We start from the raw sequence: 50,701 nt of genomic DNA, 5'->3' as shown, positions 1-50,701 counted from the left end.
GGATGGACCCTTACACAGTCTAGGCAAAGAAACCTTGTGTACCAGATTCCAAAGAGGAATGAGAGAGAAAGAACCAGGGCCTGACAAAGCCCTCCAGGCTGGGGATCCCCAAATGGGAGACTGGAATGCCAGGGCTCTAGTTTTCTCAGGGCAGTGCACCATCAGACTGAGATGACCCCCTAAGAGATCCTAGCCTCCTGGGTGATAAAACCCCTCAGAAACATCAAAAACCTGTGTGTTGACTGGGCACAGTGGTGCATGCCTGTAATTCCAGTGACTTGGGAGGCTGATGCAGGAGGATCACAAGTTCAAAGTCAGCCTCAGCAAAATCGAGGCTCTAGGCAACTCAATGAGACCCTGTCTCTAGATAAAATATTTTAAAAAGGACTGTGAATGTGGCTCAGTGGTTAAGCACCCGTGAATTCAATCCTTGGTACCAAAAAACAAAACAACGCCCCCCTCGTCTTCTCAGGGGAATGAAGCTAGGGTGAGATAAGTGCCCAAGTGCAAAATTTAAGAAGACGCTCACACTTGGCACTGTGCAAATGCACGGTCAGAACTTGAGGACAGTGGACAATGTGGTCTCTGACTTGGCCCTGGGACAAGCAGGGACTCTGCAGTTACATTGGGCTACCTTCCCTCCTCCAGTGGGCCTATACACATCAGTTCCAGATTGGGGCCCCCTGCCAGGGATTCTGATGATGCCACCCACTGATAGGGGACAGGCAGACGTGAGTGGTGGGAATATGATGTTAAGGGGATAATTCTATAAAATAGGCCCACTGTGCTGACCGCCCACATGCTTTCACTTTAAAAAAGCAATTTACCTGCAGCCCTGCCTGGTTTAAGTTTATTGAATTTGTTAAGTTCCTCAAGAAACTACCTGTTATCTGAAGGAGAAATGCAGGCCCTGAAATCATGCTGATAAGAGGAACACAGGTTAGCCCGAAGTAGGTGACTTTGTGACCCTTACACAGACCAGATCCCACAATTCAGGGAGATAAGGATAATTCTTCCCTAACCATAAAATCTGTAGGAACAGGTTCCAATTAAAACCAGTCAGCATGGGCTTAAATGACCTAGAGTTGTCATGGAAGTTGTACTTGAAAATCTGAGGTCCTCCTGCTGCCAGTCAAAAGTCAAGAGGTGGATCTGGGTGGGACTCACTGGAAACTTCCCTGCAATCCTTATAAAACTAGAGGGCAGGAGAGGCACGCTGTTCCTCTCTGAGAGGACTCACTCTCAGAGTGTCCCCGTTCTCCTTTCCCATCCCTTCTAATAAATTTGTGCCTATAACTCTGAAGGACATGTCTGAAATTTTTCTGACTTGTTTGCAAGAACCCAAGGTGAAGAGGGTGCCTTTGTGCTGCCTCAGTTTCCCAGAAGGCCCCAGCACGGTAACACTACTATCTAGAGACGAGTTGGCACTCAGCAGAGGCAGTGCATGCAGGGTTAAGCACACAGGGGCAGTGCAGTCATACCTGGGTCCCAATTCCAATGCTGCCACTTGGCATCTGTGGGGGCCTAGACACTCTTCTTAAACTTGCTCATCCTTAAAAATGACCCTGTAATTGGGGTATCTCATTGGTTGGCTGAGAACCGGATTGAGAGAGGACTCCCTACCACCTGGCTCAGGGTACCTTTCTGGATGCTGGCCACTCTTGTCCTCACTTAACGGGTTTCCTCCAGGTGCAGATGGAGCTGGGCCAGAAAGGGGGGAATGGGCCCACTGGAGCAGTGGGAGGTGACCCCTTCCTATCTCCAGTCCTCCGTCTCAGCCACTATTAGCAGGGACGTGTTAATGAAAATTCACACCCAGGTGCTAATAAACAGTGGGCTGCTCCCGGGCTCAGAGCCAGAGGAGAGGCCCTCCTCAGGGAAAGGGGCTGGCCAATGAGCTCCACTTATCTGTGAAAAGACTTGCTAATAACTTTAATTCCCCATCCTAAACCACTGGGTCTTTGCCATGCAAATAGATTTTCTAAACTGGGTCACTCCTGGGGAAGGAAGATTTCCCATCTACCCCAGTTAGGGTCCTGGGAGGGGAGTGCAAGATGGTTAGTGGAGTTGTAGGAAAGGGGGTGACCAGCAGAGGTGTGAGGTCTTCCTTACCTCCATAGGTTTCAGCTTTGGAACCCACTCTGCAGCCAAATGCCAGTCGGAGTAAGCCCTGCTCAGGCCTGGGTCCCTGAACTGCAGAGCAAGGTCCTGACCCCAACTCTGCATTTCTGTCCCTTCTGGCCTAGTCTGGACAGCTGGGAATGGTTTCTGAGCTGATATAAAACAAACCCATCAACAGATGAATGCATAAACAAACTGTGCCGATGCTGCACAATGGATATTATTGGGCAATCAAAAGGTTTTTGGTTTTGTTTTGTTTTTGTGCTGCTGGGGATCAAACCCAGGGCATCAAGAATGAAGTTCTGTTACATGAGAGTCAACATTGGTAAACCTCAAAAAGCTCAAAAAGAGGCCTGACACAAAGGTCACATTGTATGATGTTTTTAATATGAAATGTTCAGAACAGGCAAATCCATACAGAAAGGGGATGAGTGGTGTGTGTGGTGGTGGGGATTGATAATGAATGAGAGGCAATGAATGGAGTTGGCAATATCCTACCAGGAGTGAGACTTCCAATTCCCAAGTCCTAACTGGGCTTGCTTATGGAGTCTTCTTATTCTGCAAAATTATCATTCAGGCATATATGTGTAAAGTAACTGGTGCACAATACATAATACTGGAGTTGTATTGTTACAGAGGCATTTTGGTTTAATCTAGTTCCCATTTGCTGCCGCTTCCCCACCCGTCCCCTTCCAGGCTGACCCACGCAGAGCAGATGTTGAGCCAGGGTGGCCACAAAAAGGACAGGATCTGGGCTTGTGAGTTTGAGGGGCTGATGATAACAAGAAATCCTCTCAACTCTCCTTTATTATTCTTTGGAGGGCAGGGAAGGAGTCTTGTGTTCACTCACCTACAAGAACTGCCAAGTGACACCAGCACAAATAGTTTATTCACAAATAAATAAATACATGCTAGGCAGTGCTCCTGCCTGCATCGGAGCATCTACCCTATGAGTCCTTCCTTCAAAAAAGGGGATGGGACGGGTCATCCTACGTGAGGACAGGCTCCCTTCCCCGAGGAGTGCCATGCCAGAGTCGCCGGTGCCTGGTGCCTCTTTCAGGAAAGGCTGTCCGCTTTAAAGGTGCTGGGGCAAAAAACAAAAACAAAAACAAAAACCTCGGTGCTCTGATGGGGAGCCCGTTGTCTGTCATCTGGACTCCTCAGGCCGGTGGCCACTCCAGCGGTGAGAGAGGCATCCAGGTCTCCAGCAGGGTCAGCATTTCGCTGGAAAAGAGCTGCGGGAAGAGAGAATACAACGTAGACCTCAGTAACTTCAGTGGGGCGCGGCGTCACGCTCAGGGGCACCACAATCCCGGCACTTCTGGCGAGAAACAGGTCCCTATCCCCTGCTGGCCCCTCCCTCCCCTCTCCACTGGGCACCCAGGGCACGCGATGTTGCTCCTGAGAGCGCGCAGGCGAGGCCAGGCCTCCATGAGGGTGCGGCAGGGTGGCTGGTCCCCGGGGTGGCGTGCGCAGGTGGCTGGGATAGTAGGGCCGGGGTGGGTTTCGCGCGAGAAGTGATACTAACCGGAGAGGATGGGTTCGGGTCTACTCTCTGCCCTTGCGGACTAGCCGCCTCGAGGCACAAAACTGGCGGGGCGCGCGGTTCCAGAGCGACCCCCAGCGCGGGGCACGCGGGCGGGGACCCCCAGCACGGTCCCGCGCTGGAGGCAGAGCCCAGGTGGGGTCCGGGATCCCGCGTCTGTGCCTGCGTGGAGTCGCGGTCTGGGCAGAGCATACAGCCCCGAGGGGACGCCGCGTCCGCGCGCAGACTGTCCTCGCTGAGGCCCAGCACGGCCGACAGGTGGTCGATGTAGCGAATGGCCAGGCGCAGCGTCTCGATCTTGGTCAGGCTCTGGCCGGCAGGCGCGACCGACGGCGGCAGGAAGCGGCGCAGCTCGTGCAGGGCGCGGGCGAGGGTGCGCATGCGCAGCTTCTCGCGCTCGCTGGCGCTCCGCCGCTGCCAGCTGCCCAGTCGCCTTCCTGCGGTCGGGGCACGCGGGGCTGAGCGGACGCACTGGCGGGTGCACGGGCGGGCTGGGCTTGGCACCCGACTGCCCGTCGGGGCGCTGCCCCACGAGTCCGGAGACGAGGCAGGGGAGCAGACGGGACCCCTATCAGACGGCGGCAGCGGGCGGGCAGGGCCCCAGTCTGTGGACAGGAACCAGGTCTCGGAGAGCGAGAGCGGCGGGCACAGGGGCTGGGCCATGGCAGCGGAGGCGCAGGCCCGTCTGAGGCTGGCTGCAGCTTTATCCCAAGCCCGAGGTGTGAAGTGGCCCCTTCCAGCGCATCAGCACATCAAAGCTGGCTTGGGGTCTGGAGAGGGCGGGGCCGGCTCTTTGAACCAGCAGAGAATGGGGACCAAGGCACTGGCCCCTTAGCTGTGCCAGGTTCATCCCGGCTGGGCTCTAACTTGGGCCTCCTCGTGCCCTGCCCCGTGTCTGGTGGTACCCAGGGCGTTGAGCCAGCCCTGCCGATTAAAGGACAGGGGTAGGGGAGGAATAACAGAACTCAAAGCCCAACTGTTCCTATGTTTGAGGCCAACCTTCACCTTTTGAAAATTCTTAATTTTCTTTCATTTTTTATTCCGGTTTATATAATGGGAACCCCCGAGGATGCACCAGTGGACTGTGCAATAGAGTAGGGACCAGGAGAAGGCCCTGATTCCCTCTAGAGGTGGGGAGAACTGTACTCCATTCCTACTTAGAGGCAGGCTGGACCTGGGTGCCCTCCCCCATGGTGGTGGTGAAGGGGCAGTATGAACAAGTTACTGCAAGCAAACCCAGGAAGCTGGCAGAATCTGGTGAGGTTGCAGGACCATCTGCGTAGAGGAAGGGGTGATCCTGCTGACCTTTCCCCCAGGACACCCCAGCCCGTCAGGATCAGGAGCTTGGCCAATTACCGCAGCAGCCACCGCTGACCTATAGCTAATGTTCTGCCGCTTTAGGGGAGGTATGATAGGTTTGCCAACGAAATGTGAATAGAAATGGTGCCGAAAAAACATTTGACAAAATTCAATACCCCTTTGTAATAAAAAGTTCCAGCAAACCAGGAATAGAGAGGAACTTTCTCAAGCTGATAAAAGGCATCTACAAAGAACCTGCACATAGCACTGTACTAAATAGTGCAAGACTCTAATCTTTCTCCCTGATATGGGGAACGGTGTCTGCTCTTATAACATCTCTTCAACACTGTTTTGGATGGAGGGTCTAGAAGGAAAGAGAAATAAATTCAGATTGGAGGGGAAGAAATAAAACCATCCCTACTTAACGTACAGTGTGATCAACCACATAGAAAATCTCTAAGGATCTACCTTGCCTGTCTGTCCCCATGGGTTGAGTTTGCACCCTTGTCCTGCTAGGTACTTCATGCATGGTTATCCAATCTCCACCTAGTACCTGGTGTCTGGCAACATGTCTCTCCTGTTTCTTCTTCAAAAGGAATGGTATCTAGGGTCTCTTTCAGTGCCAGGGTCTGATGTTTTGCATCCCCTATGGCTTCCAGCCCCATGAGTCAGATGTAGCAATGAAGATCAAGTGGTTTCTTGATGCCTATTCCCTGGGCATCTCTGCTGACACCATCCCATCCCCTTGTCTCTGTCTCCTGTTGCTCTTGGTATCCTCTATACCCCACCTCTGCAGTCTGTCACAGCAGCTCCAGAATGCTCAGGCCCACAATCACATCCAGGAGAAGCAGTATCAACCTCCCTTGGGGTGGGAGAAGGCAAGAGGCCACTCCTTGTGCACAGTTCTGAGGCCCATCCACTCCCTAGAAGTGCCTGACCTCAGAGGCCCCTCTTTATAAAGCTGTCAGCAGGGTCTACTCTTTGTGGATCCTGGCAGATGGATGCCTTCCTGAGGCTCCTGATCAAAACCTGGCTCTGGAGCTCAGAGATTGGGCCTCTCGAATGATACTAGGCTGAGGGAACAAGCAGCTGGGAATTGGCGGTGTGCTGTGTGCTGGGGTGGGAGGGTGCAGAGAAAAAACCAGGCAGGCTGGAGGGGTGAGATCTCAGTAGGTTCTGGGCACCCTGTTGTTCAGGGACTGCCAGTCTTCTGAATGTATCCCCCCTAAGTCCTCCAATGGCGGTTTCACATTGTAGCCAATAATTGAGAAAATTCAGTGTGAGCCAGCACTTGTGTTTTATTGTCATATCTTTGTTTATGTGAAAATATAATAAGTGCATGTAAGTCAAAAATATCACTAGGTACAAAGAGCATAACAAGTCCCTTTACTAGACTGCCTCTGCAGCTTCCAATGGCCTGCCCCAAAGGAAACTGTCATTACTAGCTTCTTGTCAACAATGTTTTTACATGAATTTGTATTTTTGTTAATACAGATTTGGAAAAGAGGCCATATGTGTGGGAGGTGCACTTTTTATGTCGAAAACACAATGCTTCTCATCTAATACATAATAGTTAACATTAATCCAGCGCCTGGAGCCTTGGAGAGATTTAAAGCAGGAGAGGACACCATGAGCGGAACATGAAGAGATGTCTGGTGTCAGGGCTGAGGAGGATTAAAAAGACAAGGAACAAGGATGAAGGAAAGAAGCTACCAAGATGGCTGGAGAGGCAGTGGGACAGCAGGATGGGAGAGGCAGGCAGATGGGAGGGTTCTAGCTCCAACCCAGCCCTGGGTCTTCAGCCCTCAAGGCTGACAAATTGAAAATGCCACGTGGAGCCCCTCCTCACCTGTTTTCCCTGGTCTCTGGGAAACCCCCTCAGGGGCCCAGCTGGTGTAAGGCTGTGGTCCAAGGGCCTGCTGGAGCCACGTGGGGGGGACAGGGACCCCAACAGTGTAGCCATCAGTCACCCTCCCTCTTCCCTCTCCCACACGCCTGTCCCTCTCCCCTTTGATCTCCTTATCGTGGTCAGCCTCCCCATTGGTTCATTTGGGAGCTGCCCCAGTTAATGAGTTCTCCAGGCAGCAAGGCCCGCACGCCCTCCCACTGGGCTGAGGCCTTCACACTTGTGGAGCCTGTGTTTTGACAAGTGCCGGGGCCAGTGGCTCCTGCTCCCCTGGACTACCCCTGCCTGCCAACGTGTAAGGCTGGGAAATGGGGCCCTGGAGCAGCCCCACTGGAGTAGAGGTGAGAGTTCAAGCCTTGGCAGGGGTGGGGGCAGGCAGGACAGGTTGGCCCCCTCTTAGCACAGGTTGTAGCCAGCCTTATCCTCAGGCCCAGCCTGGGTCCTGAGCACTGCATCCCGACCTGCCCCCCAGCCTCCATGCCCTCACTTCCCGGCCAGCACTTCTGACATTGGAGTGCTAATCAAAGGTGCTATGTAAATACTCCCCTTGTGGCCCCTAATCCCAGACCCCACTGGAGCCAGAGACCCCGGGAGAAGGAAGCAGCACTGCTCGTACTGCCAGCCTGCTTAGCATCAGCGGAAGCCCCTAATTTGGGTGTCCTTAACAGCCAGAGATCTTCCTGTCTTGCCTCCACACCATCCTTTTTGGGGAAGGTTGTCATTTACAAGGTCCCCACCCATAAGCAGCCAAGGCCAATGTGGGTTAGAGTCTCTGTCTCCTGTGCTGTGGGGTAAGGGTTGAATTTTACTGCACAGAATGTACTTGTACACTATTGTCCTCTGAGCCTGGCACTCTGCTGGGGCTTGATCAGGTCACTGCCCACACCTACAACCTGCTGTGATGTAGGGGTCATTGCCCCACTTGACAGATGAAGAAATAGATGCTCAGAGAAGCTGTCCCATGTCATATAGTAGAGGGGCAGAACTGGGGTCCATAAGGCTCTGTATGGGGCAGAAGCCTGTGTTCTGCCCTCCTCCCACCTTCCCACATCCTTTGGAGGACATGAGTGACTCTTTGCATCCTGGAGGGATGCTGTGAGGTTGTGGGGGCCCTGGGACCTTCAAGCCCCCAAGAGCACATAAGGGGATATAAGAAAAAAAATTTCCAGGCCCACCCTGGACTGGATGGACCAGAATCCTTGAAAGTTAAAGCCTAACCATCTGGGTATAAAAAATAATATCTCCCCAGAATTATGAAGCAGTGCCCTTCAATCCATAGAATGGCAGAAATGGTACTGGGGAGTACCCAGCATTGCCCCTAGCAGGTCCTAAGCCCCTTGGGTCATGGATAGATAAAACAGTACCCAGAATGTCCTAAGGCCCAGAGACAGAGGCCCACCTTCTCTCCTGCCTGTGCCTCCTTCCTATTAACCCTAGCCAAACCCCCCTCCCCAGAGCTCCCAGGGGAGACCCTTCCAACAGAGATCACCCCCTCTCCTCACACCTTTCGCTTTTGGAGCCACTGAGCTAGCAAGCCATATGGAATAGATTATTCTGGATCCATGATAATCTGATTATCTGGCCATGAATCAGTTGGATGCTTAGCCAGTGGCAGTCACAGGCATGGGAGGGGTGACAGGAGGTTGGGGGTGGGAAGGGAGGAGAGAGATTTGGCAGATTCCCGGAAAGGCTCAAGAGGAAGTGCCAGAAACCTCGTGGGTCTGGGGATGGCTGATAATGCCCAGTAAATAGGTAGCTCCTCTCTCATTAGCGTATCACATGTAAGTGGGAGTGATCTGAGCCTTAGAGTGAAAAGTGGAGAAACTGAGGCATAAAGGGATTAAGGACTGAGGTAATCCAAAGCAAAGATGCAGTCATGTAAAAGTGGGGAAACTTGTCACTCACTCCTCTGTAAACTGTAAAACTGTAAAATGGGACAGAAACTTCTGTATTCTTTGGAGGAAGACAGCCCAGAGGGTTAACCCTAGATCTTCCAGTGTCCTTGCCTTCCCAGCCAGCAGAGGGCACTGCCCAGCTGCCTGGGAGCTTTGAACCTCCATAGGACAGACCTTCCTCTATTAGGACATTTTTTCTGAGCTGGGGCCATAACAGAGGCTTGGCCCTACCAGAGAATAAAGGTAGGGGGCCCCTGGAACTGTACAGATGATCAGGAATGCTGGGACTGGCTTAAGAAGTCAGTGCCCCTCGGTGCAGTGGCACATGCCTGTAATCCCAGCGACTTTGGAGGCTGAGGCAGGAAAATCACATGTTTAAGGCCAGCCTCAGCAATTTAGGGAGGCCCTAAGCAACTTAGCAAAACCCTGTCTTAAAGTGAAAAGGACTGGGGATGTGGCTCAGTGGTTAAACACCCCTGGGTTAAATCCTCAGTACAAAAATAAAAGTGGGTGCAGCTTGACTTGGTATAGGTATGTTGGGCTGTGACCCCAAATAGGCCACTTGCCCTCTCTGAACCTGTTTGCTCATCTCATCTATCCACCAGGAAAAACACACATTTATGTACAGAGAGGGAGCCCAGAAGAATGAGAAGAAATGAGACAGGTTCAGGAGGATAGAGGCCAAGCAGGGTTCAGCAACCCCCTGACCCCCTGCTCTTGGTGCAGCTAATGTAGAAAAAGGTCAGAACCCAAGCCAATTGAAACTCTGGGTGGGGGCTTCCCCAGGCTCTGTGCCCTTGCCAACTGCTGAATGAGGAATTGCAGGGCCACCTCAGTTGCCAAATTGACTCCGTGTCCCGCCTGCTTGATTCTTCCACTCCCTTACACATCAGTCCTTCCAGAAAAGCATGGATGGCGCTATATCCAGGCAGGAGGCCTGGTTCTCGGGCCTACTCTGGCCCTGTCCCTTCTCTCACAGACTGCTCACTACAGCACTGTGAGGGGCCAGGAGAGTGGTCTGCCCAGCAGGAGGAAGTGCACAGAGCTGAGTCCCTGCCTTGGGAATCTACACCAAGTTGGTGGGGCGACTTGGGCCCTCAGCCAGCTGCAGGCCCTATGTCCCAAGGGCAGAGATACCGACTTTAGACCCAATAAAAAGCAGTGCAAGGGCTTCTAGGATTGAGCTGTATTGTGTGGGCAGGCAGGAGCTAGGGGAGGAAGGAGTCAATAGTGTAGTGTGTGTGGGGGGAGGGGGGGTCCTTTGTAAGAGGCATCCCTGGATAAGCTAGAGAACATCTGGGGAAAGGGATGGAACTTAAACTGGCAGTGTAACTTTCAGGGACTAATATGCACTCCCTGTTGGCCAAAACTTTGTCATTTGGCTCATAACTGTAAATAATAGCATACTGTGTGTAGGTGACGGCAGGTCTGGATGCTGGAGGGTTGGAAAGAGAGACTTTTATCTGTAAGGTTTACATTTTTCACAAGGAGTCTGCATTCATGTGTTATTAATGTGCAGTTTAAAAATAATTTTTCATGCAACAAAAAGCTGACTAACACCACCCCCGACTATTTTCTTTTTCTTTCTTTTTTTTTTTTTTTTGACAAGCTCTGGAAATTTTTGTTAAAGAAAAAATTTGCATAAAAATAATTTTTCAAATATAGGTATAAGGATGTAATTATGTGGAAAACTAAGGAATTTCAGTGTATGCCTTTTGTTAAGAAAACTGTTGCCACTACACTGTGGAGTACCAATCATGACTTAAAAATCTGATTGCAGAAATACAACCACTGATATGGAAAATACATGTGTGATTTTTTTTTAACATTTTTCTTTCATTTTCTTTAAAAACTCTTTTTAACTTTTCACATTTTTATTGGTGCCTTATAGTTGTACATAATGATGGGATTTGTTGTTACATATTTGTACATGCACACAATATAACAATAAAATTTGACTAATATCACTCCCCAGCACTTCTCTCCTCCCTCCCCTCCTCCCTCCCCTTGGTCCCTTTCCTCTGCTGATCCCTCTTTGATTTTCATGAGATCCCCAGGACTCCATCCCCCTTCTTTTCCTTTTTCCTCTCTAGCTTCCACATATGAGAGAAAACATAGACACTTGACTTTCTGAGTTTGGCTTATTTTGCTCAACATAATGGTCTCTAGTTTCATCCATTTTCCTGCAAATGACATAATTTCATCTTTCTTTATGGCTGAGTAAAATAAAACTCCACATTTTCTTTATCCATTCATCTGTTGATGGACACCTAGGATAGTTCCATAGTTTGGCTGTTGTGAACTGTGCTGCTATAAATGTAGGTGTGCATGTATCAGTAGAGTATGATGACTTTAATTCTTTAGGATAAAGAGGAGTTGTAAAGCTGGGTCATATGGTGGCTCCATCTTTTGAGGAAACTCGTACTGATTTCCATAGTGGTTGTACTAATTTACAGTCCCATCAACAGTGTAAAAGTGTTCCTTTTTCTCCACATCCTCTACAGCATTTATTATTTGTATTCTTGGTGACTACCATTCTGATTGGTATGAGATGAAATCTCAGTGTGGTGATTTGCATTTCCCTGATTGCTAATGAGGTTGAACATTTGTTTCACATATTTGTTAGCCATTTGTATTTCTTCTTTTGAGAAGTGTCTATTTAATTCATTTGCCCATTTATTGATTGGGTTATTTGATTTTGGGGTGTAAAGATTTTTGAGTTCTTTGTATATTTCAGATATTAATCCTCTGTCAGAAGAATAGCTAGGAAAGATTTTCTCCCATTCTGTAGGTTCTCTCTTCACATTCTTTTTTCCTTTGTTGTGCAGAAGATTTTTAATTTGATGCTGTCCCATTTATTAACTCTTGGCATTATTTCCTGAACATTGGGGGTCCTGATGAGAAAATTGCTGCCTGTGCCTATTTGCTGGAATGTTGATCCTACATTTTCTGCTAGGAGTTGCATAGTTTCTGGTCTAATGCGTAGGTCTTTCATCCATTTTGAGTTGATTTTTGTGCAGGTAAGAGGTAAGGGTCTAATCTCATTCTTCTACATAAGGATAACCAGTTTTCCCAGCACCATTTGTTACAAAGACTGTCTTTTCTCCAATGTGTGTTTTTGGTCTCTTTGTCAAGGGTCAGATGACTGTATCTGTGTGAATTTGTCACTGTGTCTTCTACTCTGGAACATCAGTCTGTGTCTGTTTTTAATCCAGTATCATGCAGTTTTTATTACTATAGCTCTGTAGTATAATTTGAAGTCAGGTATTGTGATGCCTCCAGCATTACTTTTTTGACTAAGAATTGTTTTGGCTATTTTGGATCTTTTCTTCTTCCAAATGAAGTTTAGCACTGTTTTTTTTTTTTTTTTCTCCCTAGTTCTGTGAAGAATGTTGTTGGTATTTTGATGGGAATTGCATTGAATCTGTATATTGCTTTTGGTAGTATGGCCAGTTTAACAATATTAATTCTTTCTATCCACAAACATGGAAGGTCTTTCCATTTTCTTTGCCTCCTTGGTTAGATTTATTACTAGGTCTTTTTTTTTTTTTTTTTTTTTGAGGCTGGAAGTTTTTTCCTGATCTCTTTCTCAGCAGGTTCATTGTTCTTAAATAGGAAAGTTTTGATTTTTGTATGTTGATTTTGTAAATTGCTTCTTTGCCAAATTTGGTTTTTAGCTCTAGCAGTCTTTTGATGGACTTTTTTGAATCTTCAAAGTATAGGATTATATCTTCTGCAAACAGTGATAATTTGACTTCTTCCTTTCCTATTTTATCTCTTTTATTTCCTTCTCTAACTTAATTGCTCTGGCTGGAATTTTTAGGACCATATTAAATAGGAATGATAAGAGAAAACATCAGTGATGTTCTTAATACTTCTGTGAGAAAAGCTGGTCACAAAAGAAGGTGCTTTCTGCATACCCACAGTAATTGAAAACAGGGACTCAAATAGAGGCTGTATGCCAATGCTCAGAAAAGCACTATTCACAGTAGCCAAATGGTGTGAACAATTCAAATGTCTATCAATAGATGAATGGATAAACAAAACATGGTCTATAATACAATGGACTATCATTCAACCACATGAAGGAATGAAGTGCTGATACATGCTACAATGTGGATGAACCTCTAAAACATTATGCTAAGTGAAATAAGCCACACACTGCTGGGGGCATAGCTCAGTGGTAGAGTACTTGCCTAGCATAGAAGAGGCCCTGGGTTCAATCCCCAGTACTGCCAAAAAAAAAAAAAAAAAAAAAAAAAAAAAAAAAAAAAAATATATATATATATATATATATATATATATATATATATATATATATACCAGACACCAAGGACAAAGGTTGTGTGTTGCACTGATTTAGGTTAACTTTACCTAGAATAGGCAAGTCATACAGATTGGAAGCAGATTAGAGGTTATCAAGGAATGGAGTGAAGGGGTAAGAGGGCATTATTGCTTAATAGATATCAAGTTTCTATTTGAGGTGATGAAAACATTTTATAAACAGCAGTGGTAATGTTGCTCACATTGTGAATGTAATTAATGCCACTAAATTACCCACTTAAAAATGGTTATGATGGGTGGGTGGTGGGTGTAACTCAGTGATAGAGCACTTACCTGGCATACATGAGACCCTGAGTGTAGTGTGATCCACAGCAGTGTGCACACACACACACACACACACAAAGATAGCAAACTTTGTGTTATATATTTATTATGATTTTTTTAAATTTAAAATGTAATGATGCACAAAATCTTGAATCATATATTCTATCTCAATAAAGCTGTTTTTAAAAAGAAAAATATGGGTTGAGGATGTAACTCAGTGATGGAGTGCTTGCCTAGCACTTAGAAGGTCCTGGGTTCAATCCCTAGCACTATGAAAGAAAAAAAGAAAAAGGAAAGAAAAATATACCAGAAACTTCAAAATACAGAAAAACAACCTTATAATGTGACATTCTCTGTCTCAAAGCCTTTATGTCCAGTGCAAGTTTTAGCGGAGCTGCCTGGCAAAGGCGAACCCACCTGAGGATGCTGTGTTGTTACAGTGCTCTCTCTAGGAGAACTGAACCAGGGGCATTTTAAATTCCCTTCTTCTCGCTTCTCCATTTTCTTATTTCTGCAACAGGCATGCATTACTTTGGTGAAGGCCAAGAAAGGAGGAACAGAGGGCAAAAATACCATGCAGCCCCCTCCACAGTTAGTTTGCAACCCCAGAGGTGGGGCCCGAGTTCCCTGTGGCTGTTGGAGATAAGGCCATGAAGACTGGCTCTTCCCTCCCAGGTCCTGCAGCCCCTGTAGGGGCGGGCACTTCTCACCCTCCCCTTTGTCCTTCTCAAGAGCAGCAGGGCCTCAGATGACCACTCCAATCCTGCAGGGCAGGACTGCAGGTGTTGTACACAGGTGTTCCTTCTGATCCTCACAGAAGACATCCATTTCATGGAGAAGACTGAGCCCTCGGTGGAGAGACCCTGCTGGCCCCAGGACTGAGCTGCCTCCCCTGGGCCTTGCTGTCCTAGGAGCTCTGGGGCCTCCTTGGCTCAGTCTTCTTGTTGGAGGAAGAGTGGAGGAGGGTGGCCTTCCGTGCAGCCCCTCCCTTACTTCCCAGCCAACTGTGGTCACATCCTTCCCTCCTTTTTCTCTATTCTCTCCCAAGTGGCTCTTGGGTCCCCTCTTGGCACTGCCTGGCTTCAGGCAGTCCTGCCCTGATTTAAACACAGCCTCCTGACTGGTTTCCTGCTTCCAGCCCTTCACCCTCAATCTTCTCCTATTCCTCAAAATTCCTGCAGATCTCATTGCCTCCCTGCGAGTCCAAACTCCACACTCAGCAGGACTTCCCCAGCCAACTCAAGTCCACCTGCCTGCCCACACCATCCCCACCTCCCCAGCAGGACTCCAGCCCCCTGCATTGCCCCCTGAGCCCTCGCTTTCCAGACTTGGGTCCACAGCTTCTCCTCTGCCAGGATGCCCTTCATGTGACGAAAACCCAGAGCTTCAGTCCCCTCCCTTCCCTCTGGGACTCATCCTGATCACCCAGATGGGGAGCACTCCTCTGATTTCCACAGGCATCTGAACACCAGGTCGCCCCAGATGCAGAGCAGACTCTCCTCCCCTCACTCACTAGCATGCCATTCAGCCTGCCCGGGAGCCTCAGCCCTGGCCCCACCTGGCTCAATGCAGGGGCTATGACTCAAAGCCAGACACCAGTGAGTTGGAATTTTGGCTCTGAAGGCCTTAGGTAAATGACGGGACCTCTCTGGGTCCAGTTTCCTCATCTGTGCCATGCCTGGAATTTGAGCAAGGAGCAGGCTCATGTGGGCATAGCGCTCAGCCCTGCTCTGTGCAGAAGTACTCAGAAGACAAACCAGTTTGAGGCCAGGTCAGGGACAGCTCCAGCTCCAGGGACTGCTTTGCAACCTTGTCCTGGTGGTTGTCAGTCTCTGGGCCTCCTGATAACACTAATGGTCCGCTGTGAGACAGGGCCTTGTCATCAGGTTTCTCTGGCTGTCACACCAGCCCTTGGGACCAGAGGAGGCTAACTCAGGGCTCCCGAAGTGAGGGGACCATTCCAGACCCCCTACTCCTTCCATCCCTTGGCTTCCCACCCCCACCCCAGAAATACTTTCTGGGGCTTCTGAGGGGGCCTGTTGCCTGACTGTTTTGGAGGCCCCTCCGCGTTCTGGTTCCCAAGTTGACACCTTCTGCCCTGAGGGAGGCAGCAGCAGTGTCAACAGGCAGCCAGGAGGTGTGAAGGCAGCCACGGTGGCAAGGACCTCTCTGTTTGCTGGTAATGAGAATACCACCCGGCCCCTTCCCTCCCGTATTCCCATAGCTGACACCCCAGTGCCTGAAGGGGAACTCAAGAAGAAAGGGTCTCTGTGGTCAGAGACCTGCTGCAGGGTCCTGTGGCCTGCCCAGGGGGAATACCATGGAGGACTCTTGACCCAGTGCCACTGGCAGCCCAGCAGCTGCTGGGGCCAGGCGTGAGCAAACCGTGAAGCCTGTGCTTGGCTCCCAAGGTCAGGCAGGACCAGGGACACTGTCCTCCCATGCCCCTTGCAGGGCCAGGGCTGACTGAGCACCGGAGGTGGGAAGAACCCGGGGACCTTGCCCTCTCCATGACTGGAGGTTTGGGGCAAAGTCCGGGAAGTAGAGAAGGGGTGGTGGTGTGGAGGCTTGGGTCTCCTCGCTGGTCTGACAGGAACACCGACATGGCCTGCCTCAGAGCACCAAGCTGACCCATGCCGCACGGGCATGATCAGGCAGGGGTAAGAGTGCCTTCTGGTTCCAGGCCCGAAAGTAGGCCCAGCTGAGTCACAAGCTCCAGGCACAGAGAGCAGGGGTGGTCTGAGCTGCAGCCCCTGGGGGCCTCACTCTGCACTCCCTTGTCCTGGGACTGGCCAGAGTCCTGCCCCTGTCCCCTGGTCGTCAGGCCCAACCCTTCTGTTGTGTGGAGTTTGGCAGGAGCCGTTACTGCTGCCCACTCCTGCTCCTGCATGGCCTAATGTGTAGTTGTCTGGCCTCTTCTCGTCTCCTCCAGGAACAGCCCACGCCCTTCCTCCAATCCTGGAAAGTTCTTCAGACTCCCCCCTGGAGCGTTCCCCTAGGTCCAGGTCTCTGGGGACTACTAAAACATCCTCTAAGCATCTTCTTTTTGGACTGAACACCCACCAAGTCCTTGAGATATTTCTCTGGTGACCTGGCTTCAAGCCTCCCTCCCCTGAGTTAGTGTTTGTCCCCAAACCTCATTCACCGTGACTTCCAGGTTTCACTGCTTACTCTAGGTATCCACCCTGTCTGGGAACAGGAACCATCACCTTCTTGGTTGAATACCTGCTGCCTTTTGCCAGTTGGAATGCAACTTGGGTTCACCTTTGCTTTTCCTGCCCTTGACACTGAAGGCAGTGACCACCAAGTACTTCCTGCCTGTGCTGCTGCTTACCTGAGGTTCCGCATCCTCACGGAAGGGGTACATATGGCTTTGTGGATTCCATCTTATTACATCTGATGGGTTGTTGTTCCAGCCCATCAGAGTCTCTTTAGATTCTCGTTGTTGCCCAATTCACTTCCTGGGTTCAGGTCTCACTCCAAATCAGATCATTTCCCATCTCCACTCAAGATCACATTGCCCACAAACAGGTAACTCCCAACAGAGACCATCTTCCAGGTGAATATCTGTCCATGCATCTTTTAGAAACTGACTCTTGTGAGTCAGTCCACCCAGCTCACTTGAGTGTTGTTGGTTGACAAGGAAACCCTCAGAATTTCCTTATGACATGGACAGGAATTGTGTTTGGCTACTCATAGTAAACACTCACCATGACAAATAAGATGATGATTTTCCTTCTACATTAAAGAAATTCAAGGATGGAGCGTCCAGAGCCCATATGGTACCTCCATGTTATCATCGATGCCTCAGAGCTTCTTTCTGCTTCCCCATCCTTGGCATATGGTTCCTGTCCTCGAGATTGCCTCAGAGTGACAGTAGGGTAGCTGAATTTCCACCCATCACATATTTTCCAGGTAGAAAGAAAATAATAAGGGTGCAGAGCCAAAGGACTGTACCTCTCAACTTTAAAGAGCTCTCCCAAGCTAGGCATTGGTGGCAAATGCCTATAATCCCAGCTACTTGGGAAGCTGAGGTAGGAGGATTGGGTGTTTGAGGCCAGCCTGGGCAACTTAGTGAGACCCCCCACATCTCAAAATAATAATAAAAAAGCGCTCTGCCAGAGCCCCAAACTATAACACCTACTAACATCTCATTGGTCATTCCAACTGCAAGAGACACTGGGAAATTTAGGTTTTTGGCAGGGCATATCACCACCCAAAACAAGAGTCCTGTTATTTTAAGGAAAAAAGGTTGTAATAGATGCAGTATGGGTAAACTAGCCATGTCAGTCATACTTGTGAAATCCACACATCTCACAACCACGTTTCCCTCACCTAGCTGTTACCTCCTTCTGTTGCAGGAAGTAAGCGGTAAACCTGTTATTATCAGCAGGCCAAGGCTCAGAATTTGGGCCTAGCCAGCAGCACAGCCATGGTCCCTCCTCTCACCAGCAGTTGAATGACAGTTGGAGGGCAGGACTCAAGCCTAACTAGTTATCCTGCACCTGAAGCAGGTTCCACACACAGTGAATACCTAGCTCCACACCCATCAGCCAGAGGAATAGCTTGCATGTCCCAGGGTTGCAGGCAGGTGGGTAAGGCGGCTGGGCTAGCACTCTGCCCACCAGGAGGGTGGGTAAAGGAATGGACTGGATTGGTTCTGACCTCCATTTCCAGTCCTCTGAGGCTGGTTGGCCAGCACCAGCTCCCAAAACCTGAGTTCTGCTGCTTCTTCCCTGCAGGTCTGGTGACTCTTGCCATAAGACAGGAGGTAGCACCTGTGGAGAATGGCCCCGTGCTGAGTCTGAGACTGTAGATGGAGGTGGCGGTAGGGTGGGCTGCCCAAGGTCTGGTGCTGGACAGAGTCTCAGAGATGGGCGAGCACTTCTTTCTGCTGCGAACAGTGCTCAAGGCATCAGCCCCCTTACTTTCAGTCGTTCCTTTACCCACCTCATTCTGCCTCCCCTGAACTTGCTATAAAGCATAACGTCATCTCTGTGCTAGATACTACAGCACACAGTATCTTATATTATCCCATGATCAGAATCTCTACTGCATAGATGAGGAAACTAAGGTTGAATAAGTTACCCAAGTTCCCAGAACTGTTCAGGAGTAGAGCTGGGTCTCTAAACCAGGCCCATCTGATGCCACAGATCAACACTAGCCACTGAGCTACACTGCCTTCCCCTGCCAAATGGAGTCCCAGGGGCCAGAGTGAGGTTGGCAGTATTCCCTGTGCTTCAAGAGCCTGGCTGGGGGGCCCAGCAAAGAGCCAGAGGCCACAGCAAACCAGGGCTCCCACCTTCCAGAACTTAAGACATCCCACAGACAGCCTAGGACCTGGGCTTTAGGGCTACCCAAAACCAAAGTAGAAGTGGGCCAGGATAGCCCAGAGATAAAAAGGTAGCACGTTCCATGTGCAGGGCCCTGTGCTAGTGGTGGAGTCTCACTCCTCACCAAATCCCTCCACAGGAAACCCCTTCAGATTGGTTCTATGGGATACAGTGATGGGGAGGGTGGGGGGCAGAGAAATGATTCTGCAAATCCAGAACTTTCCTGGAAATTACAGTCATTCCACATTTAGCTGTTCACACACAAGGCAGCACTATTTGGCAAAAACTAAAACACACTGAAGGGTATCAATAAGGGACTGTGTGGAATTTCATACAGTAGGTAAAAGGTGTGAGTCAGAAACATCAATAAAACACATAGATCTGAAATTTCTGAATGCCGATCAAGATATATATATATATGTATAAGGTGCAGTTGGGTAAGAGAAATAACTTCTAATGGTCTATAGCACAGTAGGGATCTGTCATTGATGACAATTAACTTTATATTTTCAAATTGCTAAGGGAGAGGATTTTCAATGTTCCCAACACAAAGAAATAATGTTTGAGATGATGAATACACCAGTTGCTTTGATATGATCATTACACATTATACCTGTGTATTGAAATATCACACTGTACCCCACAAGTATGTACAATTATGTGTTGATTAAAAAATTTTAAGCCATGTCTATGAAACCAGATGAATTCTGTTTATAGCTGTCAAGTACATGTATGTAACTTCCTCATTAGACGATGTCAAGAGTTTTTTTTGTTTGTTTTTTTGTGGTACTGGGAATTGAACCCAGGGCCTTATACTTGACAGGCAAGCAGTCTACCAACTGCCAACTGCCCAATGTCAAGAGTTTTATAGTGCTAGGTGGTCTTGGATGAATAAATATGTACTTATATTATATTTGCCATTAGTTCAACCTAAAAAGTCTAGGAATGAATGTTTTCTAAGTCTCCACTTCCAGTAGGAAACAGTATTTTTTTAAAATAAGGTATTCCATTCTTTTTTTTAAACATTTTTAGTTGTCAATGGACCTTTATTTCATTTATTTATTTTTATTTTTATGTGGTGCTGAGGATCAAACCCAGTGCCTCACACATGCTAGGCAAGCACTCTACCACTGAGCTACAACTCCAACCCAGGAAAATGGTATTTGTGTGTATGTGTGTGTGTGTTAAGGGTGAATGAATCCAGGGTCTTGAACACGGTAGGCAAGTACTCTACCACTAAGTTATACCTTCCCTCTTTTTTAAACTTTGAGACAGGTCTCACTATGATGCCCAGGCAGGCCTTGAACTTGCAATCCTCCTGCATCAGCCTCCCAAATCACTGAGAATTTTTCAATCTTGGTTTAAATCATTTTACATTATTGTATTAGTCTGTTTTCCATGGGAAAATATGTGAAGCTGGATAATTTGTAAAGAAAAGAACTTTATTTAGCTCACAGTGTTAATGGTCCAAGAGCATGGCACCAGCTTCTTCTTGGCTCTGGTAAGGGTTTCATGGCAGATGATAGGCAGGAGCACATGTGGAAGAGATCACATGGCAAGACAGGAAGCGAGAGGCTTGAGGAGGAGCCAGTCTTGCTCTTTTATAATAACTCATCCTGGCAGGAACTAACAACCAACAAGGGCTCTATGAGAGCAGAATTAATCTCTTCTGAGGGAATGCCCACCAATAACCTAGCCACCTCCCATTAGGCCCCACCTCTTAAAGCTACCATGACCTCTTAACATTGCCACATGGAGGACCAAACGTCCAACTCAGGAACCCTTGTGGGGCACTCAAATCACATCCACACCATAGCAGTCATGAAATGCTGCCTAACTGGCTCTTCTCCTCTGCCCCCCACCCCAAAAAACAACCCTGTTTGAAATTGAGTCCATCTTCTTTTCAAGTTATAAACAAATTAAAAATTCTCCCTTTTATTCATGTCAGCTAGAATAAACTAAACAATAGATGCCTGGACCATTTTTTTTCTTTTGGCACTGGAGCTTGAACCCAGGGCCTTGAGCATGCTAAGCACATACTCCAGCATTTAATTATACCCCCAGCCACCAATGTGATTCAGCATCAACTATTACTTCATCAAAACAGAGCAGAAACTTAGGCATATTTCCCCGCCTCCCAATATATTTTAAATTCTGTGAAGGAGAAACTGATATAATTTCATCACGGAAGGTTTACCTATATATCTTGCCCTTTTACCATTTCTCCCAAGTTAACATTTTTTAAATGGATGAACATTTAAATCAATTATGACCAGGGATTTGTTTTGCATATAATCAATAGTTTAAATCTGCATTCATAAGCAGTACAAATTTGATCCATTATTTTAAAAAAGGAGTCAGCTAAATATGTCCTGACATGAAATGATCTAAGACATGCTGTTTAATGAAAAAACAAACAAACAAAAACCAACAACAAAAAATAGACAATCTAGTTTCAAGATGATATATACAATGTACAAAATGTAACTTCATGAGTACTTAGTCCATTCTTCTGTTGCTATAACTGAATACCACAGACTGGGTAAATTTTTTTTTTTTTTGTACTGGGGCTTGAACCCAGGGGTCCTCCCACAGCTACATCCCCAGTCGTCTTTATTTTATTTTGAGACAGTCTCAAGTATGCTATGTTGCCCAGGATGACCTTAAACTTGTGGTTCTCCTGCCTCAGCTTCCTAAATTGCTGGGATTACAACACAGGAACCACCACACCCAGTCAGGAATTTACTTCTTTACAGTTCTGAAGGCTAGAAGTCCAAGAGCATGGTGTCAGCAACATAACATGCCAAGGACATCACAAGGTGAGATGGAGCAAGCAGCATGTTAGAGCTCCTTTTATAACAAAGTCACTCCCCTGATGCTCCATTAATCCAGGAATCAACTCAATCACCTCCCAAAGGTCGGATTCTGAATATTGCTGCATTGGGAGGAATTCCAGGGAGACATAGCCACACCATAGTAAGTACTGTGTGTTTCCTAAGAATACATGTTTATATAAATTTACGACAGGGCTAGAAGGAAACATATAACCTAACAACTGCTCTTACCTCTGGGGAGAGTTAAAGGGATGTTTACAGGGACTCCAATTTTATCTGTTGCTTCTATTTCTCACAGTGAAACCTACTGGTTACATAATTTGTGTAATTCAAAGTTAATTTTTAAAAAGTCATAAAAATTTACAGTGCTATTCACTACTCCAAGTTGATGCCGGCTCGTCTATTCTTGAACACTGTCATCATGTTGACCTTTAGTTATTGATTGCTGGTTTTTTAACTATGTCACCCTTCTGCTTGAAAGTTTCCATGGCTCCCCATGACCTTGAACATAAAATCCAACTCCGTTAGCCTGGCCCCAGTCAGGACGGGCCATAGCCCTCCACACTAGCCCTCTAGCAGCGTCCTGCTCCTGAAGCACCCTGGAGGGGTCTGGCTGCCAGGTCTTTGCTTATGCAATCCCTTCTGGAATGCTCTCCATACTCCTCTATTTCTACTCAAATCCTACTCACAGTTCAAGGCCCAATTGTGACCCAGTTGTGGTCAGAGCCCAACTGTCCCTGGCCTTCGTTTGGCTCTTCTTCCAGCCTCAGCCTTTTCTCTGGAAAATCACAAGAACATCGAAACCTCCTTTAAACTGCAATTGCTGCTGAGAACACTTACTGGGTAAATCTTACTATCTAATTACTTAACAACACTCCTAAAAGTAGATATTATAATTATTGCTTCTGTTTTGTTGAGCAGAAGGTCAAGCTGGGTTAAGAACCAAGCCCAAAGGCCCCCAGCTAGTTAGTGGTGGAATTACTAGTTATATAATGACATGTCCACATGTCTTTATCATAAGAGTGAATCTCATGAGACCACAGATGGTTATGAGGTGGTTCCTCCCGGTGTGCCTCACATTTACCGGTAGCTAAATAAGTATGAATTAAATGAATAGTATTCATAAGTGCTTTGAAACATTAGTACCTTTTTTATAAAGTAATAGTAGTAGCTAACATTTAGCCCACTTGTCAGGCCCTTCCTAAGTTCTTTACAGAGATGGTTGCTGGGACGAGTATTATATTACTTGTGTTTCTACTGGAATGATGGGGAGGAAAACTAGGCTCCGAGGAGTAAAGTGATTTGCCCAAGATCACTGAAAAAATAAAAAGGTGAGCTTGGTTGCCAACCTTCATTGCTTACTGTCCCTCATCTTTCTCCAGACTGCTTGGTTCCATTTCTGGGCAGTAAAGACAGACCCTAGGCAGTAAAATGACTTTCTCAGTATCACTCAGCAAATCGGTTAGTGTAGGTTCTAGGGTCCGAGGAAGGCTCACCTATATACACACCTGTCCCCATCACTGTGGGCAGGTGCTTTGGGTTTGTCCTCGTTTCTTCCACTCAGTAGACACAGGGCACACACCCCGCCCCAGAGGCTGATGAAGAGAGAGGCGGCCAATCCTCAAGGGGTCCATGAGGCACTTGAGGGGCAACCTGGCAGTCCACAGACCATGGCACTATTCCCTAATAGGGACTCCTGGGCACTGGGCCCTGTACAGTGGATGAGGCGGGAGGTGTTGGGTGAGAAGCTTGGCAGCTCCATCCAGATGCGAATTGTCCCTCCCACACTTCCCGGGCTGCGGGGGCCTCCATTAGAGCCCCTAAGGAGTCAGAATCCACACCTCCGCAAATGGGTCCGCTTTCCCAGGGCCCCCCTGCCCAGACCTTCCCTGGGCTCTGTGGGTTTTGACACCTCTCTGCAACCTGGCGGGGGTCCACCTCGCACCTTTGGTTCAGATAAAAGCTGAGGCCCGGAGGTGGCAGATCCAGCCTCCCAGAGCCCGCAGCCCCGGCATGGCCCAGTCCCCTCCTTCGCAGAACTTCCTTGGCCTGGACCACTGGATCTTCTCCCAGGGTTGGGGCTGGGAGGGCCACTCCGACTCCACGTCCCCAGCCTCTTCCTCGGATTCCTCAAGCTCCTGCCCCTGCGACGGCGCCCGCAGCCTCCCTCAGACCGCGCTCTCAGTCCGCAGCACCCGAGCTGCAGAGGCCAACCCGACGGTGCCCCGACGTGCACGGACGGGTCCAGCGGGTGGACAGCGGCGGAGCGCCAGCGAGCGCGAGAAGCTGCGCATGCGCACCCTCGCCCGCGCCCTGCACGAGCTGCGCAGCTTCCTGCCGCCGTCTGTCGCGCCGGCCGGCCAGAGCCTGACCAAGATCGAGACGCTGCGCCTGGCCATTCGCTACATCGGCCACCTGTCGGCTGTGCTGGGCCTCAGCGAGGACAGCCTGCAGTGCCGGCGCCGGTGGCGCGCGGAAGCGGTGTCTCCCCAGGGCTGCGCGCTCTACCCCGACGGCGGTCCGCCGCAGGTGCAGACCCGGGCTCCCGACCCGGGCCTGGGCACTGCTCCCTGTGCTGGGCAGTGCTGGGGGTCCCCGCTCTCCTATTCCGGGTCCGGAGCCGTAGCCGAGAGCCCAGGGAGCAGGGTTTCCAACAGGGATTCCTGGGTAACACCCCCTTATTGCCCCAAGATACAGTCGCCTCCGCACAACCCCCTAGGGAGAGTCCCTGACGCGGTTCTCTGGACGCCACCCCAAACCTGTCCCGGGAAGCAGACATCCCCAGAGCTTCAAAATCCCGCTGCACCCTGGACGCCACCAGCGGAGCTGGCGGCAGTATACCAGGTATGCCATGGTGGCCCTTTCCCTTTCCCTGGTTTAGCCCTCAGATTTAATGTGGGGATGGAGTTGGTGGGTAGTTTCAAGTCTGCAGAGAATCTTGTATATTCAGATCCCAGGTTATCTAGTGGAGGGAAGGCTGGAAGGAACCTTAACTAACCTCCGTAGGGAAAAAGATGAGGCCCTGGGAAATGAATGCCACAACCACTGCCACCCAGCAATCTTCACAGCGGTGAAGAAGAGAAGATAGCCTCGAACCTGCTCAGAGGCCAGGGTGGAAGGTGGGGGATTGCACTCTCAGGACAATGCCAAGTGCTTCTTTATTAAGGGTTCAGAGGGGAAGGAAGCCCAGGGTAAAGGGGAGCACTTCCTGAATAGATGGGCTTGGAGTCGGAGACCTTTGTATTTTTTTTTTTTTTTTTTCACGTTTCTTTCCTTGATGGGGCCAATGAATGAATCTTGGTTCATAAAAGATCATATTTGTAACCAAACTTTTTTACATTTTTCCAGTCTGCTCCACACTGTTCTGGCATTTCATATGCATTCATTCATTCTGCCCTTCAAATAATCCTATGAATCAGGTATTAGCATCCCCATTTTAAAGATGAGAAAACAGATAAAAAGAGGTTACCTGAGTTCCCATAGTGTGTAGCAGAGCTGGGCTTTAAAGGTCGCCAGTGAGTCTGCAGAACCAGTGCTCTTAACCACTTTGCTCCACTGCATCCATGGCACCAGGACTGTGCAGACATCATCAGCCATGCCCTGGGGAGCATCCAGGCTTCACTTGCCCAGGCAACACGCTGTTCTCATCTCTCTTGCAGGGTATCTCTGTGTCTCCAGAATCCTGTCTGTCTCTGGGAAGTCCACCCCTTCTGCCCCACCCGTCATGCCAGAGACTCCAGTCTCAGACACAGTGGGGGTGTTGGAGCCACAGTGCAGAGGCGCTGCCCAGCTCAGAGGACCCTGGACCCAGCCCAGCCTTCCAGCTCAGTGAAGTGAGCCTCACCCAGAGTTCAGGCCTGCAGCTCAGTAGCTGCCCTGAACTTTGGCAAGAAGATTTGGAGGAGGCCCACTTGGGCATCTTCTAATGGCTCTGCCTGGCCCCTTTACATCCAGGAAATCAGGCTTATAATGTGGATGCCCTCCTCTTCTGTTTCTTTGGTGGATTTTTAAGCTTTCTAGCCAAATGATGCCCATTACAAAAACAGTGACTGAAACAGATAGTGGGTAGCCTCCCTGGCTCGAGTGGGGGCAATGACAGTGCCCTCTACTGCGAGGCACCACCGCCCGCAATGCCCTGTACTTTTCAGAGCACAGTCTGAGCTGCTCTGAGAAGGCAGCTGCTTGATTCCAAAGGAGGCTAGGATGGAACTGGTAGGGGGCCAGACTCATGCTCTCTGCTCTGCTTCTGGGTGACAGTTGTCCAGAATCCTATATGCTTAAGATGTTTTGTAAGTCTTAAAAAAAGAAAGAAAGAAACACTAATAAAATTTTGGTTTGGTCTGTTTTTCTATCAAAGTAAAGTTTTTCTTGCCTCTGGGAGAGAAAAATGTTCCCATTCTTGGGGAACAAGGCCTGTTGCCCTTCCGCTCCTTGAATCCAGTCCTGTCAAGGTAGATGAGGGCCCTCACTTATCAGCTTGATGGTATTTATTGTGCCCCAGCTCCAGGGTTCTACCTGGCCTGCCATGCAAGGTGACACAAGTAGGCTGACTAGGGCCTGCTCACAGGCCTCAGACACATCCCCGCGGCTCATTTGCCTTCTTCTGGGTGCTGTCCTGCTGACCCATGGAGTAAGCACTTGCAGTTGTGGACAAACAGGACCCCCAAATGAGGATGCCTGGGATACAGAGACTTATGATTTAGGGCTCTTTCGCAATTATATAAAATTTTTTCCAAAGGATGCTGTAAGCGGTTCCTATGTACTAGGCCCAGTGTGTTAGTGTCTAGGGCTGCCCTAGCAAAATACCACTGACCGGGAGGCTTAAGCAACAGAAATGCATTTTTTCAGTTCTGGAGATTAGAAGACCAAGACCAAAGCATAGGCAGGTTTGGTTTTCTTCTTGGCTTGCAGATGGACTTCTTACTATGTTACCTGTGTCCTAAATCTCTTTTTTATAAGGATATCAGTCATGTTGGATTAGGGCCTGCCTGAAGGACCTCACAGACACACCATTTATTCTTTTTTTTTTTCCCCCAGTACTGGGGATTGAACCCGGAGGCTCATCCCCATCCCTTTTTATTTTTTGTTTTGGGACCGGATCTTGCTAAATTGCTGAGGCCAAGTCACTGGGATTACTGGTATGTACCAGTGCACTTGGCCCTGTTTAACCTTAATTACCTCTTTAAAGGATTTATCTCAAAATTCAGTCACATTCTGGAACACTAGGGGCTAGGGCTTGTGTTAACTTTCCATCACTATAAAGAGAAAAGGTTTATTTTGGTTCATTGTTCTGTTTCTAGTCCATTGCTTTGGATGTCTGGTGAGCAGAGCAGAGCATGGCAGGAATATGCAGAGCGAGCTGCTTGCACAGGAGCCAAGAAGCAAAAAGAGGAAGGGGATGGTATCCCATGATTCCCAAAACCTAAGAACCTCCCACAAGACCCCACCTGCCAAAGGTTTTACCACCTCCCAAGAGTACCACCCGGGGACTAAGCTTTTAACATTCAACCTTTGGGGGACATGTAAGATCCAAACAGTAGCAAGGCTTAAACATGAATTTTAGGGGGACACTATTCAGCTCATAATGCCTAATTATAAGTGTCAGAAATTACTCCCCAACTAATGAGGTAAATTGCAGGGACATAAGTGATCAGAACTTAGATCCTAAATGCAAGGATGAGAGTTTATACAAGAGGCATTGGGATCAGAAAGAGATGACAGGCTGGTGGAAGGCAGTTGGCAGTACCTTTTCATTCTTGAGTTACCTGATCCATTAGTCTTGCTGCCTTGATTTGGGCTCTCTTACATAAGAAGAGGCATGAAAATCTTGAAGAAAGGAGGCCATGACCCATTAGTGAAGCTTCCCATGGACTTAGGAGCCAGCAGAGTGATAACTTCTTTCTGTATCCACTGACTGAGGCAGGGAGCATTGAAAAAAGGTGACCTTGAAACTGGGTGTTGAAGGATGTGTAGGAGTTTGCCAAGTGAGCCAAGCAGAACAGAGACTGCTGGTGTCTCCAGTTGATGGGTAAAGTAACAAATAGGGTTGGAGAAGAAGCCCAGGGTGTGCAGAGCCCTGTGGGAGCGTTATGAGGCATTTGGCCTCTTTCCTGTGTGGCAGGAGGCACTGATGATTTGGAGTAGGGGTGAGCTGACCAGGGGTACACTTGGCCTCATTGGCTGTTTCACAGCAAAGAAGCCAGGCAGGGAGTCAGGGGCAGTGAAAGTTGTCACTTTGAGAGGCAGGACTGAACCTTTCCTTCCAGAGGGGGAGCAGGAGGGTAGGGAATTACCCCAACCCTCCTGGGCCCAGTTCCCCTCAATCCAGCAGCATCCTGGATGTCTCCCAGGCAACTCCAGCTGGTGATAGTTCCTGCTTGGGTGGCGTGGGCACCCCCGTCCTCTGCCTTTGAATGCCTTAGAGGAACAAGGCTGCCAAATTCCAGAAGATGTTCATATCCGGCTGCAGCTGGTAGGACCGGTCCTCTCTTGGACTCCACTCAGAGGCCTGCACACAGCCTCAGAGCTGGGAAAACTTGGTCAGGGAGGACCTCCCCTGCCTCTACAAGGACTCACCCCAGGTAGGTGAGAGCCACAGGAAGGAGGCAAGGCAGTTGTGTGGTCTTGCCTATGGTGCAGAAATTGTGAGACTGTGGAGCCAAGATCCTGGGTCTCTGGGGGAAGGAGAGAGTACTGGACTAGAAGTCAGGGGTCTGATGTCCACACATAGCTGGGGGGTTATGGGAAATTCCTCCCCTCCCTGGTCCTCAGTTTCCTTTGCTGTAAAATTAAGAGGTACAGAATATCCATTGCTGGTTCTCAGAATTCCGTGGAGAGGATCTTGGGAACCTCATGTAATGAATCATGCTCCCAGATGGCTCAACATGCAGCCGGGTTTGAGAGCCACTGGTCATCTCTTAGGTCACGTGACTCTGTTCAGCTATTTTATTGAGTACTTACTATATGCCAAGTATAAGAACTCTGAGAGGTAGATAAGGTCTCTTAGCTCTATTGCACAGTTGGAGAAACCGAGGCTCAGGGAGGTTTCAAAGCTTGCTGACAGTCACACATCAAGCAAGAGCCTAATGGAATGTCCACTTATGTCCACAGGGCTTGTCTGTCTTTCTGCTATAAAGACAGTCCTTCAGGACTAGAGGGACCTGGGCTAGGAACTAGATCCCTTCAAATATTTGAGGAAGAAGGTACCTCAATGATCGCCTAAGCCAGTTCTTCCTTTGGGAGATGGGAAAACAGACTCAGAAAGGAAGTGACATGCCTGATGTCCCAGGGCACATCAGCAGATGAAGGGCTGCTATGAGAGCCAGGTGCAAGGTCCTGTATGTAGCCAAGAATTGGGGTCAAGGAAATCAGGCAGCTTCCTCCCTTCCCTTCTCTCAGCCTGGACTAACCGGCAACACAAGCATATCAGTATGGCTATCACAGGTCCTGCCACAGCTCTGAATGGAGGATTTGCAAGATCAGAACCAAGTGCTGGGTGCCTGTCCCAGTGCCACTGGGTTGTGATTTAAGTTCCCTGTGCCTCAGTTTCCTTATCAATAGAACACTCGGGGCTGGGTGTGTAGGCCCTGGGTTCCATCCCAGAACCACTAAAAATAAATAAAGAAAATAAGCCAGCCTTGGTGGTGCACTCCTGTAATCCCAGTGGCTCAGGAGGCTGAGGCAGGGAGGATCGTGAGTTCAAAGCCAGCCTCAGCAACTTAGCAAGGACCTAAGCAATCCAGTAAGACCCTGTCTCTGAATAGAATATAAAAAAGGGCTGGGGATGTGGCTCAGTGGTTGAGTACTCCTGGGTTCAATCCCTGGTACCAATGAATGAATGAATGAATAAATAAATGAATGAATAAATAAATAAATAAATCTGAGATAAAGGCAGTCTTCACTTCGTGACAGATAATCATGAATAGCTCAGCCAGAGCCAGGCACAGAGAATAATAGGATCAAGCTGACTCCTCTCTCTGCAGGCCAACTCTTCCCTGCAATGTCCCTGAGCACAGAGCCCACTAGGTGAGGCCAGCCCTCTCCCCAGTTGGTCCTTAGAAGGTCAAGTGCCAGCCATGACTGCTGGGTACTGGCGACAGGAAGGGCTGGCCCAGAGCGGAGAGGCCAGAGGATTTAATTTGGAGCAGCCCAGGGAGCCTCCTGGACAGTCCCCCATCACCCAGACAGGCCTCTGCCCCTTGGTCCGCCCTACCCTTTGATGTGCAAATGGCAGTAGAGAGTCAGGGAGTCTTCATGGTCTCAGCCCGCCTGCTGCCTGCTTCTCACACCCAGGAGGAGAGGGTGGGAGGGCAGCTGCCGAGGCCTCTAGCCAAGGATGTTACACTCCCCCTCATGTGTCAGGCCCATTGCTCCTTAAATTCACAACAGGCACCTTTATTGCCTTCATTGTGTGGAGGAGGAAACCGAGGCTCAGGAGTTTAGATCCCTTGCTCCAAAAGAGTGTCTGGACCACCATCTGAAGCCAGACCTCCAAGATTCCAGCTGGGGAGCTTGTGGGTGTCAGTGGAGGTGACCCCCAAGGACCCCTGCAGATGTCTGTTACTTCCTTCTCCCCCCGCACCCCCCCCACCATCCTTGATGTTCACCAGGACCTGGTGGAGCTGAGGCAAGAGTGAGAGCTCCCTGCAACCCGGCTCCCTTTGCCAAGAAATGCCTCACAGGGCCAGTGTGTGCGGCAGAGCCTCAGACCTTCTCAGCATGGACCACCAGCTATGGGAGGTGATCTGTAGGTTGCAGCCCCCACTCCAGGTGAGGTACAGCCTCTCTGGATGGCTTGCCTGCCTCTACTCCCAACCTTTTCTGTGTGCCACTCTCCAAAACAACCTGTTGATAAATTGATATCCTAGCCCCACATGAAGCCTGGAGAGGTAGAAGAACATGCCCTTGACCAGTGAGTGGTGGCTACAGGCTTGGGACCCTGGGTTTTCTACCTTGGCTGCATGGACCCTTCTCCCGACTCTCCCAGGGTCCCAGGCATTCCAGTAGTGCAGGAAAAGGGCAGTAGCCAACTTCCTGCTCTCTTGCCTCATGTAGCATGAGTGCTTCTAGAAGAGCACATCTTCCACTCTGCCCGGACCTGCTCTGTGCCTGGCACCACAGCAGCCCCAGTTCTCAGCCCCTGTGGGAGCAACTGTGTCCACAGTTGTCCACCCTCCACCTCTGGGGCATTCCCTAGCACCCAGCAGATTGGGAAGAAACGTACCCTGCAGGCAGACACCGTTGCACAGGTGCAGGAAGGGCTGGCAGGCTCCCTTCCTTCACATCTCTCCCCTCCTTCACTCTCTGGGGTCCAGCCCCACAGTGCATCCTGGGCACCCCAGCCTCCACCTCCCAGCTAACCCACTCCTGCCCCAGCTTCATCTAGAAATCCTTTATTTACATTTTTGCTTAGAAAAAAATATACAGATCTGGTGCCCTGTTGATTCCTCAGATTTGGGGTATTATGGGGAAGGTGAGAGAATGTTCAGGGCGGCTCCCTCAAAACCGTCCATTGTCCATCAAGGGCTTGTGCTCATCTGGCTCTAGAGCTGGGTTTCCCTGAGATCAGCCCCAGGGCCCTGGGTGACAGGCATCATGCCAGGCCTGGGGCAGGATTGGCACAAGGGGCAGGGGCTGGGAGGTGCTCGACAGCCTGGCCATTAGAAACTAGAGGCCCATGGGTCAGAGACTTCATCATTGAGGGGAGGACACTGGTGTCTCAGGCTCTGAGAATGGAGGCCCTGCCACAGACTGGTGGGACAGAGAGTCACAGGCACCTCCCAAGGGGGCCAGGTGGCTTAAGGACCAGAACAATCACTGGCTGTTTTCGGTGAACCACTTGAGCACTGCTTCCTTGTTTTCCGCCACCCACTTGATATTGGCTTTCGTCTTCTCCAGGGCTTGCTCCAGAGCCCGGGTGCCCGAGCCAAAGCCTGTCTCCATGTTCTCCATCTTGAACTGCTCCAGCTGCCAGGAAAACAAAGAATCTCAGTTCCAAGTTGGATCTTTTTGTGAGGGGTTGGGGAGTACTAGGGATTGAACCCAGGATGCTCTACCATTGAGCTACAACCCCAGCCCTTTTTATTTTTTATTTTGAGACAGGGTCTCAGTAAGTTGCTGAGGTTGTTCTCAAACTTGCAATCCTCCTGCCTCAGTCTCTTGAGTAGCTGTGATTACAGGGATGTGCTGCTGTACCTGGCTCCAAGTTAGGTCTCTAACACAGTCTTGAGGACAAGAGAGGGTCTCCCTGTTCTCTGGCTTCTCACTACCACTTGGAGGCAGCCAGGGCTGCAGACCCCATCTTCTTCCCTGAATAGGGAGGGCCAGTCCTTCACCACTCCTGAGGCAAAGTCCTTATCTACCCAGATGTTGCAAAATGCAGCCTCAGGCAAAGCTTGGCTCAGGAAGGGACCTGGCCTTCATTGTGCAATATTTCATTGAGTTGACTGATCCTCAGTGTTTTTGTTTGTTTGCAGTTGCAGTTGTAGAGGGACAGCATGCCTTCATTTTATTTGTTTATTTATATGTGGTGCTAAGGATCAAACCCAGCGAGACACACATTCTAGGCAAGCGCTCTACCACTGAGCTCCAGCCCCAGCCCGACCCTCAGTGTTTAACTGAAATATAATCTCAATCCAATCAAGAAAGGAGAAACACCACATGGAAACAACAGCCAATTCAAATGTGGAAATTTCTAAACCACAAATGCTCCAGATGGCTTCTTAGGTATGATACCTAGAACACAACCAATTGAATTCCCTGAAAATTAAAAAGTGGTGCTTCAAAGACACTATAAAGAGAGGGAAAAGATGATCCACAGAATGGGAGAGAGTCTCTGCAAATCATGAGTCAGGTGAAGGAATTTAGTATTCAAGATATATAAAGAGCTCTTACAACTTAACAATCAAAAGATAAGAGGAGTTTGTGTGTGTGTGTGTGTGTGTGTGTGTGTGTGTGTGTGTGTGTTACCAAGAATTGAACCCAGGGGCTCTCTACCAAAGAGCTGCACCTCCATCCTTTTTATTGTATTTTGAGACAGGTTCTCACTGAGTTGCTGAGGCTGGCCTTAAACTTGTGATCCTCCTGCCTCAGCCTCCTGGAGTCAATGGGATCACAGGCCTGCACTAAATAACCCAATTTTAAAATGGGCAAAGGATTTGAATAGACATTGCTGCAAAGGTACACAAATGGTCAATAGTCACACAAAAAAATGCTCCACATTATGTTGTTAGTCACTAGGGAAATGCAACTCAAAGGCATAATGATACCAGGGACAGAGAGAAATTGTAACCCTCATTCATTGCTCATGGGAATGTTACAGTTGCTTTGAAAAACATTTTGGCAGTTTCTCAAAAAGTTAAGCACATGACTGGCAATCCCACAGCTAGGTGTATACTCAAGAGAAATGAAAACAACATGTGTTTGCACAAAAATTTGCCCATGAATGTTTTCAGCAGTACTATTCATGATAGCAGAACTATTCCCAAAAGTGGAATCACCCAATGTCCAAGTGACAGAAGCCAGACACAAAAAGGTCATATAGTATATGATTCCATTTTATGAAATGTCCAAAAAAGACAAATCCATCACAGAGACAAAAAGTAGATTAGTGGTTGCCAGGAGCTGGGGATGGGGTAGGAATGGGGAGCCAAAACGTTAATGAGAACAAGGTTTTCTCAGGGAGGGAATGAAAAAAATGTTCTGGAATTAGTTGCAATGGTTATATTAATCTTGCAAATATACTAAAAAAGTTCTTAAAGTGGTGAACATTATGGTACATGAATTATATCTCTATTTAAAAAATAAAAAAAGATAGCTGGGTACATAATCGTGGATACTCAGGAGGCTGAGGCAGGTGGATTACTTGAATCCACAAATTTCCAGCCAGCCTGGGTTACATTACAAGACCTTGTCTCAATCAGTCAGTCCGTAAATATATTTTTAAAATTTCAATATGCCTTTTTTTTTTTTTGACAGAATTGCCAGTGTTTACCAAGTCTGGCTGCTCAGCCCAGGCTCCCTGTGACATACAGGTTGAGTGGCTGCTGCCACCTTAGGCGGGGGAGTACCTAGGCTGAGTCCAGGGCCAGGGGACAGCTTCTTACCTGGCGCAGCTCATACTCAGTGGAGAACCGCCGCGTCACCACCTGGATGAGGTTGGAGAAGGAGAAGGAGCCACCACCGTAACTGCAGGGTGGAGAGAGCGGTGCAGTGAGCGGCGCCAAGGACGAGGACGACTGCCTGGCAGACAACCCTGATCCCTCACGGCTGCTCTGGGAGTCTTTGCACACGGCAGGAACGAACTGACATACCGCCAGGACATGGGGGAGTTGGGACTTGAACACAGGACTGTCTGCAGTGTCCCTGACTCCCCTCTTTCTTGAGAATTCTCCTACCCATCACATTTTCTTTCCAAGTGAGAAAATGGACAATCCACACCTCACCATCTCTCCAGCCTGCCTCCTACCCCAAGTCCCAAAGTGGGTTCACCTCGGACCACTCCTGAGCAGTGCCCCCTCATCCTGGGGCATCCCATGCACACAGAACAGCCTGGGGCAGCTTACCCTTGGCACTTGCTACCCTGACACCCTCCTCTTGCAGACTTACTCCTCAAAGAGCTTTTTCCAGTTGCTCCGGACAAAGTCCCAGACCAGGGTCTGCCCGATGACATTGCTGGTGATGCTCGAGATGGTGGAGACAGCATCCTGCTTGCGGATGTAGTCAGGGTTCAGGGTGTAGCTCAGATATCTGGGGGGCAAGACGCCGGGATAGTCACCACTCCAAGAACTGCAGTCAGATGATGCAGAGAGAACCCCAACTGCAAAGCACCCTGCTCTCACACCCATCACCTCCTCCCGCGTCCTCTCAACATCCCCTTGTGTCAAAGGCTGACAGACCCTTGGTCCTACCTCTCTCTGTAGATGGGAAACTGAGTCGCCTAAGCACGGTCATGGGTTGTTGGCTATGCCGAAGGTATGCCTGATGGGGGTACTGGTGACGGAACCCAGGGGTGCTTTACCATGAGCCACATCCCCAGCCCTTTTTATTTTTTACTTCGAGACAGGGTCTCACTTAGATGCCCAGGTTGGTCTCAAACTTGGAATCCTCCTGCCTCAGCCTCCCCAAGTCACTGGGATTACAGGTGTGTACCACTGTGCCGGCTTGCAAATATTTTTTGAAAATGAATAAATGAAGAAAGGGGTCTTGGAGTCCTGAGCCCTGACACCAGGTAGGGTGAATGTTCCTGTCTTTGACATTGAGGATGGCTCTTCTTGACTGGGGTCCAGATTATGACAGATGAGGCACACAGAGGGAGTGAGAAGCCCTCATGCAAGGGCTTGAAGGGGTGCCTGGTTGGATGTCCAGGACAGGACCAGCCATGCCAGAGCCCTTGACAGAGAGGGAGAGGTAAGGACTAAAAGGCTGCAGTTTTTAAAAGCACAGACACTGGCCCAGACCGGGGTTTGAATCTTGGCTCTATCATTCATTAGAACTTGTGGTCTCTGAGCAAGTTCCTTTGTTTCTCTGAGCCTCAATGTCCTCATCTATAAGCTGCGGGAAATACTGCACAGGTTTGTGAGGCCAGTGTGAGGGCCCTGTAAGGAGAGTAGAGGCCCAGAATGTTCTCTGGGCGGAGAGTAGCCCCGCCCTTCCCTGCTCACCTGTTCAGGAGCCACACCTCGTTGGTGCAGGCCAGAGCTGCTCGCAGTTTGTCAGCCTCATTTACCAGGGTGGCCTTTAGAAACTGCTGCCAGGCAAAATCCCACTCCTCCTCACCACCCTCGGAGATAGCATTGCAATAGATGGTGGACCGCAGGTTGGGGTGGATCCTGTAGGGGGTGGGGGTGTCAGGTGTAGAGCAGCAGTGGGGAGGATGGAATGAGAGGCAGCTGAGGGCAGGGCTGTGGCCTCCCAATCCACCTGAGAGACAGCTAAGGGCTAGCCGAAGACATGCAGGGGAGACACTCACGGGTTATTGCTGGGGTTTGCCATCCATTCCTTGAAAAGCGAGGTGGCCAGCGTCTCACATTCCTGGATCCCATTGGAGCAGGCAGTGGCGATGGCATTAACCTCGTTGTATCTGCCCCAGGGTGATATGCGATTAGCACACCTGGTCCAGGCTGCAGACCTCCTGACATACTCTCCCTAATTTTTTCTGCCTTGCCCCTGGGCTTCCTTGATTCTCAAAGCACCCTGGGGAACCAGATGGGTAGCACAGGCTCCAGTCCCAATTTCAACACCTGGAAGCTGATGACTTCAAGCTGGTGGGGTGACCTCAGAGGGTTTAGTTAGAGCCTTTGTATAATGAAGACAGCTGGGCCCACAGGCCACAAGGAGCCCTGCTCCTGAGGGGGTGTCTCTCCCTGCCTGGTGGCCTCGCCTGGGCCAGGTGTTCAGAGGTCCAGAGGAGAACACTGGCAGGTGTGGCTTTTGACTTGCCAGGTCAGCCCTGACTTCCAAACCCACGAGAGTCACACTCACTGATCCATCAGGGTTGGTGGCCGATCTTTCCAGTTGTTGGTGATATTTTTGAAGTAAGCGAAGAGGGGCTGCACTTGCTTCTTTAGGTAGTTCTGAGAAAAAGAACACAGGAAGAGTTCTGAAGAATGGCACTGACCAGTCAGGGCCCAAGAACCTCAGTCCAGGTGGGAAGGAGGTAGAGGAGAGGCTGGTGAGGAGAGAGGTCAAGGTTTTGCCCACAGCTGGACAGCCTCCAACAGGAGGACACACAGCTAGGTTTCAGACGACTCTGCTAATGTACTTTCTTCTCAAAGTCTTAGTCAGTTCTAACCCTCTTTTTCTAAGCAACAGTTTCTTCTTTCTTTCTTTTTTTTCTTTTTTTTTTTTGGTACTCAGAATTGAACTCAGGGACACTCAACCACTGAGCCACATCCCCAGCCCTATTTTGTACTTTATTTAGAGACAGGGTCTCACTGAGTTGCTTAGTGCCTCGCTTTTGCAGAGGCTGGCTTTGAATTCACGATCCTCCTGCCTCAGCCTCCTGAGCCGCTGGGATTACAGGCATGCACCACTGTGCTTGGTGTGTTTAAGCAATACAGGTCTGGGTCTTCCCCGCAGATCCATGCTTATTGTGGGAATTTAGAAAAGACAGGAAAGCATAGGCAGAAAATAAAACACACCCAGGAACCCGCCAAAACTATGATTTCTAAATTTGTGAGTTTATTTCTTCTTATTTCTACATTATTTTTCTTTTTTACTTAGTGCAGCTATCATTCTGCATGCCCCTCTTTTTACCTAACCTTGTAATGTCAGTCCTACACCAAGTTATTAAAAATCCTTTGCAGACTGTGGTCCAACGTGGCAGATGGACAACTGTGCCAAGCTGAACCCACACCCAAAGGTAAAAGGAGTCAAACCTCAAACAAAGAGGACAGGAGAGGCAATGGTGGGCACGCCATCAGCAGGGTTTAGGCAGCTGAGAAGCACAGAGGGAGATGAACCAGGCGTGACAGAGTGAGTGGGAGTGGCTGCAGAAGGGAGACTTGCTGTGACAAGGCTCAGAATTGGAGGAACTGTTCTGAGGAGACCTGGGAGTGCATGTTAGGGAGGACACAGGGGATGCCAACAGGGAAAGGGAACCAAAGTCTATACAAGGGGTCATCCAACCTGAGGCCCCACTTCCCTTGCAGCAGGTGAAACCTCTCCTCTCCTCATGGGAGACACTGGACCAGAGGAGCTCTGGATGAGGGGCCACCAGACACAGTGGGAGGGGTGGCAAAGAGGGTCAGAGGTGGAAATTTCCATACTAAATGGTGGTACCTGAGTTCCCGTCCCCACTCAGATCCCAGGGGGTGGGCAGTGCTATCCCCATTGCACACAATAAAGCCCATTCTCTGCACAAACTGGTCTTGAGAGAGCAGATAGATGTTAACTTTACATACATTTTTTTTGGGGGGGGCTGGGGAATGAACCCTGGCTCTTACACACACTAAGCACACGCTCCATCACTAAGTTAAACCCCCAGTCCTAAAGTTTTGAGGATCCCCAATGCCATCAGGTCACCCTGCAATAAAAACCTGCCCAGATGACAAACTTACTTCTCCATGGCGTTTCCAATTTCTTTTTAATTTTTAAAAACATGGAATGCTTGCTGGGCACAGTGACTCATGCCTGTAATCCCAGAGACTCAGGAGGCCGAGGCAGGAGGATTGCAAATTCAAGGCCAGCCTCAGAAACCTAGCAAGACCCTCAGCAACCCCATCAGAGACCCCATCTCAAAACTAAAAAATCAGAAGGGCTGAGGATGTAGCTTAGTAGTAAAGCACCCCTGTATTTAATCTCCAGTACCAAAATTTAAAAAAAAAAAAAAAAAAAAAAAACCTTGTGCAGGGGCCACATGAACCTTCTTCATATTGTTCCAATTTTAATATTTGTGCTGCCAAAGCAAGCATGGCTTCCAATCAGTTTTTATTGCCTCACTCTGAAATTCAAAGGGAAGCTCAGCCTCCAACTTGAAAGGAGACCAAAAAAAACAGAAAACTCAGAGGAAATAAGGGAAGAAAAAGAAAACTTCAAAAAGACTGCAATAAATATCCTCCAAGAATGAACAGAAGGCATTGCATAGGATGCTGGAACCAGAAAGGGCACTCAGAAATTTTGGAACATGAGAGAAGAAACAGAAATGCTCTCTAGGTAAGGGGGTGTGCAAAAGCTAAGAGACCCTCCCAAAGGGTTCAAGTCAACAAGCTGCAACCAAGAAGAGATAAGAAAGCTAGAGGGTCAGTGCAGGAGAAGCAATTAGTATTGACAGGGGATGCAGAAAGACAGAACTGGAAAACAAGGGAAGAAAGTTTAGAGAAGTGATGCAGGAATGTTCATTGAAGGGCCTGAAAAGTCCACTTTGAAAAAAGTAGAAGAATGAGAAAAGACCCAACCAAGGACTGTCAGGACAGACAGGAGGAGCCCAGAAGCTTCCAGAAGGATGGAAAACTGGCCAACGGGAAAAGGGAAAGGTTCTGGGTTATTCAGCAGCAATGCAAGGAATCTGATGTCAATAGGGCAAGACTTTAATGTGCTGAGGAGTAACTTCCAATCTAGAAACTTCTAAACCCTACTGAACTCTCAGCTGGAATAAAGATGTTTCAGACAAACTACCTCAGAAAACCCACTCTCGGGACACTTTCTCAAAACTCCTGGAAAATGTGCACCCCCAGGAGAGAGAAAAATCAGGAAAGAATTCATTGGGGTTCAGGAAGCAGAAGATGCAACGTGGGAGAGGCAGAGGCCTCCAAGCATGGGGGCTGAGTAGGCCAGGAAAAACATAGACAAATGATCTGACATGTCTGTGAAGGTGAAGGTGAAGGTGAAGGTGAAGAAGAAGAAGAAGGAGGAGAAGAAACATAGTGCTCTAGGTGGCTCAGCAGAGAATATTTAAATAATCTCAAAAAGGAAATGCTGAATATTGATTTGACCAAGGATTATAAGGCAACAACTACATTAGGAAGATGAGAGAATCCCAGGGGAGGCAGGCAAGAGTTTAAAACTTCATTTGCCAAAATAGGATGTTAAAAGATCCTTTTAAAATATTTACTAAAAAAAAAAAAAAAAAAAAACCTCTTCAAGTATGATCTCATGACTATGTAACATTCCATCAAATGGATATTCTAGTTTAACTGCATCAAAGCCCAACTGAGCTATGAGTCCTTCATTTTTATTTTCTTATATTTTGGTACTAAGGATTGAACTCAGGGGCACTCAACCACTGAGCCACATCTGCAGCCTTTTTTGTATTTATTATTTACAGACAGGGTCTTACTGAGTTGTTTAGTGCCTCACTAAATTGCTGAGGCTGGATTTGAACTTAAGATCCTCCTGCCTCAGACTCCCAAGCCACTGGGATAACAGAAGTGGACCAATGTGTCCAGCTGTTCATTTATTTTTTTTAAAGCAATGCTACAGTGACATTCTGAACAAGTTCCAGTTTCTTTTTCATGTCCTAGGTGGTGTGTTGACCCCCAAAACTAGGCCCCTGTTCTCAGAATTAAAACATATCAAAGCCCGCTAAAACCAGCATACCCTGCCGGCTGGGCAAGCAGGGGTTTGCTCACCTTACAAAGGGCTCAACTGGGACTGAGAAAGGGCTGCCTTGGCCACTCGGGTTCTCTGTCTCCTAGCACAATGGCTGATTCTGTACCTTCCAAAAGCAAACTTTGCTAGAAGTCTGCATCCTTCCTGTGCCCCACCCACTCTCTTCACCTCTCTGAGCCTGTTCCTTCACCTCATGGCCAAGCCTGCTCTCAGGAAAGGACTTGACCAGGCAATACTTCTAGTAATTTTCTGATGGTGCCATTTGGGCACTGGGGTGAACTGGTTCTTGAACTCTGTCATGCAACTCTGTACCTTCATGGGACCGTAGACTTCAGAGCGGTCAAACATGAGTTTGAAGTAGTTCAGGCTGCTCAGGGCGGCCTCCCAGGGCATGTATTCCGTCTCGTGGATCAGGAAGAGAGTGTTGTCCAGCGCTAGAGTGACAGGGACCCTTCTGGCACTGGGGACAAAGAGAAGGGCCCATGTAAGCACCCCTACCCAGCCCAGCACATCCTAGCAACCAAAGCCCAAGTTCTCAAAGATGCACCTCAACCCTGGGCCCCTGCCCCCTCCCAGAAGCCTGAGGTCCCAGGGTCCCAGCTAAGCCAGCTCAAGCATTTGCCATGAGGGAAGGAGTGACATGGGTGCTGGGTGGTGGTATAAACCAGACCCTGACTCTAACCCAGTGCCATTCACATTCCCTTGCTTATTATCCCCATTTTACAGATGAAGAAACTGAGGCACACAGAAACTTGCCCAAGGCCACACAGCTCATAACAGACAGAACAAGATTCAAAAGGACAAAAAGCACCACCAGGCGAATGCCTGTAATCCCAGCAACTGGGGAGGCTGAGGCAGGAGTATCACAATTTCAAGACCAGCCTCAGCAGTTTAGTGAAGTCCTAACCAACTTAGTGAGATCCTGTCTCAAAATTAAAAATAAAAAGGTCTTGGGATGTAGCTCAGTAGTAAAGCACCCAAGGGTTTAATCCCCAGTACCAAAAAAACAAAAGAACCAAAAGACCAACAGCCAGTTCTTTCCATTCTGTCCACCTCTAGGCCCTACTGGTTCACACTGATGCACACATGTCCAGGTCTATAGGTGGCTCGTGTCAAAGAATTAGCAGCCTGCGGCGAACAGAGTATGTGCTCAATAAGTACTTGTTTACCTAAGTATCATTATCTTGCTGTATCCCTCCTGTCCTGTCCATCCCAGTTCTTTTTAAGCCCCTATCATAGTGGTCTGGCACACAGTGCTCAGGGAAAGCTGGATGTCATGGAGACAGACGTGAGCAATAGCATGGCACAGGCCTGAGTCTGGCCATCCTGGGCCACCATGTGACCTGGAGCCAGGTGTCCCAGCTAAGCTAAGGTGTCTGTGAGTGTCGGATCCCTCATCTGTGAAATGGGCATGTGGGGGCAGAGGGAGGGATGTGCAGGGAGCCCGCCGCACAGTGCCTGGCATGCAGCCAGGGCAGCGGATGAGGTAGGGCTCCCGTCCTGTAGTCAGTCACGGGCTTCAGCTCGGCTGAGCTGCAGAGGACACTCACCTGGCCAAGTTGAAGGCGTCGTGGATTACCTGGGCCCGATTGATGACAGGGATGGCCTAGAGGGAAAACAGTGTGCACTGTCAGGCTGCCAACTGGGGGCAGGCCTGGCAGTCTGCTGGGCTATTCTGGGGCAGGGGGTGGCAGGTACCCACCGCATGATTTGTCTGCAGTTGATTCTGAATCTTCCTCCAGTTGTTTTCGTCATAGTTCACCAGGTAATAGCCGGTCACGTTGAGGTTCAGCAGGACCCACTCAACACCTGCTGTTTTGAACCGCTGGTCCTGGGCTGTAGGAAGGAAGCAGAGCTGGCAGGGTCTGACCCCTGGGCCTGGCTAACTCCTCTTCCTCCTCTACAACACAACTCGCCTCTTCCAGGAAGCCTTCCCTGACCCCGCCCCCAGGAAACTGAATCTCCCTGCGCCAGTCTTCCTGACCATATGCTCTGCACATGCTCCTGAGCACAGCTCCAGGGTGTCTTTAACTGTGTCTGCCTTCCCTTTACCTATAATTGGCTAGGTCCGAAAATGACAGGCCTTGACCTTCATTTCCTCAGTGCCTGGTCAAGTAGGGCTGCTCATGCCACATACCAGGTGTTGCTTATGCATTTTTAATTTTTTTTTTAGTTGGGGGTGGACACAATACTTTTCTTTATTTATTTATATGTGGTGCTGAGGATTGAGCCTACTGAGCTATGACCCCAGCCCCTGTTTATCCATTTTATGTGAATTTTCTCTCTCTCTCTCTCTCTCTGTTTTTGGAGTACTGGGCAAAGCATTCTATTGTTGAGCTACATCTCCAGCCCAGAATTCTCATTTAATCTTCATATGACCTAAAAGAATAGGTACTGTTCTTAGCTCCACTTTATAGACAAAGTAATGGAGACCAGCGAGGGATGGTAACTTGCCCTAGGTCACACAGCTGGACAGAAGCAAAGTAGACACTGGAGCCAAAGAAGTTGGCTCCATTTGTTGAAATAATGATGAAAATTACTATAGTCCCACTTCAATCCATAGAATGTGAGCCAGGAGCAAGGAGTGTGGGAAGGGGCTCCTCCCACTGGGGCAGGGCTGGATTACCTTTTGGGACACTCTGCAGCCAGTATGTGCCCTGCTCCATGTTATGTTTGAGAGAAGAGATGGGCACAATCCACAGGTAGCTGCAACAAGAGAATCAGAGGCCAGGGTTGAGAGGCAGCAGCTCTTGACCACTGCTAGCAAACAGTAGCCCAGCCCAGGCTTCTAGTTTCCACCAAACTCTGGCACAACCTCCTGGCCCTGGAGAGAGAGCCTGTCTACAGCCACCAGGGCTGGGAGTGCAGTAGGTCAGGTCCTTCTATGGGCAGGAGGCCCCACAGCAACCTCCCTCTACCCCAGCCCACCTCACTCCTCACTGGGCCCGCCCTGGGCCTCAGTGCTCACTTGAACTGTGAGGGACGGGTGACATTGGACTCAGGGTCAAGGAGGAAGTGCTCCTGGTAGATTTCCCCTGTGCTGGTATCCACGGTGATGACTGGAAAGCCCATCTGCAGGATCCAGCGGTCCATGATAGTGCTCACAAGGTCAGGGAGAATGATTTCTGTCTGACTGTCCACCGCCTAGGGGCAGAGGGCAAGAGTGTAGCCATTAGTGGACTGCCATTCTCTGGTCCCCACCCACCCAGGGTAGCCCCTGCAGATTTTAGCCTCTACCCCATGGTGCCACCTGTGTGGGAGGCAGAAGCTAGAGTCCCCTTTGGTTCTGCCCCTCCATGGCTGCCCAGTGCTGGGTGAGCTGGAGAACCTCCCTACCTCTGGCTCCTTTCACCTCAACCCAACACACCTGCATTCCCCCCACCCCCGTGAGCCCACCCTAGGGCATTTGTCCGAGTCAGGGAAGGGTACCCAGGAGGCCCAAGGTTTCTTCTGAACAACATGGAAAGGCTGAGAAGGAAGAAGAGACAGAGATGGAGGAAAACCAGCACCCAGGCGGGGGTGGAGGACAGGGCCATGGAGGACATACATGCAGGCAGGAGGGAGGGGCTGCCGGGGTACTGTCTGCCTGGGTCTCTTTAAAAACTCTCTTTCCGTGTTCATGTACTGCTCTTACAATCACAACAAAAAGCAGTAATATCTGTTAATAATCAAAAGCACCCAAGAGCAAGGCAGGAGAGTTTTTCAGAAAGAGGAAAGCTGAGAGGGAAGAAGATGCCCAGAGCCTGCAGAAAGGGGCCCAGGGAGAAGGGGAGCCAGAGGGAGCAGGCGGGACAGGGCCAGGCAGATGTGCTTCGGAGGTGGAGGGAGGACCTGCAACTAACGGTGGCACCACCTTGTGAGCTGGGAGCCTGGGATGAGGGAGGTGGACTACGCTGGGGCCAATTCCTGTTAGATCATAGACTTGCCGGGAGAGAGCCAAGCTGTGACTCTGTGACAAAACCCTGGGTCTCCCCACCCTGGTGAGATTGACCATGGGGACTAGGACAGCAGGAGCCACGAGGGGAGCAGCTGGAGGAAGGCTGGGGTTGGGGCAGTGGAGGGGATGCTGGTGTGGGGAGAGGCCTCCTCCTGGGGCTGAGGAGACTGATGGTGCGTGAAGGCTGCAGATAAGGAATGGGGGCGGCGGTAAGGGAGAGGAAATGATGGGACAATGGAGAAGGGGGACTACAGCCCCAGGAGAGGCAGCAGTGAAGCAGTGACCTCTGGGAAGGCAAGAAGGTGTGGTGGTCAGAGTCTGCCACACAGACAGGGCTGCTCAGGCCTGGAATGGTAGGAATTTATGCCCAGGATGCTGGTATGTGAAAAGATGTACCCGAGAGGGGCGGGTAGGGCACAAGGTAGCCAGGAGCGCTGAGGTGGATAAATGGCTGGCTCCAAAGTTCCAGGAGGAGGAGAGTTCCAACTTGGGAACCCCAAGGGCCCAAGTCCTCACCACTAAGGTTGGCTCTCACCGTGGAGCTCCACAGCTAGAGCCGGAAGCTGGCTGCAGGGTGGGGGTTGTGACCTGTGACATCACATACCTCCTTCAAGAAGCCAGCAATCCACCCATTTCACAAATGAGCAACCTGCCTGGGCTGGTAAGCAGGGGAGCTGGGCACATTCTCTCACACATGTGCTGCCCCTGGGGACTTTGGGGCCAAAGAAAGGTTTGGGAGGGCTGGCAGTTACCCACCATCTGTAGGTGCCGCCACAGGTCCTGGTAGACAGTGTTCTGGTACTCGAAGGTGTGGAGGTAGGACTGTAGAGACAGGGCACCATTGAGGGCTGAGCCGGTGCCCTCAGGCCCCACCTCTGGTTGGTTGGGGTACCGGACAAGGGGCAGGGGCCAATGGAAACCCACCCCGGGCTGGCCAATGGGCGCTGTACTCACCGCCAGGCCCTTCTTGAATAGGTTCTCTGTCAGAAGTTTGGAGAGCATCCTGAGGACCGAGGCACCCTGGGGTAGGGGTGACAGGGGAATCAGAAGTTTGAGTCAGCTACCAGGACCCTGTGCCCCCAGGGTGTGTGACAGGTGACCCCAGGGCCCCAGGTGTGGTAAGGCTCAGTCCAGGGTGAATCCCTGTCTCCCTCCCTGTGCCCCATCATGTCTCAGGATCCAAAGGGAGGCTGGGACAGCACCTTGCTGTAGGAGATGGCATCAAACAGCTCACTGATCTGGGACGGTGTGTTGATCTCCTCGGCAGGGGTAGACAGCGGGTGGGACGAGGCCAGGGCATCCACAGCCATCACACGGTACACATCATTCAGCACTATGAGGTCTTTCTGCAAGTGGCCAGTGGCCATCAGGAGACTGGCTTGGGAGGGGGTGACCCAGCATTCCTCCACCTCCTGCCCCAGATCCCAGGGTGGCGGGCTCACCAGATTCCAGGTGGGCTCTGCATAGTCAGCACCCAGGTACTCCACATAGGAGGCGAAGCCCTCGTTCAGCCACAGGTCATTCCACCACTCCACAGTCACCAGGTTCCCAAACCACTAAGGGGGAGTGATGGGGGTTCTCCTGTGAGTCACTGACCTTGCCGTCACTAGCAGCACTTCACCAAGTACCAGGCAGCTGCCAAGCACAGGCTGGGCACAGGCTGGGCACTCTCCCAAGAGCACAGTGAGCCTTTCCTGCTACTCTGCCAGGTGACGCCCTCGACCCCTCTCAGCTACTCAGGGCAGAGTCAGAACTGTGCCATCTGCTCCCAGAGCCCCCTGATTCCTTCTCTGCCCTCCCTGCACTGGGGCTACCTGGTGGGCCAGTTCATGAGCAATCACGGTGACCACCCGCTCCTTGTTGCCGCTGGAGGAGAACAGAGGGTCGTATAGCAGGGAGTTCTCCCGGTAGGTCACCAGCCCCCAGTTCTCCATGGCCCCGGCGTTTGAAGTCGGGCAGGCCTATCTGGTCTGCGGAGGAGAGGCGGTTGGTGGGGATGGCCTCCAGGTATGGAGCTGTGCACGCTGCCTCCCGCCTCAAGTCCCCTGACTCACCGGATTTTTCAAGTGGGTAGGGTGTGTCATAATGCTCAGCAAAGAAGTTTAGGATGGGGCCTGTCACATGCAGGGCATATTCACCGTGGCCTTCTTCGATGGCATTGGGTCGAGCCCAGATCCGGATCTGCAGAGTGGGAAGATGGGAGGGGGGAGGCTAAGTGCCCTCTTGGATCTTGGTGCAGGGGACAGAGTTCCTGGACCCAGCAGCCAGGGGGGTCTCTGGAGGCCAGGCCTAGATTAAACTGAGTGGCCTGGTCAGCAGAAGGATGATTTTAGGGGGCTCTAAGGGGCCCTAGGTCCCAGGGAGGTGCCTTTGGGGGGTCATGACAGCTGTAGCCATCATCTCTCTGGCACCTGTGGCTGGAAACTTCCTTTTTGAGGAGGAATCATTGTTTCCATTTTTTAGATGCAGAGACCAAGGTTCAAAGAACTTAAGACACTTGCTGGGGATCGCTCAGAGCTGGGACTCAAACAGTGGCCTAACAGTTCAGAAGCTGGCAGAGGGGTGAGGATATGGGAATAGCCCTCCAGCAGGGTCAGTATGGGCCCAGGACACACAGGCACAGCTTCCTACCAAGACATTATTGGGCGACCGTGTCTCCACACTCTTGAACTCACTGACGATGTAGGCCAACAGGTATGTGGACATCCTGGGTGTCGGGTGGAACTCAGTAATAAGCCACTCGGGGTCTCCATCCAATGGGACGCTGGGACCTGTGCATGGGTCATGTGAGTATGGGGCAGTGCACCCTCTGCCCTGCACCCCAGCCCAGGGTGCCTGCTCCCGGGACAAATCTGCTCACCTTTGGGAAGCATGTTAGACAGAGCCACAAGGTTCTTGGGGTGGATGAGTGTGATGCTAAACGTGGCCTTCATGGCTGGTTCATCAAAGCATGGGAAGGATTTCCGGGCATCTGCTGCCTGCATCTGCGTCGTGGCCACCACTCTGCCCAAACCAGGGTGTTAGAGGGTATGCTGGGGGCTGTGTTGGGGCTTTTAAAATGTTCTAGGACATGCCAAGGAAGGGGCGCATGACAGCTGTTCTAGCCTCGCTCCTGCCCTTCCGTCCTCCCCCAGATCCCCAGGAGTCCTGGAAGGCCAGCTGACTGAGCGATCAAGGTTCCTGGACTCAGTCTAAGTTCCAGCAGGTTCCACCCCTGTATTAGGTGAGGGGACTGCAAGCAAATTTCTCTCCTCCAAGTCTCAGTTTTCCTATCTGTCCATAGGACCCCTCTGTCCCTTTTCCCTGCCTCCTTGAAATGGGGTAGGCAAGCCTTCCCACTCTGTCACATGGTGTCAGCTGGACACACAGCTGGAGATGAATATTGGGCCAGCCCAGGGCTCAGAGGTTCAAAGGCCTTGAATGCAAAACCTTTGGTGGTCCTCAGGATCCAGCTCTGCCTCAGCATCTAGGTCCCGCTCCCAGGGACAGCCCCAAACACAGGGAACTTACTTTTTGGACATTCCCATCCATGTATTCGCTGCGGTAGAAGCCTGCCAGATCATCGGCCAGCTCCCCCTGAAACACAGTGTCCATCTCGTACTGGCTGCCCTCCAGCAGGTAGTCCCTGAGGTGTACCACCAGGTACTCGGTAGGTTCCACCAGCTCGGTCCTGTCAATGGCAGGGGTCTCGGAGCCATTCACACCCCGCAGGACCACCATGTGCCCCTGTGTCCTGGTGTAGTTGAGCTTTTTGCTGTGGATGATGATGACGTTGGTGGCCTCCTTGCAGGTGAAGCGGACGGTGCTCGTGCCCTCGAAGATGTACAGGCCCTTGTCATTGGGGGTGAAGTAGGGCCTCAGCTTTACCTGGTAGGAGTCAGGCATCAGAGACTTGGGCAGGCGGTACTGGTTCCACGGTATGCTTTGGTTCACAGTGGTGGCCAGGATGGCAGTGGAGAGCACGGGGACTTCGGGGATTTCGGGGACTTCGGTGGCTACAGTGAAGGTCTCAACATTCCTGTTCTTCTCCTGTGCATACACCACAGACAGAGCGATGATGGTACACAGAGCCGCTACGCCCAGAAGGATGCCCAGGACGCCTAGGGACTTGGAGAGTAGAACCCTTGGCCATGGTGAGGGTGGGGAGGGCCGCGCTCAGGGCGGCTCAGAGCGGGCAGAGAATGGAGCAGCCTGGGCCAGACTTATATCCTGGAGAGGGAGGAGCCCCACAGCTGTTGGCTGGGCAAAGATTAACCAAGGTTCAGACACGTGAAGGTCACTGGCCTGGGCAGGGGCACACTCTGCCCAGGGTTCCAGAGAGGAGATCCAGGAACCGTGTGTGGAGCTCAGCTCAAGGGTGCCTGTCGGAAGCAAAGAGTGTCTGGTTACAGGCTGCAGGCAGCTGGGAGCTAGGCTGGAGGACTGAAGGGCAGGCGGTAGGCTGTGGGCCCAGCAGGAAGAAGGAGCCGCCAGGTGGCACTGATCTGCCTGTGAAGAGAGATGGTGGGCACAGCATCAGGATTGACGTTAGAGTCAGGGAAGGACTGCCCTGGAGCAAGACTGGGGACATGCAGAGAAGAATGGAGGTGATTCCCAGCTCCCTGTGAAAAACACTCAGAAACCACCCTTTAGGTTTGATCCCTGGAAAGATGCCAGGGGCTCCTTAGTGACAAGGTGCCAGCCTCCCTTGCCTTCTTCCATAGCAGGGGTTCTTCCAGATTCCCCTCCCTTTTCTTTCCTGCCAAAATTTCCCCCTCAATTAGCTCCCTGAACAAAGTACAATGAGTTATTTTGCCATTTTTTTTTTTTTAAGGTAAGGAAGTTGGAGAAAGAAGTTCTTCCCGGCTGTGACTTTGACCTTTCTGAACTGCTCCCCTCATAAATAACAGTATCTACGTTTCAGGTTTGATCAGCAGATTTAAGGAGAAAACATCAAGCACCCCATAGTAGAACCTAGCAGTCAACCCCTTTCTTCTCACACCGAGCTCGTGCTGTCTCTTTTTCTATCCTTGGTGAAAATGAAGAGATTACTTACACTTAATAAAATATGCCCATCCAGGAGAACCATGTTCACTAATCGTCCTTCCCATCCACCAGCCCAGTCTCTCAACACAGCCTGACACTCACCCCATGTCCACTTCACCCCAACTTGCCACGTCCTTTATGTGAACCTGGCTACACTCTCATGGACTTTCTGCATCCTCCAGGGCCTTCAAACCTGTTCACCACACACACACTGGATCATTTTCTGCCACTGCTTAAAACCTTCCTTTTGCTCTGTAGAAGCCAGACCACACCTCCCAAGGGACCCACAAGTCTAGAAGCAGTGAGCTTGCCCACTTCCCAACTTCATTCCCTCCAGTCTCCCCTCTAATAGTATTCCAGCTACTCTGGCTTTCATCCAGTCCCTCTACCACAGGACCTTTGCACATTCTGTTCCAGCTGCCTGGATTGAATTTTCTTCCTTCTTGCCCTAGTTAATTCCTGTTCATCCTTCAATTCTTCCTCAGAGAAGCCATGCTGACTTTCCTGACAAGGCCAAGTCTGTATTAGCTCCATTACCATAAATCTTCAAAGTTCTAAGACTCATCACAGGTTTCCACTTGATCTATGTGATGATGATTTGAGTCATGGACTATGTAGGCCCTGTAGGAGTAGGATCTTGGTTGTTTTTGCTACTAGCACTTGGAATGATGCCTAGTATGTGGTAGGTGCTCAGGATACATTTATTGAGAGAACGCACATGGGGAGAAGCGTGTATGTGAATGGTGGATGGATGAATGGACAGAAGGACAGATGAGGAAATGAACAGGTGGATGGATGAATGAGGGAAAGAGGGAGGAAATGATTGGGTGGATGGATGGATGAATGGGTGCATGAATGGGTGAATGAATGACTCAATCCAGGGGAAATTCCTCATTGAAGTCTTCGTAGCCTTGCTCTCCACCCCTGTTCCTGTCCCAGATGTGCTCCAGGAGACCTGTTCACCCTCCTGAGCCTTCCTCCAGCCACAGTAGACATACAGGACTCTGGGTAGGCCCAGGCACCCAAGGGCTCATGCCTGTCGGCTCCTGAGGGTTTCGTTCATCTCCCATTTCCTGCCACCCCCACACCCACCTGAAGTCTCATTACATAAACATAGGCATTAACTGAAAGGCCACACAGATTGAGTCATTCAGGCACAAGTGTGGAGTGAACAGTGAAAGATGGACACTCTAATCTGGCCCATGGAGGTCAGGGTCTGAGCACAGGGTCTCTGGGGGGAATTCCTGAGGGTTTGCTTTTCAGACTTTGGGTGCTCCCAACCTTTGGCATTTCCCTTTCCCTCTAGAGCCCAGTCCCTGGGCTTCCCACTGCAGGGGTCCACAGCCACTCCCATGAAGCCTGGGTTGATGGCCAAGGGGCACTAACAGGAAGCCAAGTATCTGCGGTAGGGCTCCAGCATGGGCCGAGTGACAGAGGGCATCGTGGCACCCAAGGGTGACTCAGTATGTGCTCCCAGTCTCCCTCCATCAGGGTGGAATTTGCCCAGGGGAAGCCACATTTACAGTGCCCACAGGCTGGCCACGGAGGGGCCACACATCCCTACCCCTCATTTCACTGTGTCCCTGAGTGGGCCCACAGCCCCCTCCCACCTTTGCAGTAGGAAGACCTGCAAGTCCACTCAGCCTAATCCCTTCTCCAAACAAAGACAGAGGCCCTGCCTGGCCCATCGTTGTCTCTTCCTGTTTGCTTTGGACACAGACCATGGACCCAGCTGGCTGCAATCTTCTCTCTTGGAAAGGGCCTCTGGACTTCCAATGTAGCGCAGCAGGCAGCCCTGAGCTGCCCCCTCATGAGAGGTCCCTGCTCTGGGCACCATACCAGCCCAGGCTAGCGGCACAGTGAAGGAGGGCAGGCTTTGAAACCCTTCATCCAGCCCCTGCCTGGGCCCAGGCCTGGCCACCTCCACACCCCCATCAGGCAGTGGTGGCCCCTGCTGCCTTTCCCTGTCACCAACCCTGTCAGCACACTCAGTAGAGGGACCTTCCTGAGATTCCGGGGGTGACTTCCCAAACTGTGTCCCAGGCTCCTCACTGCCTTTGGAATGAAACCTCGCTCTGGCTTGGGCCTGGTGACCTTCTGTGAGCTTGACCCTCTAGCCTCTCTCTCTTTCCATTTTCCACTGTGGCAT

At 50.2% G+C, this 50,701-nt stretch overlaps 3 protein-coding genes across 3 annotated transcripts; 1 reads left to right on the top strand and 2 right to left on the bottom strand.

The window, feature by feature from the left end:
• Positions 1–2,987: 2,987 nt before the first annotated feature.
• Positions 2,988–4,418, bottom strand: Mesp1 (mesoderm posterior bHLH transcription factor 1). Its single transcript, XM_047541008.1, has 2 exons — positions 3,650–4,418; positions 2,988–3,356 (listed from the first exon to the last, which is right to left on the bottom strand). The coding sequence occupies exons 1-2, from the start codon at positions 4,328–4,330 to the stop codon at positions 3,282–3,284; spliced, it is 756 nt and encodes a 251-aa protein (XP_047396964.1). The 5' UTR covers positions 4,331–4,418; the 3' UTR covers positions 2,988–3,281.
• Positions 4,419–23,555: 19,137 nt separating this feature from the next.
• Mesp2 (mesoderm posterior bHLH transcription factor 2) lies at positions 23,556–25,844 on the top strand. Its single transcript, XM_047541439.1, has 2 exons — positions 23,556–24,386; positions 25,202–25,844. The coding sequence occupies exons 1-2, from the start codon at positions 23,556–23,558 to the stop codon at positions 25,466–25,468; spliced, it is 1,098 nt and encodes a 365-aa protein (XP_047397395.1). The 3' UTR covers positions 25,469–25,844.
• A 5,074-nt stretch (positions 25,845–30,918) lies between these two features.
• Anpep (alanyl aminopeptidase, membrane) lies at positions 30,919–49,993 on the bottom strand. The gene is given in 23 exon segments (XM_047539264.1): positions 30,919–31,508; positions 33,647–33,728; positions 34,149–34,289; positions 35,204–35,371; positions 35,512–35,622; positions 36,024–36,115; positions 39,903–40,050; positions 41,141–41,196; positions 41,293–41,426; positions 42,217–42,296; positions 42,559–42,734; positions 44,284–44,349; positions 44,482–44,547; positions 44,730–44,873; positions 44,970–45,083; positions 45,342–45,473; positions 45,475–45,497; positions 45,582–45,708; positions 46,159–46,298; positions 46,388–46,528; positions 47,034–47,647; positions 47,649–47,691; positions 49,939–49,993. Coding segments are annotated over 23 exon segments (3,006 nt in total). The 3' UTR covers positions 30,919–31,355.
• Positions 49,994–50,701: the final 708 nt, after the last annotated feature.

Source organism: Sciurus carolinensis, chromosome 2, assembly GCF_902686445.1.
Source record: "Sciurus carolinensis chromosome 2, mSciCar1.2, whole genome shotgun sequence".
NCBI classification, from domain to species: Eukaryota; Metazoa; Chordata; class Mammalia; order Rodentia; family Sciuridae; genus Sciurus; species Sciurus carolinensis.
The sequence above is the reverse complement of the archived record's forward strand: the minus strand, read 5'-3'. Positions and strand labels throughout refer to the sequence as shown.

Coding starts and splice junctions, on each gene's coding strand:
- Mesp1 (XM_047541008.1), bottom strand. CDS start 4,330: ATGGCCCAGCCCCTGTGCCCGCCGCTCTCGCTCTCCGAGACCTGGTTC. Junction 3,357..3,649: donor ACCCGAACCCATCCTCTCCG/GTTAGTATCACT, acceptor CTCTTCCCGCAG/CTCTTTTCCAGCGAAATGCT.
- Mesp2 (XM_047541439.1), top strand. CDS start 23,556: ATGGCCCAGTCCCCTCCTTCGCAGAACTTCCTTGGCCTGGACCACTGG. Junction 24,387..25,201: donor AGCTGGCGGCAGTATACCAG/GTATGCCATGGT, acceptor TCTCTCTTGCAG/GGTATCTCTGTGTCTCCAGA.